Source organism: Bombina bombina, chromosome 5 (genome assembly GCF_027579735.1).
Source record: "Bombina bombina isolate aBomBom1 chromosome 5, aBomBom1.pri, whole genome shotgun sequence".
NCBI lineage: Eukaryota > Metazoa > Chordata > Amphibia > Anura > Bombinatoridae > Bombina > Bombina bombina.
Genome location: NC_069503.1, coordinates 986,540,105 through 986,612,193, shown reverse-complemented (window position 1 = coordinate 986,612,193; position 72,089 = coordinate 986,540,105). Strand labels below are relative to the sequence as shown.

General features: G+C 36.6%; 1 protein-coding gene across 1 annotated transcript; it reads left to right on the top strand.

The window, feature by feature from the left end:
• Window positions 1–33,599: 33,599 nt before the first annotated feature.
• On the top strand, window positions 33,600–52,958 carry GEM (GTP binding protein overexpressed in skeletal muscle). Its single transcript, XM_053713180.1, has 5 exons — window positions 33,600–33,729; window positions 37,180–37,512; window positions 41,922–41,998; window positions 48,942–49,146; window positions 52,268–52,958. The coding sequence occupies exons 2-5, from the start codon at window positions 37,191–37,193 to the stop codon at window positions 52,543–52,545; spliced, it is 882 nt and encodes a 293-aa protein (XP_053569155.1). The 5' UTR covers window positions 33,600–33,729; window positions 37,180–37,190; the 3' UTR covers window positions 52,546–52,958.
• Window positions 52,959–72,089: the final 19,131 nt, after the last annotated feature.

Sequence of the window (72,089 nt, the reverse complement as noted above, 5' to 3'; positions counted from 1 at the left end):
GGCAAGCTACATCTATACTCACAACCTTTTGATTCATATATTTTGATATACTTATGCTGTAACATGCAACTTATTCATATTCCGCAGCCTTTAGAAAGCTGTAACCCTGCTGCATAACTGACAGCCTTGATAATTAATTTGCTTATATCTAAGTTATTACGTAAGTTTGTACAACTCTGGATGTAACATTTGCAATGATTAAGATGTTTAGTTTTCTTTAACTGCTGATATGATGGCCATCCAAGCTGTCATTCACCCTTTATTACTTAGGAGACATCTTCAGTTTTCCCTCTGTGCTTAAAAGCATCACTGCTAAAACTGCACCTATATATATATATATATATATATATATATATATATATATATATATATATATAAATATATATATATATATATATATAGTGCAAATGTGGTTATGTTATTTACACACTGCGTGATGGCCCTATATAGGTTTATTCAGTCAAACCTAATGGTTACGACTTGCATTTAAGCTACTCAAATAAGTTAAGCAGAATTACTGAAATTTCCCCAAACTCTCTCATGCTTCTATGTTTAATTCACTTACAGCACACAGTTTATTATCCCCTATTTACTTTGACTGCTAGAGCAGTTTGTTGTTGATCTTGATAAACGTTTCCTGCATAGCTACTAGTTTTCTAACAGACAGTATTTTGCATTTGCAGTTAATTTTGTTTAAATGAACAGTGTACACTAGATTTTACTTTGCATAAATGTTTTGTAGATGATCCATTTATATAGCCCATCTAGGAGTGTTTTTGTAACAATGTATAGTTTTGCTTATTTTTTAATAACATTGTGCTGATTTTCAGACTCCTAACCAAGCCCCGCAGTGTCAGATGTATACTGATGTCTACAGACTCCTGCTGGCTCCTGTTTGTTATCTGTCTTTTCATATGCAGGGAATTGGGGGAGGGGGGAGACGTGTCTGCTCTTCTTGTTTTTCCAGCCCCTTTCACTGGGTGTCCCAGACTCACCTTATCAACAGTGCTAAACTGGGAGCTTTTAAAAGGTTTTTATACTGGATCTTTAGTAAGTGTCTGTGCATATTATTTTTTTATAGTAGAGTCTATTACATGCAGTTATATGAAAAATGGTGTGCACTGTCCCTTTAAAGTTTACAGCTTATATTCTTGTATACTAATTAGTATACTTTTGTTGTTTTGTTTAGATCATTTTTACAGTAGGAGTTGTACTCTCACCAGCTTTTCAGGGTATATTGACAACAGAGCGCTCTCACATAAGTTGTTACTTAAAAGGTTTCCAGGCTTTCTATATATGTCCACTGCCTGATCTATGTCTATGCAATTTTTGTTTCTCTATCAACAACTCAGCTGTAAATTTCGTATATATCATTGACCCAGCACTAAACTGCGGGAGAACAGTATTTTCCCGCATAGTTACGGTTTTACAGTTATCACTATGGATAATATTGTACAGTATAATTCTATGTTGCATGTCTATGCACTGATAAGCTTCCTAAATAAAATATGTTAAAAAAAACTATTTTGAAAAGTTTATTATGTTTTTTTTTAACAACTGTATAAACGTTTTAAAAAGCAGAGAAGCACAAAGACTAACTTACCCTTTCTTTTTTTCAAAAATGTATTTTGTATTTAACTTGTTTAGCCTTAATATACTTATACTGCACTCCCACTTTTTCTAAACCAAAGATACTCAAACCTTTAATATATGGAGGACCTGTTACTAATGGTGGGATTGGCAAGTAGCCAAAGTATATTGTGTACACATGCATGTGCATGTGCAACACACTATGATCTATACAAATCCAAATCTTAGTGTGTTGCACTTTCACAAGAAGAAATCTGACTCCGAAAATAGACAAATTCCACTGGCCTAGAATTTCAGAATATATCAATATATCAAGATAAACAAATATATTAAAAGCTAGCATGGTCTTGAAAAAGTTAATTGATGATAAAAGTTAACTATACATGGTGCAAAGATTATACATTGATTAGAGAAAGTGGTCCATGGTAAATGTATCTCTCATTGAGTGCACTATACATATAGCTGTGTAAAATGCCCCAAGAGATGTATCTAAGAAAACAGGTGATATTGTTGTGTTCGATTCAAAGAGAATTCTGTTTTTAATTGTGAGAACTATTAGTGCATCAATATATAGTAGATTAAGGAGTTGCACTAAATGTCCTTAGAAGAACTCAGATATAAAATAGATTTCTGTGATTTGGAACGTTTATAAAATTCAAATCAACATTTTGCTTTATGAATATGTTGGTCAAATTAGTGTTATTACAATCTACTAAAAACAGTATTTTCTCTTGGGACTTTTCACATTAAGATGAATCAAACTGCAATATGCGATACCAGAAGTAAGCAAACTACGGCCCAGGGGTCCAAGTCAGGTATACCTATGTATGGCTCATGAGCTAAAAATGTGTTTTATGTTTTAAATGCTTGAAAACAAATCAAAAGAGTAATATTTATTGCCATGAAATTTACATAAAATGTAATTTTCAGTGTTCATGAATAAAGTTTAATTGGAACACAGCCCCTCTCATTCATTTGTGTAGTGTTTTGTGCTAAAGTCAGTAGTTGTGACAGAGAACATATGTGACACTTTCATGTCTTCGAATTGCTGCTCAACACACTACAATTTCCCTTGACACAATATTTCCAACTCATAGGAAATCAGCAGTCAGAAAAATTAGAAATTACAAACCAGAATCTCTTTACAGCAGAATTTTTTTATAATATTAACAAATGAAAATAAGACGGCAACTAAAGTAAGTTTTTCATGTGGCTCTTTTGATTATCATATATTCTGACTTTTGTTAATAAAAATGTGTGGAAATTTGTGCTCTTGGTATAGAAAGTAAATACATAGGGCCAGATTACAAGTAGAGCACTAACGCTTCTGCTTGAGCGTTAATTGCGCTAAAAATAAGCTTTTTGCACACATCGGGTTGCGCTCGTATTATTAGTTGAAAGTAAACTGTTTTCACAAGTGTGCAAAAAGCCAAACTTAGAATATTGCTTGAACATTCACATATTCCCCCATAAAAGTCAATGGAGAGAAAAAAGGTAGAAAAAAAAATTAACACCCCACTCTCGCTCAAAGCCAATTTCATATTCTCATGTGCGCTAACCTGACATGAAAATATGAGTATTTCACAATCCAATGTTCTTTACTTAGAAGAATATCTTCTATTTATTCATAATTAAATATTTATATATATATTTACAGTATACAGGTAGCCCTCAGTTTATGCCGGGGTTAGGTTCCAGAAGGAATGGTTGTAAATCGAAACCGTTGTAAATTGAAACCCAGTTTATAATGTAAGTCTAAGGGAAGTGAGGGATTTAGGTTCCAGGCCCCTCTCAAATTTGACATAAGTAACACCTAATACATTATTTTTAAAGCTTTGAAATGAAGACTTTAAATGCTAAACAGCATTATAAACCTAATTAAATAATCACACAACAGACTGTATCATCAAACTAAGTTTAATGAACAAAAACATTTTTTTACTTGCATTTTTCTGCAAACAGTTCTCTGCATTGTTAGCATGTTAGATAATATTGGGTCTGCACCTATTCTATGCATTTCAATCTGGAGTGATTAATAGGCAGTTAGGCACCCTCACCTCAAGCAGCTAGGCAGGAAGATAATAGGGAAGTGGCTGTTAGATCTTGTTGCTCGATAGCTAAGGTCTGTTCTGTGTACACAGATTCATTTAAGTCTGCTAAGCTTGCATTACTTTGCTGCAACACAAGCGGACAGCTCCACCTACTGGTTATTTTAAATAGTGCACTGCTTTTCAATAGCAGTCACATGACTAAAAAAAAAGGTTGTTATTCTGAAGCGGCGCAAATTGAACCGGAGTAAACCGAGGGCCACCTGTATATATATATATATATATATATATTTTTTTTTTTTTGGGTACTATATATATATAAATATGATTAGCTATACATTATATGCACATCGTCTATTAGGTGAAAAAATTGAATTTACATTTGTTTTAAGTAACAGTGTTTATTTGTATTCACAGCTGAAATTTATTAGACAAATTACACAAAGAAAAACTCAGTTTCATGAGTGAAATACAAGATATCGCAGATGAGAAAGTTATACTGCAAGGAAAACTTGTAAATAATACTAATCTGCATAAGATAAGAAAAGATAAGATACTATTCAGTTTTGTCCCTAAGTGTTTATAGAACGATTGGGCTTTTGCCAGAAACAAAGATGGCGGCGACGGTTTAACTATATAGAACATTGAGCCAATAGACGCTATATAAGGCAGATAGGAGGGGGGCGGCCCCTACCTCTGACGAAGCAACCAATCGTGTTGCGAAACGTGTAAGGCTCTGCCCCCTGCCACGCGTACTGCCCGATACTCGACTGACACCGGTAGTATACAGCACATTGTATCACATAGAGCTGTGTGATCATGTCTAACTGCTACCAGGTATGGAGTGGGCCTCTATTTCTACAAACCACAGCAGCTCAATAACGGAGGGAGTGTTAGGTATAAATATCATATACTGGTCCCATCTGTTCGTGCTGCATACTTTACTATAGCCATACCATTTGGCTTTTTTACTATTTAATTGTTATTTTACATGTTACTGTATAAATAAACTTGTTACTTTTAAATACACCTCATGTACTATGTTTTATGCTTGCCCCTTAATACCCCACACGCACCCTGGCTCTAATAGTGGATTAAGTTTCACACTAACGGTCTGGAGATACAGAGACTATACTGTTATAACCTAGGAGCTGAAGGATCATAGTGGGAAGGTAAAAAGGGAGAGCAAAAGGAGACATCAACCATACCAACTATAACAAGTGTCTTATCTATACCTCATATCGGATGAGGTTAAATCACGTGAGTGGTTCAATTTTATTTTGTCCTGTCCATATCATTGGTGCAAACAGGCTTCACTAGGAGTACCTTTCTTGTGCGCTTCTCTATCCTTTATTGTTTCAGAAACCCACTGGGAGGATCCACTTGTTCAAGAGGACTCTCTCTTTACCAGAAGAAGCAGCAGAGAATACACAGGCACTTGGGAACTGTTACAAGATCTGTCACAAACTGACTTTGTTGTATACAGCCCACAGACTTAAAAGACTTATTGTGCTGGACTAGGCTTGTATCTTAGTGATACTTTTTTTTCTGTTCTAATTAATACATTACATCTATATTGTATCATTACATAATATACTATACATGCATATGTAAGAATATCTAATACAATATATGTGCATTTGTGTCCAGGTACATTTCCTACCTTCCAGTTGTACATTCCTAAGCGCAGATATTTCCCTTTTTTCACACATTCTTTGTACTTTACATCTCTTCTCACAAGAGAGGGACTGGTATTGTTCATACTATGTCTGCAGCTGGGGATAACCCAAACCATAACTTTGGTATTTATTTTGACCCTAATCATAAGAAGAGAACTACAGACATACAAATTGTAGAAGGGAATGATGGGCAAGTAACAGTAACAAATCCTAGAGAACTATTTAGACAAATTGAAAAATTAAGTAAGATACAAATCAAAAACTGGTGCAACATAATTGGGCTAGAAACTTACTTAAAAGCAGGTATTGTCCCTAGAGGTCTCACATTGACAAAAAAACCCTATATTCAATAGTACTGATATAGAGTTGTTAATAGAATGGGAATCTATTCTAGAAGAAAGCTCTACTAAGCTAGTGAAAATAATCATCAAATTTAGGGAAGCAAATTTGGAAAAAGTAACAGCAGAACTTAAGAAACTAGAAATTCAAGTCACACCCTTTAAAGGTGACCCCTATTATGATAAACTAGATGGTGAAATTAGGGAACGAATGAATGAACTTGAAAGAGATCTGAAACTGAAAAAGAAAAAGAAATTTGAGAGAGACTTTCTTGCTAAACATTCAGAAAACAATGGCAATATAGAAATAGAAGCTGATATACCAAATACTCCCATCACCCCAGGAATAATTGTAAATAATAATATTCCGGCTAGTAACATATCCAATAGAGGTGGACAAAAAGAGAGGAGATTCTCCTCAGTTACAACACCAAACATTAGGTTTCAGTTTCCAGAAAGAAATAAGAAGAATAATAACAAGACAAAAAGCAATAACTCTATGCAAAATAGATAAACACCAGCCCCACAAAAAGGAGCTCATGGCTATAGTCATCCATATGATAGAGATACCTACACACAGGGAAAACCTACCTATGTTCAAGCCCCAAGAGGTAGACATATGAGTGGTCGTAGGGGGAATAACTATGGCAATAGGGGAAACTACGATTCCCGCCCAGACAGAGGCTATATGCATAAAGAATTTAGAGACAATAAAAATAATGATTCCCGCCCAGACAGAGGCTATATGCATAAAGAATTTAGAGACAATAAAAATAATGATAATGGTATGTGGAATCTAGGTGAGAACCCTTATGATAGAAACATACAGCAGACGAGGGATTTTCACGACAGCCACCTCAGGGACGAACCCAGAGTCCAACACGGAGAGAGGTTAGAGAGAGCAGGACCACTATACACAAATCTAGAATGGAGACAAACAGACATATCCAGCGATTCAAGAAGGGGAAAAAGACATTTAGAAAACAAAGAGGATGCAGAGCAGGAAGAGTCCTACAACTTAAAAAGAAGAAGAGAAATGAGACCAATGTAAAAAGGGATACAATTAAGATATTTAATTTGTCTACACATAACCTTAATCCAATAGAAATTGACCTCTTAAAAAGAGGGCTGTCTTTTGCTCCTACAAAGAAACCAAACCCTTTTGAATTGTTCGTAGATGTTAATAAGTTCATAAGAAAAATGACGTTAATTAGACATTTTGAAAAAGAAAAGAAAACCAGAGATACAAATACTTTAACCAAATCGGACAAAGATACTTTAGAAGCACTAATAGATCTCGAAAATGAAAATAGGGATTTGATAAACATAATGGGAATATATCTAAACCCTAGCCAGGAAATAGAAATAGATGATATAGAAGAGAAAAGAATAATAAATAGCGGTCTAAGGCCAAAATCAATTTTCTTCCCAGTCCAATCCCAAGGCAAACATATTATACAATTTAAGGACCTGATAATTCAGGAGTGCACCGCCCTCTGTAAAGACTATAAAGTTAAAAAACACAATTTAAGTTTAAAAGAAAAGGAAGTCTTAAAAGGACTAGTTGAAAATGATGAAATAATAATCAGAGAGGCGGACAAAGGTCGTGGAATAATCCTTCTAAATAGAAAGGACTATTTAGAAGAAGCATATAGACAACTTTCAGATGCAGAAACATATAGATGCCTGGGGGAAAATTACCCAACAAACACTTTACTTAATGAATACATGGAACATATAAACTGGGGATTCCAAGAAAAAGTTCTAGATATACGTGAGTGGAGATATCTAGCAAACCAGGAACCAAAAATAGCGATATATTATTATCTGCCGAAAATACATAAAAACTTAAATAAACCACCAGGCAGACCAATAATCTCGGGCATTGACTCCTTAACATCGAGACTGTCCGAGTATGTAGATGTATTTCTAAAACCTATGGTAATAGAGCTAAGATCATACCTTAGAGATACCCCACATCTGCTACAAATTATAGAGGATTTTGAATGGAAATCCACCTATAAGTCGGCCACTTTAGATGTAACAGCTCTATACACCTCAATTCCTCATCAGCAAGGTATACAAGCAATTAAACAATCCATAGAACAGACAGATAAGATGGCAGATAATCAAAAGAAGTGTATTCTAGATTCAATAAGGCTTGTGTTGGAAAAAAACTATTTTCAATTCGAGGAAAAGTTTTACATACAAAAAACTGGGACAGCGATGGGCACTAAATGTGCGCCAAATTTTGCTAATCTTTATATGGGTGCTTTTGAAAATGACATGATTTATGAGGATAAGGGATACAAGTATGGCCAGATAAAATTATGGCGTAGGTTCATAGATGATATCTTGGTAATCTGGGAAGGAGATGAAGAAGAATGGAAATTCTTTGTCGAAAATCTAAATAAGAATAATATGAACTTAAAGTTTACAGATACTATAAATAAAATATGGATTGATTTCCTAGATGTTACTCTATCCACTTTGGATGGTATAGTCAAGAGCAGTCTGTTCAGAAAACAGACAGACACAAATGGGTATCTTGACGTCAGAAGTGCTCACCATCCAAAGTGGATAGAAAATATACCATACGGACAATTTCAGAGGAGAAATTGTACAGAACTAGAGAATTTTGAGAAGGAAGCTGAGATTTTACAACAAAAATTCAAAGAAAAGAAGTATCCTGATACAGTTGTAAAAAGAGCATATGAAAGAGCGAAGTCACTTGACAGACACTCCTTGATACACAGTGGAGAGATGCAAAAAAAATAGGAGAACCACTATAAGCAAAGTAAAATTTGTAACAACATTTAATGAAGGACACTGGCAAATTAAAAATATCCTAAAAAAACATTGGGGGATACTACAGAAAGACCCACTATTGAAAGAGGCCATTGGTAACACTCCTGATGTGATCTACAAAAATAATCAAAACTTTAAGTCAGTCTTTGCCCCCAGTGTGATTAGTAGGAAAAATAAGAAGACAGTCCAAAGAAATAAAATAACTACATCAGTCGTAAAGGGCTTTCACAAATGCTTTAGAAAAAACTGCGTATTTTGTGAACACACACTATTCTAAAAAATACAATAAATTTGCAATAAAAGGAAAAATTCCAAATAGAAAAATTGCTCAATTGCAAGTCAGACTATGTAGTGTATATGTTGGAGTGTACGTGTAAAAATCCATTAAGGTATATAGGGCGCACAAAAAGAAACCTCAAAACTAGATGTCTGGAGCATATTAAAAATATCGAAGCAGGCAGTCTAAATACTCCTCTTATCCAACACTTCTGTCAGGTACATAATAAAAATAAAAATGAATTTTATATAAAAGCGATAGAACAAGTGAATATAGGGAACAGAGGGGGTAGTAGATTGCTAGAACTGAGAAAAAGGGAAACGTTCTGGATTTTTACATTAAATACACTGGAACCTAATGGACTAAATAGAGACATAGACTTAGCAGCCTTTCTCTAGCTCCTAAATTTTTTTATGTGGTCCCCTACATTAAACAACTAAATATATAGACAGAAGAATTTAAACACATAGATAAAGAGAGGTCTGTTATCAACTTTTATAGCTAACTGTTTTTTCTGCAATTGTTTTTATATATATGCCATTATGTTTAACCATATTGACGTTTGTTACATGAGCTGATTTTTATGTTTATGTATATGAAACTATCTTCCGTTTTAAATTCCCCCCTCCCCCCCCCCTTTTCTCACACATATATATATATATTTTAACCATTTTTATCTTAATTTATAAGTATGGTTTTAGCAATAATTTTACCCTTGACAATAAGGGAGATAATTGTTCTAAACTTATAAATCAAAATTAGTGGGCAAATACCTAATGAGGTGACATGTCAGACATACTTAAAGAATATGAAGCATTGAATGACTATAGAAAATGCAGCAATACTCTAGGAGAAAATATGAAAACATATAAGAAAATTGCTGATTAGCTATACATTATATGCACATCATCTATTAGGGAACAAAATTGAATTTACATGCGTTTTAAGTAACAGTGTTTATTTGTATTCACAGCTGAGAAAGTTATACTACAAGGAAAACTTGTAAACAATACTAATCCGCATAAGATAAGAAAAGATAAGATACTATTCAGTTTTGTCCCTAAGTGTTTATAGAACGAATGGTCTTTTGCCAGAAACAAAGATGGCGGCGACGGTGTAACTATATAGAACATTGAGCCAATAGACGCTATATAAGGCAGATAGGAGGGGGCGGCCCCTACTTCTGACGAAGCAACCAATCGTGTTGCAAAACGCGTAAGGCTCCGCCCCCGCCACACGTACTGCCCTATACTCGACTGACACCAGTAGTATACAGCACATTGTATCACACAGAGCTGTGTGATCGTGTCTAACTGCTACCAGGTGTGGAGTGGGCCTCTATTTCTACAAACCACAGCAGCTCAATAATGGAGGGAGTGTTAGGTATGAATATCATATACTGGTCCCATCCGTTCGTGCTGCATACTTTACTATAGCCATACCATTTGGCTTTTTTACTATTTAATTGTTATTTTACATGTTACTGTATAAATAAACTTGTTACTTTTAAATACACCTCATGTACTATGTTTTATGCTTGCCCCTGTATACCCCACGCGCACCCTGGCTCTGATAGTGGATTAAGTTTCACACTAACGGTCTGGAGATACAGAGACTATACTGTTATAACCTAGGAGCTGAAGGATCAGAGTGGGAAGGTGAAAAGGGAGAGCAAAAGGAGACATCAACCATACCAACTATAACATTTCCTTTATTGTTTCATATATATATATATATATATATATATATATATATACTGTATGTATATATATATATATATATATATATATATATATATAATTATATATAGGTAGATACAGATATATATTTATAGGAATATCTATTTATAAATACTTAGAACATATTCTGCTGTGTGCAGAACATTGGAATGTGAAATATTTACAGTAAATACACAATATAACACTTTATTAAATATGAATATTGCGTAAATATGCTTTTACATGTTTTCATCTACTTAAAGGGATATGAAACCCAAATGTTTTCTTTCATGATTCAGATAGAGCAGGCAATTTTAAGCAACTTTCTTATTTACTCCTATTATCAATGTTTCTTTGTTATCTTGGTATGTTTATTTGAAAAAGCAGGAATTTAATCTTAGGAGCAGGCCCATTTTTGGTTCAGCACCTGGGTAGCACTTGTTGATTGGTGGCTACATTTATACCCGCGATAAAAAGGTTTGCACTCCACTCACAATCTGGCCCTTATATCTTTAATTTGGCCTCTTGGTCTACAAAGACTATTTACAATCTGCCTCTTTACAGATAAAGTTTGCATATGGCACTTAAAGGGACATTATACACTAGATTTTTCTTTGCATACATGTTTTGTAGATGTAACATACCTGTACCTTTAAATCCTAAATGCCAACCATTCTCCTCTCTCCCTTTAAATTCCCACTTCCTGCTAATCCAAATTGCTTGATTATTGACTTTACCTTGTGCCTAGCAGTGCTCTCTATCTCTGAGAGTTGTTTCTGCTTATTGATCTTGTTTCCATTGAATCCCTGGAAGTTACTTCATCTGCACATGGACGATGTCTGTGTACAACCAACTTTCTATTTCTTATTGTTACCAGCAGTCCGGAATTAATCTCCTCCTTTCACAGACGCTGTCAGTGCACCTGCAGCTTATCCTTTTCACTTACACGCTGTTCAGTCTCTATTACAGACGCTGTCTGTGCAACTCCAGCTCAAATCATTCCGTCTGCATGCTGTTCGGTCTCTCACAGACGCTGTCTGTGCTCCATCATATAATCACATTTGGCTGCACGCTCTCTGGTCTTACCGCAAGTACTTTGTATAACAAACTGCCTTGTCAAACCTTTCACATATTACCTTGAAACAACCAATAATGTACTGAACTATATATACCTCGCAAATCAATGTGTTTAAATCTACTCTAAACCGTTACTTTGCTACCAAAGTTATTTCAGCTAACTTTCACTTGATTATCAACTATAACATTATTGTAACCCTGCTTCTCAAACTGAAAGTAACTAACTCTGACTTGACATTTTCAGTGAGTAGTTTTCAAAGTGAAACCTGGGGCCGATATGCAGCGTCGCCCGCAAAAGCCGGCAACGCCAAATTTTGCACTGGTTTGGTATCCTATATACGGCGTAACATAGAAGTTACGCTCGTATATTTCTGCCTTCGCCCGTAGTTTTTTGCCCCATAGACTGACATACACAACACGCGCAGTTTGGTATCCAATATACAGCGTAAGGACTTACGTGGTGAAAATGGAGAAATCTTACTCCATTTTCACCTCGCCACAAAATGCAGGCGTAGCAAGCCTTACGCTGAGTATTGGAGCACCGTAACTCCCTAAACTGCCTGCAAAATAAAACCTAACACCTAACGCATGCGCAATGTCTATCTACCTGTCAACCGCAATCCCCCACCGCAATACCTAATAAAGTGTTTAACCCCTAAACCGCCGCTCCCAGACCCCGCCGCCACCTACATTATATGTATTACACCCTAATCTGACCCCCCTACACCGTCGCCACCTATATTAAATATATTACCCCCTAATCTGACCCCCCTACACCGCCGCCACCTATATTAAATGTATTACCCCCTAATCTGATCCCCCTACACTGCTGCCACCAATATTAAATATATTAACCCCTAATCTGATCCCCCTACACCGCCGCCACCTATATTAAATATATTACCCCCTAAACATAAGTCTAACCCTAACACCCCCTAACCTAATTATTATTTAAATAAATCTTAATAATATTAATATTATTAACTAAATTATTCCTATTTAAAACTAAATACTTACCTATAAAATAAACCCTAAGATAGCTACAATATAATTAATAATTACATTGTAGCTATTTTAGGGTTTATATTTATTTTACAGGTAACTTTGTATTTAATTTAACTAGGTACAATAGCTATTAAATAGTTAATAACTATTTAATAGCTACCTAGTTAAAATAATTACAAAATTACCTGTAAAATAAATCCTAACCTAAGTTACAAATACACCTAACACTACACTATCAATAAATTAATTAAATAAACTACAATTATCTAAACTAAAATACAATGAAATAAACTAAACTATATTACAAAAAAAAACACTAAATTACAAAAAATAAAAAATATTACAAGAATTTTAAGCTAATTACACCTAATCTAAGCCCCCTAATAAAATTAAAAAGCCCCCCAAAATAATAAAATTTCCCTACCCTAAACTAAATTACAAAAGTAATTAGCTCTATTACCAGCCCTTAAAAGGGCCTTTTGCGGGGCATTACCCCAAAGTAATCAGCTCTTTTACCTGTAAAAAAAGAACAATCCCCCCCCATTACAATCCACCACCCACATACCCCTACTCTAAAACCAACCCAATCCCCCCTTAAAAAAACCTAAGTCTAACCCCCAAGTGGTCCTTACCTGTCCTCAAGACCGGCGGAGAAGGTCCTGTTCCAGGCGGTGAAGACTTCTTCCAAGTGGCGACCTCTTCTTCTTCCAGGAACCAGCCTGAGCGGAGCAGAGGAGTTAAAGACCGATGACCGTGGAGCTGAAGACCGTCGACTCTTCAGTTCCAGAGTCGACGGTCTTCAGCTCCGCGGTCATCAGTCTTCAACTCCTCCGCTCCGCTCTGGCTGGTTCCTGGAAGAAGAAGAGGTCGCCGCTTGGAAGAAGACTTCACCGCCTGGAACAGGACCTTCTCCGCCGGTCTTCAGGACAGGTAAGGACCACTTGGGGGTTAGACTTAGGTTTTTTAAGGGGGGATCAGGTGGGTTTTAGAATAGGGGTGTGTGGGTAGTGGGTTGTAATTGGGGGGGATTGTTCTTTTTTTTACAGGTAAAAGAGCTGATTACTTTGGGGCAATGCAATTTTAAACAACTTTCTAATTTACTCCTATTATCAGCTTTTTTTATTGGTTCAGACTCTGGACAGCACTTTTTTATTGGTGGATGAATTTATCCACCAATCAGCAAGGACAACCCAGGTTGTTCACCAAAAATGGGCCGGCATCTAAACTTACATTCTTGCATTTCAAATAAAGATACCAAGAAAATAAAGAAAATTTGATAATAGGAGTAAATTAGAAAGTTGCTTAAAATTTCATGCTCTATCTGAATCACAAAAGAAAAAAATTGGGTTCAGTGTCCCTTTAACCAATTCAATAGTGAGCACAGTTCACTTGTATCCAGTAGCTACAAACTCACATTTATTCACTTACTGGATAGTTCTGGTCTAAAAAATATGTTGAATCGTGACAGAATAATCAAGCCTAAAAAAATCTGTGTTTTTTTGTTGTATTCCAATAAAACATACGTATGTGTATAAAATGGATTCAGCAGAATTAACTACACAGCTGAACACACTGAACCAAAAAATTGATTATTTAGCCAGAGGTCTCACTTTAGTACAGGCAGAAAACACAGTGATAAAAAATTTAATGAAAGACTTAAAGTCTCCTAAAACTCACGAATCTCCTGAACCCCACATAAATCCCTAAAGATTTTTACTGGGGAAAAGATCAGAAAATAGATGTTTTAAAAATTCTTGCAATTTATTATTCACAATGAAAACATGTACTTATTCAACTGATAGAATACAAGTTTGCACTACTATCTCTTACTTATCTGGGGAACCAAGAATTTGGACTGATCGATTTTTTGAGACAAATGACCCTATGTTGAATTTAATTGTGGATCTCTTTTCTGCTATGACAACACTATATGAAGATGTTAACAAACAGTTAAATGCTGATAATCACTTAAGAGCCTTAAAACAGGGGAAGAGGCCTGTTGAGGAATATATTACAGAGTTTCAAATGTGGTCAGCTGACTCTGAGTGGAATCAGATCAGTTTAAGAAATCAATTTAGGTTAGGCCTTGCTGAGACTTTAAAGGACGAATTATAGCGAATAGAGCTACCAAATACCTTAGAATAATTAATTAAATTAAGTATTAAACTTGATCGAAGTATTAGTGAAAGAAAAGCAGAAAAACTTTCATCTGAACCTTACACAAGAAAACTTACAACTTCTTTTTCAGAAAAACCTATTTCAAGCTACACTCCTATGGAGATTGGCACAATTAAAGGCCCACTGTCTCAGGAAGAAAAATCCAGACGTTGCATGGCAAATCTATGTTTATACTGTGCAAGTAAGGATCATCTGGTTTCCAATTGCCAAATCCTAGGCAGACAAAAATGGGGTAAGAATTTAAATATAAATTCACTTACATCTAATATTCATTTATCACATGTCTCATTGAATTTATCATTACAGTAGGATCAACAACAACTAAAGATTGAAGCAGTAATAGACTCAGGAGCCTATGGGTTATTCATGGATCATACATTTGTCTCAGTTAATAAAATACCCATTGTTATGAAACAGAAACCTTTCCATGTGAAAGTTATTGATGGTACCTTCATTCAGAATGGTCCGATAACACATCACACAATCCCTCTTCTTGTATCCACTCCTGAAGGACATGCAGAACATTTATCATTTGATATTATACCCACTTCTTTATATTAAGTAATACTTGGCTACCCATGGTTGACCAAACACAACCCAGTCATTGATTGGAAAGAGAATAGGGTTACCCTCAAATCCCATTATTGTCAAAGCACATGTTATCCTCAAATAAGTATTTCCAACTTAAACATAGCCATACCTCAAGAATATGAGGAATTATCGGAAGTGTTTGACTTAAAGGAAGCAGATATTCTGCCACCTCACAGGATATATGATTGTCCGATTGATATTAAACTGGGCTCTCAGATTACTTTTAGGAAGATTTATCCCCTTTCTGAGCCTGAATTGAAACACTTGAGACAATATTTAGACGATAACCTGAAAAAAGGTTTCATAACACCCTCTACCTCACCAGTAGCATCAGGTATAATAATAGATTATAGGTCACTTAACAACATAACAATTAAAAACCGTTATCCACTACCTCTGATCCCTGAACTACTAGAGTGATTAAAAGATGCCACTGTATACACAAAACTGGATCTCAAAGGCGCATACAATCTCATTAGAATTTGGACTTTTTGAATATAGGGTAATGCCCTTTGGTTTATGTAACGCCCCTGCCACATTCCAGTATTTCATCAATGACATCTTTAGAGATTTGATGGATACTTGCGTAATTATTTACCTAGATGACATTTTTATATATTCAAAAGATATACAAGATCAAATAAAACATGTTCATGGGTTCTAAGTAGGCTGAGAGACCACAAACGTTTCGCTAAACTTGAAAAATGTCAATTCCATGTAAACCGCATTAAATTCCTTGGATACATAATCTCCTCCAAAGGAGTAGAAATGGATCCAGATAAGATTTCAGCAATCCTTAACTGACCCAGACCCAAAACTGTAAAAGCTCTACAAGGTTTCTTGGGATCCTCAACTTTTCTTCGATTGTTAAACCTTTAACAATCTTGACAAAACAAAACCAAAGGTTTACTTGGAATTCAGATGCACAATTGGCTTTTGACGAACTTAAATCTAAAATTTCTACAGCTCCTACAGTATATTACATTTACCAAACCCCCAACACCAATACATACTTGAAGTTGACGCATCAAATACTGGTATAGGAGCTATACTTTCACAAAGATCTAACCAGTCTTCTTCAATACATCCCATAGCATTTTACTTAAGAACCCTTCAACCAGCAGAAACCAACTATTCAGTTGGAGACAAAGAGCTTTTGGCTATAAAATGTGCTTTAGAATCCTGGCGTCATTTGCTCGAAGGAGCTTTACAACCATTCCTGATATTCACTGACCATAAAAACCTAGAATATTTAAAGAAAGATACCACACTATCTTCCAGACAGGTACGCTGGAGTTTATTTTTTGACAGATTCGATTTCCTCGTAACTTACAGACCAGGATCAAAAAACATGAAGGTTGATGCCCTATCTTGTGTCTCTAAAGTTATACCTAACTCTAATCCTCCAACAACAGTTATACCAGCTACAACGTTTCTCGCTACTTTAACTACATTGGAGATGGATATACTAAAATCTCTTGACTGCGATACTGAAATTCCTATAAAAAGTCTTAACAAAAACTCTAATGGTTTATACTATCATGGAGACTATTTGTATATACCTTCAGAACTACGTCATTCCGTAAGGACACATTTTCATGATTCTCTTTTAGCAGGTCATCCAGGAATTTAAGAAAACAATTGAACTGATTCATAGAACTTTCTGGTGGCCTCATATTGATGATCACATTGAAGAATATGTAAAGACATGTCATATCTGTGCTAGGAATAAATCTGAGTGTAACAAACGTTTGGTTAACTTACACCACTTCCAATACCAGAGACCCATTGGACAGTAATCTCTATGGACTTCATTGTTGAACCTTCAACGACCAGAGAGCAGCGCTCCAAAAAACATCTCCCACGCAGTGGTACTCAGCCCAATCTGAAAAACACACCCGTCTTCACGCTACTGCAACTGCACGCCAAGGGGGAATGGTCCCAGGAAGATGACATCACCGGTGCTAGTTCAACACAGAAGTGCTCCACCAATGCCAAACAAAAATATCAAACACGACCAAGGAACAGCACCCGGAAATCCAAAAAGGACTCAGCAGACTCTTCATGTAACATCAAGTGATTTAATATGCACTCAAAATAACAGAGTACATCAAGGCAAAAACGTCAAGGTCAAACATGTTTCGTAGTTTATCACATATTATACTTCATCAGTGACGATGAAGTATAATATGTGATAAACTACGAAACATGTTTGACCTTGCCTTTTTTGCCTTGATGTACTCTGTTATTTTGGGTGCATATTAAATCACTTGATGTTACATGAAGAGTCTGCTGAGTCCTTTTCGGATTTCCGGGTGCTGTTCCTTGGTCGTGTTTGATATTCATTGTTGAACTGCCTCTCAACCACGTAATACCATCATGGTTGTAATAGACCACCTAACTAGACTGGCACACTTTATTCCCCTAAGACACCTACCAAGTGCTTTAGAAATAGCAAAAGCTTTCTTCTTACAAATTGTAAAACTTCATGGTTTACCTAAAACCATCATCACTGATAGGGGAAGCCAGTTTACTTCAAAGTTTTGGAAGGCTCTCTGCAAATTATTACAAATTGATTCTAGATTGTGCACATCATATCATCCACAGACTAATGGACTTACAGAAAAGACGAATCAGATTTTAGAGCAATATTTGAGATTTTACATTTCACACCTCCAAGACAATTGGTTTTCTCTAATATTCAAATATAGAGCAAAAAGTCTCAGCACCACTTGAAACAGTGTGTTATCTTGTATCCCTTTTAAACGTTCCCAATCAGAGACATTGTTATTGACTAGCCTTCATTTTTAAAGTGTTGATCCCAATAGGTGTTGTTTTCATGTCTTATCACCCTGGGTTAAGTATTTTCAATAAACTTTGCACCTTCAAACATATAGTATCAGTTCAGTGTGCTTAATTGTTAAGTGGAAGCAAAGTCCGTCATATATCATATCATATGAAGAATCACAGTAACAAATTTTGTCAATCAGCTTGAATAGGTACGATACCTCTTATCTGCCCGGTTTCCGTTTGCGGGAGCTGTCTGCAAGCCGATCCACACAACTGCACCTCTCTGTGCTCCTGGATCACAACGTCTTCCAATCTCCGCTCGCTCACTCTCCTTGTCCACGGGCTACAGCTGATGACGTCACTCCTTGCCTCCATGCGCTGTGTCTCACTCTTCCTCTTTCTTGCACCTGTTTCTCTGTTCCTCTGTTTGAAGGTAGGAAAACTAAGCTTCTTTTCTCCAGTCTGGCCCCACACTAGTGTCTGTGCTCACTGTTCCCAATAACACTGGTTGTGGTTTCAATAAAATTTAACTTTTATTCTGCTTGTAAGCAGTTTTGCAACATTAGCAATAAAACAAGTTCATTTAATAAACACACAGCATGGTTAGACACAGGCAGTGTCCCAGCTTACGCGTTTCGGCTATCGCCGTAATCATAGCTTGTGGGAACTGTGTCTGTGAATACCATTTAAAATACATACAAATTTTCTATTGGTTAATTAACCTTCTACACACCTCTCAAGCTGCCCTATCCTTCACCTGCTGTGTATTGACTTCTCCAGCAGCAAAAGACTATGCTTCTAAAATCAAGAGTTCTCTTGATGTTTTAAAATTACATCTCTCTGAGGCTAAAGCTAAACAAAAGACTTATTATGACAAACGACATAGACCAGCACCTACATATAAAGTCGTAGACTTGGTTTGGCTCTCAACCAAACATTTACACATGGGAGTACCCTCAAAGAAATTAGCCAATCAATTCATTGGTCCCTTTCCTATTGAAAAGATCATCAACCCATCAGCTGTTATTTTGACTTTGCCTGACTCATATAAAATCCATTCAGGTTTTCATGTCTCTCTCTTAAAACCTTACTCCCATCAGGACGACCCACGAAGAACTCATAAACCTGAACCTCCAATTCAATGTGGAGATCATTTGGAATATGAAGTTGAACAAATTCTTGACTCTAGACTTCAACATCACCGATTGGAGTATTTGGTTAAATGGCAACACTATCCTCCTGAAGAGAATTCCTGGGTACCAGTTTCTGATATTCACGCTCCATGATTATTGGCTAACTTCCACAAGAGGTTCCCTAACAAACCATGTGCCGAATCCTCTGTGTGGATTCCTTGAGGAGGGGGATATGTAACATACCTGTACCTTTAAATCCTTAATACCTCCCATTCTCCTCTCTCCCTTTAAATTCCTACTTCCTGCTAATCCAAATTGCTTGATTATTGAGTATACCTTGTGCCTAGCAGTGTGCTCTATCTCTGAAAGTTGTTTCTGCTTATTGAGCTTTGTTTCCATTGAATCCCTGGAAGTTACTTCATCTGCGCACGGACGCTGTCTGTGTACAACCAACTTTCTATTTCTTATTGTTACCAGCAGTCCGGAATTCATCTCCTCCTTTCACAGACGCTGTCTGTGCAACTACAGCTCTAGTCATTTCACCTGCATGCTGTTCAGTCTCTCACAGACTCTGTCTGTGCTTCATCATATAATCACATTTGGCTGCACTCTCTCTGGTCTTACCGCAAGTACTTTGTATAACAAACTGCCTTGTCAAACCTTTCACATATTACCTTGAAACAACCAATAATGTACTGAACTATATATACCTCGCAAATCAATGTGCTTAAACCTATCTACTCTAAACCGTTACTTTGCTACCAGAGTTATTTCAGCTAACTTTCACTTGATTATCAACTATAACATTATTGTAACCCTGCTTCTCAAACTGAAAGTAACTAACTCTGACTTGACATTGCCAGTGAGTAGTTTTCAAAGTGAAACCTTGTTTCTTTCTATTCAGTATCACTGCTACATTTCAGGCACTTGCTCATTAACCAATTCAATAGTGAGCACAGTTCACCTGTATCCAGTAGCTAGCTACAAACTCACATTTATTCACTCACTGAATAGTTCTAGTCTAAAAAATATGTTGAATCGTGACAGTAGATGATCCATTTATTTAGCCTATACAGGGTTTTTTTTAAAAGAAAAATGTATAGTTTTGCTTATTTTTAAATAACATTGCGCTGATTTTCAGACTCCTAACCAAGTCCCAAAGTTTTAAAGGATACTGATGTATTCCTACTCCAGTTAGCTCCTGTTTGTGTAAAGGGTCTTTTCATAAGGGTGGGAGTGTCTGGGTTTTTTTTGCTTTACACCCATTTTCAGTGGGTTTTCCTGCTAACCTTTTTAACAGAGCGAAACTGGGACCTTCTAAGTAAGTTTTGAAACGTTTTATACTGGATTTTTATATCAGTATCTGTGCATATTATTCTTTATAGTAGTGTCTATTACATGCAGCTATATAAAATTTGGTGTATACTGTCCCTTTAAGTCTTCCAAAGATAAAGATCTGAAGTTGAGATCCTTGAGGTCTTGAAAAGTTTATATATTTTACTCTAGGAATATGTGGTCAACTAAAATGTATTTTGCAAATTTGTAAAACTATGTGTTTCATAGTACAACTGACCAATATTCTGCTATTTCTCATCTATTGGTATATTTTAAAAAACAAAAACAAAAAACCTTAAAGGGACAAAACCACTCAATAGCATAGAATTTTTGGTTATTCTCTGACTGCCTCTAGTCATGAATGCCGCCATGTTGAAGTTTAGCTTTCATAGCATTCCATTGCTGATGTGTTTGCACTAGACATGTGCAATGCGTAAAAATTTGTTTAGTTTAGTTTCGTTTTCATTAGTTAAATAAATAATTTCATTTCGGGAAATTAGTTTAGGTAAGTTAAAAAAAAAAGTTATATTAAGTTAAATTGTTTTTCGGATCCGCTCGTTTTTTGGATCCGTTTGATATTTCGGATCTATTCTTTATTCATATATTTATTATTCTATTCTGAAGTTTACAATAGAATAATGAATATGAATAAAGAATGGATCCGAAATAAAGAATGGTTCCGAAAAATGATTTTACTTAACATAAGGAAAATGCCGATTCCCGAAACAAAATTATCTAAAAACAATTATCTAAAAAAACCGCTGTCACCCACATTGACGACACTAAATAAAGCTATTAACCCCTAAACCACTGTCCCCCAGCATCGCCAACACTAACTAAACCTATTTACCCCTAAACTGCCACCCCCACATCGCCAACACTAACTAAACCTATTAACCTCTAAACCGCCGTTCCCCGACATCGCCAACACTAAATAAAGCTATTAACCCCTAAACCACCATTCCCCCATATCGCCAACAATAACTAAACCTATTAACCCCTAAACCGCCCCCACATCGCTAACACTAACTAAACCTATTAATCTCTAAACCGCTGTTCCCCGACATCGCCGACACTAAATAAAGCTATTAACTCCTAAACCGCCGCTCCTCACATTGCCAACACTAACTAAACCTATTAACCCCTAAACCGCCGAACCCCACATCGCGAACACTAACTGAACCTATCAACATTGCAACTACCTAAATAAACTATATTAACCCCTAAAACTAACACCTCCTAATTTTAACATAATTAAAATACTCCTAAAGTAAAGTTACAATTATAAAAGGACCAGTAAACCTAGTAGATTTGCATAATCAACAAATGCAAGATAACAAGACAATGCAATAGCACTTAGTCTGAACTTCAAATGAGTAGTAGATTTTTTTTGTGACAATTCTAAAAGTTACAGTATATCACAAAAGTGAGTACACCCCTCACATTTTTGTAAATATTTTATTATATCTTTTCATGTGACAACACTGAAGAAATGACACTTTGCTACAATGTAAAGTAGTGAGTGTACAGCCGGTATAACAGTGTAAATTTGCTGTCCCCTCAAATTAACTCAACACACAGCCATTAATGTCTAAATCATTGGCAACAAAAGTGAGTACACCATTAAGTGGAAATGTCTAAATTGGGCCCAAAGTGTCAATATTTTGTGTGGCCACCATTATTTTCCAGCACTGCCTTAACCCTCTTGGGGATGTAGTTCACCAGAGCTTCACAGATTGCCACTGGAGTCCTCTTCCACTCCTCCATGACATCACAGAACTGGTGGATGTTAGAGACTTTGCACTCCCCCACCTTCCGTTTGAGGATGCCCCACAGATGCTCAATAGGGTTTAGGTCTGGAGACATGCTTGGCCAGTCCATCAGCTTTACCCTCAGATTCTTTAGCAAGGCAGTGGTCATCTTGGAGGTGTGTTTGGGGTCGTTATCATGTTGGAATAGTGCCCTGCGGCCCATTCTCCAAAAGGAGGGATCATGCTCTGCTTCAGTATGTCACAGTACATGTTAGCATTCATGGTTCCCCCAATGAACTGTAGCTCCCCAGTGCCGACAGCACTCCTGCAGGCCCAGACAATGACACTCCCACCACCATGCTTGACTGTAAGCAAGGCACACTTGTCTTTGTACTCCTCACCTGCTTGCCACCACACACTCTTGACACCATCTGAACCAAATAAGTTTATCTTGGTCTCATCGGACCACAGGATATGGTTCCAGTTATCCATGTCCTTAGTCTGCTTGTCTTCAGCAAACTGTTTGTGGGCTTTCTTGTGCATCATCTTTAGAAGAGGCTTCCTTCTAGGACGACAGCCATGCACACCAATTTGATGCAGTGTGCGGCGTGTGGTCTGAGCACTGACAGGCTGACCCCCCACCCCTTCAACCTCTGCAGTAATGCTGGCAGCACTCATACGTCTATTTCCCAAAGACAACCTCTGAATATGACGCTGACCACGTGCACTCAACTTCTTTGGTCGACCATGGCGAGGCCTGTTCTGAGTGGAACCTGTCCTGTGAAACCACTGTATAGTCTTGCCCACCGTGATGCAGCTCAGTTTCAGGGTCTTGGCAATCTTCTTATAACCTAGACCATCTTTATGTAGAGCAACAATTCTTTTTTTCAGATCCTCAGAGAATTCTTTGCCATGAGGTGCTATATTTAACTTCCAGTGACCAGTATAAGAGAGTGTGAGAGCGATAACATCAAATTTAACACACCTGCTCCCCATTCACACCTGAGACCTTATAATACTAACAAGTCACATGACACCCGGGAGGGAAAATGGCTAATTGGGCCCAATTTGGACATTTCCACTTAGGGGTGTACTCACTTTTGTTGCCAATGGTTTAGACATTATTGGCTGTGTGATGAGTTATTTATAGGGGACAGCAAATTGACACTGTTATACAGGCTGTACACTCACTACTTTACATTGTGGCAAAGTGTAATTTCTTCAGTGTTGTCACATGAAAAAAATATTTACAAAAATGTGAGGATGGGTGTACTCACTTTTGTGAGATACTGTATGTCTATTTCCACTTCCCCTGTACCATGTGACAGCCATCAGCCAATCACAAATGCATACACATACCATGTGACAGCCATCTGCCAATCACAAATGCTAATACGTTTATTCTGTGAATTCTTGCACATGCTCAGTAGGAGCTGGTGACTCAAATGGTTTAAATATAAAAATACTGTGCACATTCTTTTAATGGAAGCAAATTGGTTGTTTAAAATTGCATGCTCTATCTGATTCATGAAAGTTTAATTTTGACTTGAGTGTGCCTTTAACTAACTACCTATTTAAAAATATATACAAACTTACCTTACCTTAACCACCGTCCCCCCACATCGCCAACAATAATTAAACCTATAAACCTCTAAACCGCCGCCCCCACATTGCCAACACTAACTAAACATATTAACCTCTAAACCGCTGTTATACAACATCACTGACACTAAATAAAGTTATTAACCCCTAAACTGCCCCCCTTCATATTGCCAACACTAACTAAACCTATTAACCTCTAAACCGCCACCCCCCACATCTCAACTACCTAAATTAAACTATATTAACTGCTAAACCTAACACCCCCTAATTTTAACATAATTAAAATACACCTAAAGTAAAGTTACAATTATTAACTAACTACCTATTTAAAAATAAATACAAACTTACCTGTGAAATAAAAATAAAACCCAAACTTAAACTAAAAAAACCTAACAGTACTAAAAATAAAAAAAACTAACATTACAAAAAAATTAAACTACCAATGCAAAAAATAACAAACAAAATTTTTCAAAATAATAAAAATTATTCCTATTCTAATACCTCATTTAAAAAAAACAAAAAACACCCCAAATTAAAAAAAATTAATCTATAATAAACTAACAATGGCCCTTAAAAGGGTGTTTTGTAGGGCATTGCCCTAAAGTTAACAACTCTTTTGCAAAAAAAATAAAACAAACTAATCTACCCATTGCCCTGAAAAGGGCATTTGTATGGGCATTTCCCTTAAAAGGGCATTCAGCTCTTTTTCAGCCCATTAAAAATAAAAAAGCCCTAGGGGGGGTAGTTATCAAGCCGTCTACTTTTCTGGCTTCGCCGGCCCAATACGCCCGCCTAAGCTCGCCTCACATCGCCGCCGCGGACCTGAAAAAATACGCCTAAGTTATCAAATAAAGCTGTCAAAAAGCCGCGGGGCGATGAGCAGCGGACTGTGAGAGTTATCACTCATCCAATCTCGCTGCCCTTCGGCTTTTTCCCAGCTTTATTGCTATCCTGTCACTAAGCACTCACACTAAACTACACTGTTCTACCCCCTATACCGGCGCCCCCGGAGCCCCCCGCAACTAAATAAAGTTACTAACCCCTAAACCGCCGCTCCTAGACCCTGCCGCAACTCTTATAAATGTATTAACCCCTAAACCGCCGCTCCTAGACCCTGCCGCAACTCTTATAAATGTATTAACCCCTAAACCGCCGCTCCCGGACACCGCTGCCACCTACAGTATACCTAGTAACCCCTATCCTGCCCCCCCTACACCGTCGCCCTCTATTATAAAATTATTAACCCCTATCCTGCTGATCCCGCACCTCTCCGCAACTAAATAAATAGTTTAACCCCTAAACCGCCGCTCCCTGAACCTGCCGCAACCTATATTAAACCTATTAACCCCTATCCTGCCCCCCCTACACCGTCGCCACCTATAATAAATTTATTAACCCCTAATCTGCCCCCCACTACACCGCCGCCACTGTAATAAAATTATTAACCCCTAAACCTAAGTCTAATCCTAACCCTAACGCCCCCCCTAACTTAAATATTAATTAAATAAATCTAAATAAATTAACTCTTATTAACTAAATGAATCCTATTTAAAACTAAATACTTACCTTTAAAATAAACCCTAATATAGCTACAATATAAATAATAATTATATTCTAGCTATTTTAGGATTTATTTTTATTTTACAGGTACCTATCAATTTATTTTAACCAGGTACAATAGCTATTAAATAGTTATTAACTATTTAATAGCTTACCTAGCTAAAATAAAGAGAAATGTACCTGTTAAATAAATCCTAACCTAAGTTAGAATTACACCTAACACTACACTATACTTTAATAAATTATTCCTATTTAAAAATAAATACTTACCTGTAAAATAAACCCTAAGATAGCTACAATATAATTAATAATTATATTGTAGCTATCTTAGGATTTATATTTATTTTACAGGTAACTTTGTATTTATTTTAGCTAGTTAGAATAGTTATTAAATAGTTATTAAAAAGCTAAGTTACAAAAAATAAAAAAATAAGTTACAAACATGTTAAAAATATTACAACAATTTTAAGCTACTTACACCTAATCTAAGCCCCCTAATAAAATAACAAACCCCCCCAAAATAAAAAAAATGCCCTACCCTATTCTAAATTAAATAAATTTCAAAGCTCTTTTACCTTACCAGCCCTTAAAAGGGCCATTTGTGGGGGCATGCCCCAAAGAAAACAGCTCTTTTGCCTGTAAAAGAAAAATACAACCCCCCCCCCAACATTAAGACGTTAAGAAGTTAATCCTCCAAGCGGCGCTGAAGAAATCTTCCATCCGATGAAGTCATCATCCAGGCGGCGCTGAAGAAAAGTCTTCGATCCTGCCGATGTCATCTTCAAAGAGGCGCTGAAGAGGTCTTCTATCCGGGCGAAGTCATCTTCCAAGCTGGGTCTTGAATCTTCCTTCCGCCGACGCGGAACCACCTTCTTCACCGACGGACTACGACGAATGACGGCTCCTTTAAGGGACGTCATCCAAGATGGCGTCCCCTCAATTCCGATTGGCTGATAGGATTCCGATCAGCCAATAGAATGCGAGCTCAATCTGATTGGCTGATTGGATCAGCCAATCGGATTGAACTTGAATCTGATTGGTTGATTCCATCAGCCAATCAGAATTTTCCTACCTTAATTCCGATTGGCTGATAGAATCCTATCAGCCAATCGGAATTGAGGGGACGCCATCTTGGATGACGTCTCTTAAAGGAGCCGTCATTCGTCGTAGTCCGTCGGTGAAGAAGGTGGTTCCGCATCGGCGGGAGGAAGATTCAAGACCCGGCTTGGAAGATGACTTCGCCCGGATAGAAGACCTCTTCAGCGCCTCTTTGAAGATGACATCGGCAGGATCGAAGACTTTTCTTCAGCGCCGCCTGGATGATGACTTCATCGGATGGAAGATTTCTTCAGCGCCGCTTGGAGGATTAACTTCTTCCGCTCTGGATGTCCTCTTCAGTTCCATCGGTGGCTCGGCTGAGTGAAGACAACTAAAGGTAGGATGATCTTCAGGGGATTAGTGTTAGGTTTTTGTAAGGGGGGTTTGGGTTAGATTAGGGGTATGTGGGTGGTGGGTTTTAATGTTGGGGGGGTTGTATTTTTCTTTTACAGGCAAAAGAGCTGTTTTCTTTGGGGCATGCCCCCACAAATGGCCCTTTTAAGGGCTGGTAAGGTAAAAGAGCTTTGAAATTTATTTAATTTAGAATAGGGTAGGGTATTTTTTTATTTTGGGGGGGTTTGTTATTTTTTTAGGGGGCTTAGATTAGGTGTAAGTAGCTTAAAATTGTTGTAATATTTTTAACATGTTTGTAACTTATTTTTTGTAACTTAGCTTTTTTTATTTTTTGTACTTTAGTTAGTTTATGTAATTGTATTTAATTGTAGTTATTTGTAGGTAGTTTATTTAATTAATTTAATGATAGTGTAGTATTAGGTTTAATTGTAACTTAAGTTAGGATTTATTTTACAGGTAATTTTGTATTTCTTTTAGCTAGGTAGTTATTAAATAGTTAATAACTATTTAATAACTATTCTAACTAGCTAAAATAAATACAAAGTTACCTGTAAAATAAATATAAATCCTAAGATAGCTACAATATAATTATTAATTACATTGTAGCTATCTTCGGGTTTATTTTACAGGTAAGTATTTATTTTTAAATAGGAATAATTTATTAAAGTATAGTGTAGTGTTAGGTGTAATTGTAACTTGGGTTAGGATTTATTTAACAGGTACATTTCTCTTTATTTTAGCTAGGTAAGCTATTAAATAGTTAATAACTATTTAATAGCTATTGTACCTAGTTAAAATAAATTGAAAGGTACCTGTAAAATAAATATAAATCCTAAGATAGCTAGAATATAATTATTATTTATATTGTAGCTATATTAGGGTTTATTTTAAAGGTAAGTATTTAGTTTTAAATAGGATTCATTTAGTTAATAAGAGTTAATTTATTTAGATTTATTTAATTGATATTTAAGTTAGGGGGGCGTTAGGGTTAGGGTTAGACTTAGGTTTAGGGGTTAATAATTTTATTACAGTGGCGGTGGCGTAGTGGGGGGCAGGATAGGGGTTAATAAATTTATTATAGGTGGCGACGGTGTAGGGGGGGCAGATTAGGGGTTAATACATTTAATATAGGTTGCGGCGGGTTCAGGGAGCAGCGGTTTAGGGGTTAATACATTTATTATAGTTGCGGTGGGCTCCGGGAGCGGCGGTTTAGGGGTTAATATGTATAGAGTAGCTTGCGGTGGGCTCCGGGAGCGGCGGTTTAGGGGGTAATAACTTTATTTAGTTGCGGCGGTGTAGGGGGGACAGATTAGTGGTGTTTAGACTCGGGGTACATGTTAGGGTGTTAGGTGTAGACAGCTCCCATAGAAATCAATGGGATGTCTGTCAGCAGCGAACTTGTACTTTCGCTATGGTCAGACTCCCATTGATTCCTATGGGATCCGCCGCCTCCAGGGGTGGCGGATTGAAAACCTGGTACGCTGGGCCGTAAAAGTGCCGAGCGTACCTGCTAGTCATTTGATAACTAGCAAAAGTAGTGAGACTGTGCCGCACACATCTGGAGTGACGTAAGAATCGATCTGTGTCGGACTGAGTCCAGCGGATCGATGCTTACGTCACAAAATTCTACTTTTGCCGGTCTCGAGCCTTTGATAACTAAGGCGAATCAGCCTCGCCACAAATACGCTGCGGAATTCCAGCGTATTTGAGGTTGACGGCTTGATAACTAGGCCCCCTAATCTAAAAAAAACCTCCCTCAAAAATAGAAAAAATCCCATTACTAAAAATAACAAACGAAATTATCAAAAAATAATAAAAATTATTCCTATTCTAATACCCCGTTTAAAAAAAAAAAAAACAACCCCAAAATAAAAAAAAACCCTAATCTATAATAAACTACCAATAGCCCTTAAAAGGCTATTTTAACAGCTCTATTGCAAAAAGCAAAAACAACCCTCCCCCTAACATTACAAATCCCCACCCCCCAAACCCACAAAATAAATAAAAAACCTAACATAAAAAAAACCTAATCTACCCATTGCCCCGAAAAGGGCATTTGTATGGGCAATGTCCTTAAAAGGGCATTCAGCTCTTTTTCAGCCCCTTAAAAATAAAAAAAGCCCTAATCTAAAACCCCCCCAAAAAACACTAACCCCAAAATTGGTACTCACAGTTGCTGAAGTCCGGCGAAAGATCTTCATCCCAGCGGCGAAGTATCTTCATCCAGACAGCTCCATCTTCATCCATCGTGGGACCGGCATCGTCTATCATTTTCATCCCTGCGGAGGCAGAGCGGTCGGTGGATGCCCGGAGGCGGAGGTCCAGGCAGAGGTCCATCGTTCTGACGTGGAAGTCCTCTTCATGCAATCGTCCGCCGCACACTAAGGATTTAATGCAAGGTACTCCTTTTATATTTGGGTATCTAGATTGTAAGTTCCCACGGGAATAGGGCTCTTAATTCCCCCTGTTTTTTTTTTCTGTATAATTTTGTTGTATTGTTTCTACATTGTACTGTTATCCTTGTACCCATGGGCAGCGCTGCGGAATCTGTTGGCGCTTTATAAATAAAGAATAATAATAATAATAATTTGGGTACGGTTGCATTCCTATTTGCTGATTTGAATTTTTCAATTTGATTTGAACAGCCAATAGGATTTAAGCAGCTCTCATTTCTATTGGCTGAAAATGTCAAATCAGCCAATAGGAATGAGAGCTGCTTAAATCCAATATAAAAGGGGTACCTTGCATTGAATTCTCAGTGCGGGCGGACAATCGCATGAAGAGGACCTCCAGGTCGGCCGATGGACCTCTGCCTGGACCTCGGCTTATCTATCTATCTACTGGGTACTTATAGAGCGCAAACTAATCACCCTTGAGGGTCTCAAGGCGCTAAGGGAAAGTGGATAGGAGAGGGGGGAGGGGATGGGCGTTCAGTCGAAGAGCCAGGTTTTGAGGTCCTTTCTGAACTTTGTAAGGGAGGTGGAATGTCTGAGGTGTAGCGGGAGGGTGTTCCATGTCTTAGCTGTGGGAGAAGGATCTTCCGCCCGCTGTGGATTTGCTGATGCGGGGGATTACTGCAAGTGCTTGGTCGGCCGATCGGTTTTGTCTGGCGGGGGTGTAGAAATTTACGTGGTGGTTGATGTATTCAGGTCCGATGTTGTATAGGGCCTAGAACGCATGGGTAAGGAGCTTGAAGGTGATTCTCTTGTTGATGGGGAGCCAGTGAAGGTTCCTTAGGTGTTCGATGATGTGGCATTGGGAGGGATGTTGAGGATGAGTCTGGCTGAGGCGTTCTGTATACGTTGGAGTCTCTTTTGGAGTTTGATGGTGGAGCCGGCGTAGAGTGCATTGCCGTAGTCTAACCGTCTGCTGACGAGGGCATGGGTGACTGTTTTCTTGGTTTTGGTAGGGATCCACTTGAAGATTTTTCGTAGCAGATGGAGAATGTGGAAGCATGTTGAGATGATAACATTGATTTGTAAGTCCATGGAGAGTGAGGAGTCCAGGATGAAGCCTAGATTTCGTGTGTGGTCAGTTGGGGTTGGAGGGTGACCGAGTGCTGTGGGCCACCAGGAGTCATCCCATGCGGATTTATTGGGTCCGAGGAGGAGGACTTCGGTTTTGTCTGTGTTTAGTTTGAGCCGGTTGACATTCATCCAGGTGGCGACTGCTATCAGGCCTTCGTGGATGTTCTTTTTGGCAGTGGCGGGATTTCAGGTTAGTGAGATGATTAACTGGGTGTCGTCGGCATAGGAGAGAATGTTGTGGTCATGGCGTTGGATAATGGCGGCTCAAGAGGGGCCATGTAGATGTTGAAGAGGGTGGAGCTCACCGCATTTAACTGGTGTGGGTTTGGAGGAGAAGGGCGGGAGTCTGACTTTCTGGGTCCTGCCCGTGAGGAAGGAGGTGATCCATTCCAGGGCTTTGCTGCGGATGCCGGCATTGTGTAGGCGGGTGCGGAGGGTATTGTGGTTGACAGTGTTAAAAGCTGCTGAGAGGTCTAGGAGGATGAGGGCGGCGGTTTCTCCTCGGTCGAGCATGGCGCGGATGTTGTCTGTGGTGGCGAGGAAGGTGGTCTTGGTGCTGTGGTTGCTTCTGAAACCGAATTTGTCCAGGGTGTGGTTGGCCTCAATGTGGTCAATAAGTTGCAAGTTGTTTGACTTCTCTATGACTTTGGCCGGGAAGGGGAGTAGAGAGATGGGGCGGTAGTTATTTGGGTCCGTGGGGTCTGCCGAGTTTCTTCAGCAGGGGTATCAGTTCTGCTTCCAGACATCTGGGAAGGTGCTGGTTTTGATGGAGCAGTTAATGGTGCAGCGGAGTTCAGAGGCGATGGTGTTACTTGCTTTGTTAAATATGTGATGGAGGCATGGGTCCGAGGGTGCGCCGGAGTAGATGGATTTCATGATTCTGAGGGTGTCCTCTGTGGTGAGGGGGCTCCAGATAATCAGTGTGTGGTGTGTGGACTGTGGGGGGGGCGAATTTGGGAGGGGTATCGTTGGGTGTAGGGGAGTGGGTGGTTGAGGTTGAGTTATGAGGTGTGAAACTGTCATAGATGTCGAGGATCTTCCAGACTTCCGCCTGGATCTCCGTCTCCGCGCATCCACCGACCAATCCGTCTCCGCAGGGATGAAGAAGATAGAAGATGCCAGTCCCGCGATGGATGAAGTTGGAGCCACCTGGATGAAGATGCTTCACGGCTGGGATAAAGATCTTTCGCCGGTCTTCAGCAACTGTGAGTACTGATTTTGAGGTTAGTGTAAGGTTGGTTTTTTTTTTTAGATTAGGGTTTTTTTTTATTTTTAATGGGCTTAAAAAGAGCTGAATGCCCTTTTAAGGGTAATGCCCAAACAATTTTTTTTAGTTACGTTTTTTTATTTTGTGGGTTTGGGGGGTTTGTAATGTTAGGGGGTGTTTGTTTTAATTTTTTTGCAAAAGAGCTGTTAACTTTAGGGCAAGACCCTACAACAGGCCCTTTTAAGGGCCCTTGGTAGTTTATTATAGATTAGTTGTTTTTTTTTGTTTTGGGGTGTTTCTTTTTTTTAAATGGGGTATTAGAATAGGATTTTTTTTATTATTTTGGATAATTTCGTTTGTTATTTTTTCTAATGGCAGTTTTTTTATTTTTTGTAATTTTAGTGTTTATTATTTATTGTAATTGTAGTTTTAATATTTTTATAATGTTAGTTTTTTATTTTTAGTAATGTTAGGTTTTTTTAGTTTAAGCTTAGGTTTTATTTTTATTTCACAGGTAAGTTTGTATTTATTTTGAAATAGGTAGTTAGTAATTGTAACTTTAATTTAGGTGTATTTTAATTATGTTAAAGTTAGGGGGTGTTAGGTTTAGGGGTTAATATAGTTTAACTTAGGTAGTTGCGATGTGGGGGCGGCAGTGTAGAGGTTAATAGGTTTAGTTAGTGTTGGCGATGTTGGGAAACTGCGGTTTAGGGGTTAATAGGTTTAGTTAGTATCGGCGATGTGGGGGGCAGTTTAGGGGTTAATAGGCTTGGTTAGTGTCGGCGATGTCGGGGAACTGCAGTTTAGGGTTAATAGGTGTAGTGTTGGTGATGTTTGGGAACTGCGGTTTAGGGGTTAATAGGTTTAGTTAGTGTCAGCGATGTGGTGAGGAGCGGTTTAGGGGTTAATAGGTTTAGTTAGTGTCAGCAATGTCGGGAAACGGCAGTTTAGGGCTTAATAGCTTTATTTAGTGTTTAGGTTAGTGTCGGCAATGTCGGGGAACTGCGATTTAGAGGTTAATAGGTTTAGTTAGTGTCGGGGAACGGCAGTTTAGAGGTTAATAGCTTTATTTAGTGTTTTAGTTAGTGTTGGCGATGTCAGGGAACGGCAGTTTAGAATAGAACAATGAAAAATTCTGAATATGAATAAAGAATGGATTCGAAAATTCGGAAACTGATTTATTCATTTTCGCAATTTTAGTTATGGTGCCGATTCAGAAATTCGGATTCATTCAAATCTCCAAATCTGCCAAGATTTGGCAGAAAATGATATTCGGCCAAAACGAATTGCACAGTTAAACCTAGGTTCCAAAATGGTGACACCTATAATTAGAGGAAGGTGCGTGAAACTTATTTAGTTTTTCATGTCCCATTAAATTCTTCACACTTAAATCTGTTTTTGATTCTGAACTTTTCTTGTTTAGCATTTAATTGACCTAATGGTGTAACCTAATAAAAATATTATATTAAATCTTTCTATATAAAACAGCATCTTCAGTATTTATTTGCCATATTATTTATCATCATGCATCATTTACAGAATATAATATTATTGGAAAAAGGTCACTTTTGCAACACTCATGTGACCCAAAATCTATTTTCCAGCATGGATCAACATTTTGCTTATGTCCTATTTATAAGTGGGACTTTACCAATTCCCAATTCACAAGGATACTTTTGAGTTCAGTTTTTCCATTCTCCTATTTTCCAAATTGGAAAGAAAAACTTACCAAATTAGTTTAGTGTATTCAAGTACAATGATCTTGATTAAGTGATTTTTGTTAGCGTAACCGCACACAAGGCTTTTCTCTGCTGCAAGCCCACTGATCCTCACTGGGGGGGCTGGCCTGAACAGTGGAAAGGCAGATGACATCACGGAAAAGCCCTCTCTCTCAGCAGTTGTGCTTAATATAAACCAGAAGGGCTGAGAAAGAATTACAGAAAGGCAGCACACAATAAAGAGCGGACTTTATCCAACTATCTCCATCACTGAGAAATCCATACAGTCTGCAAAAACTCCATCTAGATTTTGGAAACATCTTTTTTTGAAGAAAAAATCTAAAAGTAAGTTTATGAAACTTTAAAAACTATTAAATACTTTATTGCTTTTTTGTAAAGGTTAAAAATAATTTCTGTTTAGTGCAATAAATAACAACGACTTATTTGTTCTGCAGTACAGTGTATATCCTACAGCACTGCGCTCTGAAGCATATCCTATTATTGGATTACAGAGGCACCTTTGCATTGAGTTACTAGGATGCAATTATATATCTCTGGAAAAAAAAGTTGGAAGTGAAGGATTATGTTTGTTTGTAACTAACTATGCAGACACAGCACACTTATAAAGTTTTTAGTTACTATTTTAAAAGGGACATGAAACCCAACATGTTTATTTGATGATTCAGATAGAACATGCCATTTTAAACAACTTTCTAATTTACTTCTTTTATCAGATTGAGTTTGTTCTCTTGGTATCATTTTGTTGAAAAGCAGGACTGTAGGCTCAGGAGTGTGCACATGTCTGAAGCACTATATGGCAGCAGTTTTGTAAGAATGTTATACATGTGCAATCTCAGTAGATGGCAGCACTGTTTCCTGCCATGTAGTGATTCTGCAAATACCTAAGTATCTCTTCAACAAAGAATACCATAGAAACAAAGTTTGATCATAGATGTAAATTGGCAACTTTTTTGTATGCTCTGTCTGAATCACAAAAGAAACATTTTGGGTTCCATATCCCTTTAAGCTTACTTTCTTTTCTAGTCCAAGTATTTTAAGATATTGTATATGATTTAGTGCAAATAACAATGCATGACCTCATTCTTACTATGCACAAATTGTAGACTTAAATCATTTATTACAACTTATAAAGACATTTTTATTTTCTTATCACTGGTTTGTAATCTGATTTGGATCAGTTCCTAGTAATCCTGATGCATTGGCCGTTGCTTATTTAACTAAATGACTCCGATAACCAAATTGGCAAGTTTAAAGTGTAAACCAAAAATCAACTGATATATTAATGCAGGTCAACATTGTCTTTTTACACTTTGTAGTATTAGCAGTGTATTGTGAAGCAAGTTAACCTCTCCAGTAATACAATGGACAGCGAACAATTGCAATGTGATTATTTGCTATTTCCCCTGGTAGTGAAATGGTTACTGTTCATTGGCCACCCTAAGTAAAGTCTATTTGCAATGTAAAAGGGCTCCACCTTTAGTCACAAATATACTTTGTCCCAAAGACTGAAACTGTTTCTACAGCCCTTGCATTTCCCATGTTACTCTGTGCTGCTAATTCACTGATTCTTATTGATCTCCCCATGAGAAGACCTAGGAATTGGGACGACTGTTAATGAATCTTGGGGGAGAGTGTAACTTTACTAAACATGGTAGCAGAATTACGTGATGCAGAAATGTAGCACGTACTGCGTCCAAAGCTTGATGAGAAACAAATCCCAGATGCTACTATGAGCCATGTTTAGACAATTAGGATTCACCTGCCTGGCTCACTTGATCTGTTTACTGAAGCAATGTTAATTTATAGGCTTTTAATTTCGCCTCTAGTGGTAAACCTGAGTACTGACAACTGCTACAGTTATTATTTATTTACATATACAGTAGGCTTTCCCAGGGTGTCTGAGACCACAGCATGGTAGTAAATAACATATTTTTCTTTTGAAACTAATGTTAAAATATTATATGCTAAAGCTGGCAACTCTAGGTTTTACAAATAACCAAATCATTGGTAAGATTAACATATTTAGATGCACTATATGGCAATTATAATCTTAGGGCAACATAATGCCCTAAATAAAATTTACCCATGATGTTGTGCAGTGAATACAGCAAAAAATGAACACCCTGCAACAAAAGCAAAGGTATTTAGTTATCAGCTTCAGAAAAGCACTGCACTGCTGGTAAGCCAAGTGCATCACTTATCCTGAGCCTATGCTTTTCAACAAAAGATACAATGAGAACAAAGTAAATCTGATCACAGAAGTCAATTGAAAAGTCTCTTAAAATTGTACATCTGAATCATGAAAGAAACATTTTTGCGTTTCATGTCACTACTTTTTTTCTTTCATGATTCAGATAGAGAATACAATTTAAAAAAAGTTGCCAATTTACTTCTATTATCAAAAAAAGGAAAACAAAGTGCTCGCTACACTTGTCCTCTAGGGGGCGGTCTTCACAAATGTGCAAAATATGCAATAAAAAATAATAATAAACAAAAATGAAATAAATTAAATAAAACAATATATCAACCCAGCCTTAGTGAACATATAATATAAACCATATAATAAAGTCCAAAACAGATACTCCAACAGGAGTAAATGCAGCTCTCTATCGTAGGAAGGTCAGGATCCTGGGGCTTCAAACGATCTAGAAGAGGAAAAAACACAGAGGCGCCCAAATGGCCTTTTACCACACAATGGAGGTATAAATGAAACAAAAAGTCTACTCACAAACATATAGCACCCAAGGGTGCAAGAAAGCAGACTGGAACCTCACAGTTGCCCAGCTAACTGTATAGAAGCAGCCAAATAGGTCAGAGCAAGGGTCCCAGCAGAGGATATCAATAAATTCCTATGTGGAAAGAGACAAAGCCAACATAGCCCAGCACAGCTTGATATGAAAGAGCATGTGTTGTGAAAGGTGCATACTTACATACTCCAAAGCACCTCCAGGTGCAATACAAACAGGCTGGAGCCTATCAGTTGTCCAGCTGACTGGTTCCAGGTACACCGCAGGTCACACAGCAACTCAGCAAATCCAAAAGGTGGAAAAATGCAATAAAAAAATGCAATCCAAGAAACAGCAAGTGTATAATTTAAAAAAACAGACTTTAATAAAAGCGACGCGTTTCTCAGCCATGCAAGGCTGTTTCCTTAGGCTCTTTACCTAACCAAGATGATATATATAAATCGAGCCTACTTCTATTATCAAATTAGCTTTGTACTCTTGTTGTTCTTTGTTGAAGAGATATCTATATAGGTAGCGTGCACATGTCTGGAACACTACATGACAGGAAATAGTGCTGCCATCTAGTGGTCTTGCTAATGTATAACATTGTTGCAAAACTGCTGCCATATACTTCTGCTGACACGTGCACACTCCTGAACTTACCTTTTTAACAAAGTAAATTGTAAAGTTGTTTAAAATTGTATGCTCTATCTGAATCATGAATGAAAAAGTTTGGGTGTTATGTCCCTTTAAACCTCCTCTTCTGATCTGGTTCACATAAGGCTTATCCAGACTTGACAGTAGAATTATAGATTAGTTGATTCTACCAGCAAATTTCATATTGTAATAATTTGAATTTCGGAGCTGATTGTTTTAGTTTTAAATAATTTTAACTTCCAAAACAGGTTGTTTTGAGCTGTTACTCCACAGTTAAACACATTGGGTAATTTCCCCATGGTCCTAATTTATACTACATAATATAAATACAAGAAATCCTGATACAATACCTGTGCAGTACTTATAGTATGTTTGTTTGCTTTCATTACAGAGGTGAGCACAATGACTCTAAATGTGACCATGAGGCGCAGCAGCAGTGCAGTGGCAGCACAGCAGCGGTGGAGCATCCCTGCCGATGCACGGCAAATGCATGTACAGAAGAATCCGCATGCCCATCTCACTCGCAAGTACACGATAAACCCCGAAGACTACTATAGACGTAGCTGGTCTTCAGAATCTTCAGACTCAGTGATTTCCTCTGATTCTGGAAATACCTATTATCGTGTTGTATTGATTGGGGAACGTGGAGTAGGAAAGTCTACACTAGCTAACATATTTGCTGGAGGGCCTGATACACTGGACAGTGATTGCGACGTGTTAGGAGGTAGGCTCACAATGTTATTAGCTATGATCACTGTGGTGTATGATAAAAAGTACAGATATCCAGTTAACTTCTACCAATAAGGTAGCACAACGATAATGTAAGTATTATATAAAAGAATAAATATCGATTGCATAAACATAAAATACATTTTACACCTATATATTATTTGTTACTATTAATATCATTACTCCCACATCTTTGTGCCTGCTTTATCATTCCTGGAGAATGTTACTAATGAGATGTAGCTATAAGAAAAGTACATTTGCATTGTGTTCAACATGAATACAGATATGGCCTCTTTTTAATATGCCACTATGCACAGAAGTACAGTCATACATTACTGAATTCATAATTAAAGGGACATAAAACTCAAAAGTTTTTTTTCACAGTTCAAATAGAGAATACATTTATAAACAACTTTCCAATTTACTTATATTATCTAATTTGTTCCATTCTCTTGGTATTCTTGGTTGAAGAAGCAGCAATGCACTACTGGGCGTTGGCTGAATGCATTGTGTGAACCAATAACATGAGGCATATATGTTCAGCCACCAATCAGCAGCTCCTGAGCCTACCTAGGTATCTTTTTCAACAAAGAATACCAAGAGAACAAAACAGGCTAGATAAGAAAAGTAAATTGAACGTTGTTTAAAAATCACATACTCTATCTGAATTGGCTTTCATGTCCCATTAAAAGAATACATGAGACCAACATCTTTGGAAAACATACTTAAAACCAGACAAACTCTATTAAGAGGATACTGTGTTTGAACAAATTGTGTGATAAAATATGGCATTAGATGTCAAATTTAAAACGATATTAAACAAAGCTTTGCATTGTTCAGTAAAATGTTTCATTCAAGAAAATAAACATTTTATGTTGCTTTATATATTGAGTCTATATGAGTATATATTCATTATTTATTTTGATTGCTTTTGCTCTGAAACTGTGCATATTCATTATATAAGTATGGTGAAATTTACTTGAGCCTTCAACATGCTACATAGACATTGTTAAGCTTAGAACACAAGATCAATTGGCCACAACAAACAAGGCTAGGAACATGGATTCCACTAGACTTTTCAGTAGGTGTATCCTTAAAAATTAAAGTGTTTAATGATTTTAAAACATTCGTTTTACAAGGCAGTGCTTAAAGGAACAGTCTACTCCAACATTCTTATTGTTTTTAAAAAGATAGATAATTCCTTTATTACCCATTGCCCAGTTTTGCATAACCAACACAGTTATATTAATACACTTGCTAACTCTGTGATTACCTTGTATATAAGCCTCTGCAGACAGTCCCCTTATATTTAAGGACTATTCATTTATTATCTATTGACGTGCATTTTAGCTAATTAATTATGTGTCCTGCACAACTCCACGGAAGTAAGCACAATGTTATGTATATGTCCCATATGAACTAGCAGTCTCCTTTTATGAAAATCAAATAAAAAAACATGTGATAAGAGGCTGTCTGTAGTGGCTTAGAAACAGACAGAAATTTAGAGGTTTAAATGTTATAAAGAATATTAATATATCAATGTTGGTTGTGCAAAGCTGGGGAATGGGTAGTAAAGGGCAGGCATTATCTATCTTTTTAAACAATAACAATTTTGGTGTAGTCTGTCCTTTTAATTGTTGATATATGCTTCTTTGTATGAGTAGACTGTCTCTTTAATCCCAAGAAAACATAAGTAATATCATATGTAGAACGACTCCATGCAGTGAGATTTTTTTTTTACTAAAAAAGGCCATGAGTATATCCCAGTATATCCCAGTGATTTATTTTTGTGTTGTGAGACATTTTTAATTGTGATTGAAAAAAAATATAATATTTTTTTCCTAGTAGAGACAATATTTTCCTGGAATTAAAATTAATGGTTATAAGTAGAAAACTGAAGCTAAGACCAAATGGATGTTGTGCAATGATAAGGTTAACTTTTTTTTCTGTGCAGTGAAGAACAATTTTCCATTACTAAGCAAAACTAAAATCTATCAAAATACCCAGTAGGAGGCTTTGCAGAAAAAAATGTTTTAAACCATGAGTGGAATAATGTTTAGGAGATGTGGAAAGTATGTTGTAAATACTGCAGACAGTTTTCTTTAGGAGAATGATTAAAATGACATTATAAGATTCAGAGAGATAGGAAAGATTTGGCCACTTTTTGCTTTTGCCCCTATATGTTCCTGATGACATAACTGCTCTCACTTGTGTTGACTATAAACGTACTATTGTCTAAAAAACATTAAACTTACTAATGTTATCTTGTACTGGCTGAACTGAATAGTCAGGATTTCTGCACATAGAATAAAGGAGAATGGAATGTGCTTTTTAAAGCTTCATCTCTTGAACAAATAAGCATCTGAGAGGGTCCATTATGAGTATTTGGCCACCATATCACAGCTATTACCAATCAATATCTCACAGTCAAGATGCTGAGGCCAAAATGTTGTCAACTATTACATCCAATTACAAAAATGCTATTGCCAACAATATTAAAGGGACCTAAAACACACATTTTTTTCTTTCATGGTTCAGAAAGAGCATATAATTTTAAACAACTCTCCAATGTACTTCTATTATCTAATTAGCTTCATTCTCTTGATATCCTGTCGTTGAAAAGCATATCTGAATAAGCTCAGTAGCTGCTGATTTATGGCTGCAGATAGATACCACATGTGATTGGCTCAGCCTAGTACATTGCTATTTCTTCAACAAAGGATATCTAAAGAAAGAAGCAAATTAAATAATAAAAGTAAATAGGAAAGCTTTTAAAATCTGTATTCTCTATCTGAATCATGTAAGAAAAAATTTAGGTTTCATGTTCCTTTAAACTAAGATAAAGTTAGAGTTTAAGTTAGAGCAGATGTGCACTTAGCAACAGGGTTAGTGTTGACTGGTGCTAGATTTAAAATTGAGACTGGAATTAGGTTTAGGGTCAGGTCAAACTCCAGATTTATTTGAAAAAGAAAAAAAGGCTATGAGCCCTTCCTCATTTTAAAACAAATAATAATTTGGAGTGTGCAAAAGTGATACAAAGTTATATGATGCATGTATGCAAATACTGGACAGATGCTACTTATACAAAAAGAGAGAGGTGTTCAACCAACGATGGGGCACACACTAGGCTGAAATGTACGTCTTAGGTTTTGCCGTTTCTCTCGTTCAGAGAAGGATTGCCTGTTTTTTTGTGACTGGACTCAGGGTCAAAGTTCTTCTCTGTGAAAGGCACATGTTGAGCAAAAAGAGGCTGCTCCTAGGGTGGTAACTAGCCATAATAGCCATAGAACAAGCTATTATGCTTTTGTTTGTTCCCAGTTTGAGCGCTTTTCTCTTTTTGTTTATACAAATTATGACCCTGAAGAAAGTCTCCCCAAGGGTGATGCGGGAAACCAATGTGCCTAGAGGGATATGGCTGCACCTCTCTGACAAAGCCCACACTAGGCCAAAACATACATCTGAGGTTTTGCTATTTCTCTCTTTCAGAGAGGGACTGCCTGGTATTTTGGGACTGGGCTGTACTTTTTAAATCAATATTAATATTTAATAATGTGTTCATGTGTGTATGTACTGTAAATATTTTACATTCCAATGTTCTTCACATAGGGAAACATTTTCAAATATATATATATATATATATATATTTAAATAACTATATATATATATATATATATATATATATATATATATATATATATATATATATATATACTGTATGTGTATATATGTATGTGTGTATATATATATATATATATATATATATATATATGGACATATCTATTTAAAAATATATAGAGCATTTTCGTTCATGTGAAGAACTTTTGATTTATGTGATCCATTAAAGTTTGTGGGAGAAGAAGTTATATCTGATATCTTAAGTCCAACAGTAAGCACGCTAACCTGTGTGCATTAAAAGTTTACTTCTGGTGGTGTTTGCACAGGAGCGTAAGTGCTACTTTTAATCTGGCACTTAACACATTTCATGCATCTCCTTCTAATTATGGGGGGCACCATTTTGGAACCTAGGTTTCATTGCAAGTATCTGAGAGTTATTGCACGTGTGTAAAATCGTCAGCACTGGAATGCAGTGAATGTTAGATTTCAAAATGGCAGCACCCATTCTTAGAGAGAGGCAGGAAATAACCTCAGCACTAGGCTTATAAATATGTTTAGTGTTTAATGTCTCTTTAATAGTTGTTAACTGTCAGTTAGTTGTCAAAATAGTAGTATGATCTGCAAAAAAAAAAGGTGTTTAATTAATTCTGTTTGGAATGCTTTATAGATAAATTATTCAGTAAGCTATTATCAACACCTTTGTTTTATGAATACTTATGTGTATGTTTACTAAATTAATTTATGAAATCTTATGCATTTCTGTAATTGTTCTTTTTTTTCCCTTTGAAGAAAACACTTATGAAAGAACGTTAATGGTAGATGGAGAAAGTGCAACTTTAATTCTTATCGACATGTGGGAAAACAAGGTATTGCTTCTTCCATTAATTATGCTTGAGACATATATTTATGTGAAATATCTGGTTTTGTATTGCTTTACCTATTTTGATGAATGCTGACCAATAAGATTTGTGTGTAAATAAATTGATTATTAATTTAAAAACCATTATGCATGCACTTTCAATTTTGCTGTGTTTACACGGGTACAAAGACAACATTTCTAAATACTAGACGTGCACAGCGGTAAAATTAGTTTCTGTTCGTTTCGGACCGATTTGGATTTTTCGAATTTCGTTTCGGATCAATTCATATTCGGATACATTCAAATGTATTCGTTTCGGCTTCATTCGGATTTGAATAAATGTATTTGTTTCGGATTTGATTCGTAAATTCGGAAGTTTGGTATGTGTTATGTTGATTCAGATGGTTCCAAGTTACACAAACGGAATTATTTCACTGTTCTATCTCACTAAATCTCACTACATTTAATTTTTATACTGAATTGTGATTATAAATTAAATTTTTATACTGAATTCTGATTAGTCCATGGCCATTCGAATGTAACGAATAAATCCAAACTAATTCGGATTTATTCATTACAAATGCATTCAGATTAGTTTAGTTTCATTGCTAGGGTCATTCGGAAATTCGAATTGATTCAAATCTCTGAATTTGGCGAATTCGTCTGAATTTCGATTCGGAACGAAACTCACATGTCTACTAAATACCAATATATATGTTTAGCTAAATTTTCATGAGGAGAAATAACTTGAAAGATAGTAATATATTTCAGCAATCCGCAAAAGTTTGCATTTTATTGTTTTAGTTTATTGAATGAATTAAAATTAAGGGGCACTGTAAAATAATTTTTTTCCTTGTGTTCCTAATGACTTACTATACCTGCTCCAGAGTATTAATATATTGCACATTGATAATAGAAGCAGAGGGCAGCTAACTGTTGCACGCAAGTGGACTATTTGCGCACGTCGGAAGTAGCTCACATGTTACGAGTTGAAAGGAAACGTGTTCGCTTGAGCGCAATTGAATTTAACATGCATCGGGTTACCACGACTTCAGGGCACTGGTTAACTGCTATGCGAGACAAAAAAGTTGCACACAACACATCAAAAAACATTTAATAGTACAGTTACACTCATAATAACACTGTCTGAGAAAAATTATTTAAAAAGATATTGCATTAAAAAAATATATAAGGGATGAAAGATATGAGGTCTCAGGTGTAAGAAAGAAAAATACCGGCAAATGGCTTTAACATATCTTAATGTGTGTGTGTGTGTATATATATATATATATATATATATATATATATATATATATATATATATATATATATATATATATATATTATGTGTTTATGTATTTATAAGTGCATTGGAGCCGCTTGTCAACCTTTGTCAACAAGTCAACTAGCTGAAAAAAATGAAAAATCATATTAATGCAATATTCATATTTAATAGTGTTTAACTACCTATTTACTATAAAAATGTCACTTTTCAATGTACTTCACTTTTTATTGTAAATGCATATTTCTAAATATATCTATATATACATATACCTTTATATTTATTCCTATAGATATATAGGTATAGATATGTATTTTACATGAACAAACAAACAAAAGTACATTGTTTTTTATGTGAAGGACATAGGAATGTAAAATATGCATTTTGCACATTGTGTTTCGCAATTTAGATTTTAACGTGGTTAAGTTAGCGCACATGAAAACTTTCTAAGAAATATTACATATAAAACATTTAAAATGTTTTATAAAAATTATTAAAAATATTAAACAATGTAAAAAATAGAAATATATTCTATGGGTTATTTAGAAAATGTTACAGTATGTCTTCTAATTTTTGATCATTTTTAAAAATATTTTATATGTAATATTTCAATAATGTGCGTTAAAATTACTAAATTTTCATGTGCACTAACCCAACCGCGTTAAAATATAAATTGCTAAACACGATGCAAAAACCGCATATTTTGCGTTCCTATGTTCTTTACATAGAAAATGATGTACATTTTATTATTAAATATAAATAAATATATATATATATATATATATATATATATATATATATATATATATATGATACTGTTAAAGGGACACTGAACCCAACATTTTTCTTTCATGATTCAGATAGAGCATGCAATTTTAAGCAACTTTCTAATTTACTCCTATTATCAAATTTTCTTCTTTCTCTTGCTATCTTTACATGAAAAAGAAGGCATCTAAGCTTTTTTCTTGGTTCAGAACTCTGGACAGCAGTTTTTGATTGGTGGATGAATGTATCCACCAATCAGCAAGGACAACCTAGGTTGTTCACCATAAATGGGCCGGCATCTATACTTACATTCTTGCATTTCAAATAAAGATACCAAGAGAATAAAGAACATTTGATAATAGGAGTAAATTAGAAAGATGCTTAAAATTTCATGCACTATCTGAATCACAAAAGAAAAATTTTGGGTTCAGTGTCCCTTTAATGTAAAATACATATCTATAATTTTATATCTAAGAATAGGCATATATATATATATATACATATAGGTATAAACAGATATATATTGAAATAGGTATTTAAGAATATATAGAACATATTTTGCTATGTTAAGAACATTGGAATGTGAAATATTACTATTTCATGTAATTTTTAGTGCTCTTGAACATCCGCGATTGGGTTAGTATGGGTGTTTTTTTTTTTTTAAAGTTTTCTCGCTCTGTTGACTTCTACAGGAGAATTTAACATGTTTGCAATATTTTTTTTGCCCATCTCGGGTTTACACTCATGATCAATCTTTTATACTTTTAACTTGCAATATGAGCGCAACCCAACACATGCAAAAAAGCCTCAGTCTATTTGGCCCTTAATACTTTGCAGCTGGTACAACTAATGATTAGGAACACATTAGGGGAATTAAAAAAAATACAGTACAGTGACCCTTTAAGTAAATGTTTCTATGAGTTATATAGTAAATTCAACAAATAGATATTTCTGCATCAGTTCCCTAATACAAGAAATGTAGAACTAACTGGGTTAAGCATGTATAGAACTTCCTTAATGTATTCAACAAAAATACAGGCATTTAGAGTGAGCAAAAATAAACATTACACTTCTTTTGTAATAGACTGTCCCTTCTCCTCCCTCAGCTCTTAGTTTTTTATTGTTTTCAAATGGTTTCTTACGTAACATGTATTGAAAGAAGCTTTAGCCGCGTCAAATGGGGATAGTTTACTAAACCACATTTATCTTGTGATAAATTGCAAAATGAAAGCCACTTGAACTTGAGATGAAGGAACAGAGCATAAGTACCAGAGAGTATTTAAAGGGACACTCAAGTCAAAATTCAACTTTAATGATTTAGATAGAACATGCAATTTTAGACAACTTTCCAATTTACTTCCATTAACAAAATGTGCCGTCTTTTTATATTTACATTTTTTTTAGTCATCAGCTCCTACTGAGCATGTGCAAGAATTCACAGAATATACGTATATGCATTTGTGATTGGCTGATGACTGTCACATGATGCAGTGGGAGTGGGATAAGACATAACTCAAATTTGTCAGAAAAAATCTACTACTCATTTGCAGTTCATATTAAGTGCTATTGCATTGTCTTGTTATCATGCATGAGTTAATAATGTAAATGTACAGTGATTTTGTTTTTAAGCTAAGTATATATTTAAAGCCCCTTTATTCATTTAAACATAATTTATCACTCATTTTACCCTAGTAGATCATTTTAGTCAGTGATTTTCCTTGACCCTTTGAAGGGACCTTATTGTGCAAAAATAAAAATGTATATATATAAATATATATTCAACAAAGAATAACTTGAGAACAAAGCAAATTTGATACCAGAAGTAAATTGGATTTTTTTTTTAAATTGTTTTCTCTCTCTAAATCATGAAAGAAAATGTTTGGGTTTCACTTCCATTTAACTATGAGTTTAACATCTTTGCGGTGGTTAAACACATAGGACTGCAGGGTTGCTAGTATGAAAAATTAAATTTACTAACAAATTAATCATGTCATTTTTAATAACATAATAAAACATAACCTAATATACAACTCTGCAGTGATATCTTTTTCACAAAACAGCCTTTTATAGTTAATTTGATACAAATACATACAAACCATGTGCTAACACCAGAAGTGAAAAAATAAACTTCTAATTGATTATTCGCCTTTTGAAAAATGGATATTACTGTGTTAAATAAGCCAACTTGTATGTGGCATCTGTGACCAATATTTAACCCCTTAATGACCACAGCACTTTTCCATTTTCTGTCCGTTTGGGACCAAGGCTATTTTTACATTTCTTCTGTGTTTGTGTTTATCTGTAATTTTCCTCTTACTCATTTACTGTACCCACACATATTATATACCGTTTTTCTCGCCATTAAATGGACTTTCAAAAGATACCATTATTTTCATCATATCTTATAATTTACTATAAAAAAAAATATAAAATATGAGGAAAAAATTGAAAAAAACACACTTTTTCTAACTTTGACCCCCAAAATCTGTTACATATCTACAACCACCAAAAAACACTGTGCTAAATAGTTTCTAAATTTTGTCCTGAGTTTAGAAATACCCAATGTTTACATGTTCTTTGCTTTTTTTGTAAGTTATAGGGCCATAAATACAAGTAGCACTTTGCTATTTCCAAACCATTATTTTTCAAAATTAGCGCTAGTTACATTGGAACACTAATATCTTTCAGGAATCTCTGAATATCCATTGACATGTATATATTTTTTTTTAGTAGACATCCCAAAGTATTCATCTAGGCCCATTTTGGTATATTTCATGCCACCATTTCACCGCCAAATGCGATTAAATACAAAAAATCGTTCACTTTTTTACAAATTTTTTCACAAACTTTTGGTTTCTCACTGAAATTATTTACAAACAGCTTGTGCAATTATGGCTGAAATGGTTGTAAATGCTTCTCTGGGATCCCCTTTGTTCAGAAATAGCAGACATATGGCTTTGGTGTTGCTTTTTAGTAATTAGAAGGCTGCTAAATGCCACTGCGCACTACACGTGTATTATGCCCAGCAGTGAAGGGGTTAATTATGGAGCATGTAGGGAGCTTTTAGGGATACTTTTAGCTTTAGTGTAGTGTAGTAGACAACCCCAAGTATTGATCTAGGCCAATTTTGGTATATTTCATGCCACCATTTCACCGCCAAATGCGATCAAATAAAAAAAAACGTTACATTTTTCACAATTTTAGGTTTCTCACTGAAATCATTTACAAACAGCTTGTGCAATTATGGCACAAATGGTTGTAAATGCTTCTCTGGGATCCCCTTTGTTCAGAAATAGCAGACATATATGGCTTTGGTGTTGCTTTTTGGTAATTAGAAGGCCGCCAAATGCTGCTGCACGTGTATTATGGCTAGCAGTGAAGGGGTTAATTATGTAGCTTGCAGGGTTAATTTTAGCTTTAGTGTAGAGCTCAGCCTCCCACCTGAAACATGAGACCCCCTGATCCCTCCCAAACAGCTCTCTTCCCTCCCCCACCCAACAATTGTCCCCGCCATCTTAAGTACTGGCAGAAACTCTGCCAGTACTAAAATAAAAGCTATACTTGGGCTTTTTGTGTGTGTTTTTTTTGGCATATTTACATATGCTGCTGTGTAGGATCCCCCCTTAGTCCCCAACCTCACTGATCCCCCACCAAACAGCTCTCTAACCCTCCCCCTCTGCCTTAATGGGCGCCATCTTGGGTACTGGCAGCTGTCTGCCAGTACCCAGTTTAGTAACAAATGTGCCTTTTTTTAAAAAAAAATGCCCTTTTCTGTAGTGTAGCTTCCCCCCACCCCCAAGACCAACCCCCCACCCCTTCCAGATCCCTTAGCTGTTATTTATAACTTTAAATACTTTTTTTTTTAGCTTTTACCAGCTTTATTTTTCTGTAGTGTAGCGGTTCCCTCCCGCTCCCGCCCCGTGCACACGCCCGCCCGCCACCCCCCCCGTGCACGCGCGCGCTCCCGTGCGCGCTCCCGATGGTTCCGCCCCCGATCCCGCCCCCCTTCCCTCCACTCGGCACATCGATGGCCGCCCACCCGCCTTCCAGACTTGCTCCCACCCACCAACGATACCGGCCACCGATGTCCGGTGCAGAGAGGGCCACAGAGTGGCTCTTTCTGCATCGGATGGCCAAGGGGGGTTATTGCAGGATGCCTCGATATCGAGGCATCACTGCAATAACCGGAAAGCAGCTGGAAGCGAGCAGGATCGCTTCCAGCTGCTTTCCAGACCAAGGACGTACGCCACACGTCCTCGGTCATTAACTGTATTTTTTTTGAGGACGTGTGGCGTACGTCCTTGGTCATTAAGGGGTTAAAGGGATACTAACCCCAATTTTTTTCTTTAATGATTCAGATAGAGCATGCCATTTTAAGAAACTTTCTAATTTACTCCTATTATCAAATTTTCTTTGTTCTCGTGTTATCTTGATTTGAAAAAGCAGTAATGAAAGGTTAGGAGCCGGCCCATTTTTAGTTCAGCACATGGGTAGCGCTTGCTGATTGCTTTGCTATATTTAGCCACAAATCAGCTAGTGCTACCCAGGTGCTGAACAAAAAATGGGCTGGCTCTAAAGCTTACAGTAATGCTTTTTCAAATCAAGATAGCATGAGAACAAAGAAAAACTGATAATAGGAGTAAATTAGAAAGGTGCTTCAAATCTCATGCTCTATCTGAATCATGAAAGAAAAAAATTGGGTTTAGTATCCCTTTAAATTCCTCATGCCAATTAATGTTCAGGTGTACCAGAGTGCTGTTTGTTTTTTGATAAATAAATAATGATTACAATAATTAATAAAATGATCAGTGGAACTTAGTATCTTTTCTAGAGAAAACAACACATTTATAGAAAAAATGGTTGCAACATTTTGCTATAATCCTTTGCTGTGTTCTGTTTCTAGGTCCAAGACAACTGGATATATGATCACTGCATGCAAGTGGGAGATGCTTATTTAATAGTTTATTCCATCACCGACAGAGCAAGTTTTGAAAAAGCTTCTGAGCTCCGTATACAATTGCGTCGTGCCCGGCAGACAGAAGACATTCCAATCATACTTGTAGGAAACAAAAGTGATCTGGTCCGGTGCCGAGAAGTCTCTGTATCAGGTATGGAGACTGTAAATATAAAGAAATAACTCTTTTTTGAATTAATGTATATGTAAGTTTACTACCACAAATGAAATATTTGCATTGGTAAAGCTAGAGCTGAATTTAAGTAATTTAAATATTCGGTACGTTTAAGGGGACATTAAACTTAATTACCTAAGAAGTGTTTAATTGTTTAATTACGAGCACTACAAAAACTCTATGCCCTTTTATTCTTTACTTTACACTCTTTGCCAGTTTTTTAAATTTACCTCAGAAATTTGTGGTTTTCCATTCCTTCTAAAAAATATGGATTGGATTCTGCAGGATGTAGGACTCTGTTTCTGCAACATGCTGCTTTGTGTTGTTTGATCAGTGTAGGAGTTTATAACAGTCCCTAATTTGAATTCACTCTCATCATTTCATGCCTTGACTATTGCAACGCCATCCTCTCTGGTCTCCCTAGCTGCCATTTAAAGGGACATTATATACTTGTTTTTTCTTTGCATAAATGTTTTGGAGATGATCTATTTATATAGCCCATAAAGTTTTTTTGTTTTTTTTTAAATGGATAGTTTTGCTTATTTTTAAATAACATTGCTCTGATTTTCAGACTCCTAACCAAGCCCCAAAGTTTTAGGAGAATACCGACGTATGACTACTCCAGCTTGCTTCTGTTTGTGTAAAGGGTCTTTTCATATGCAAAGGAAGGGGGAGGGGGGTATCTGATATTTCCCACTTGCAGTGGGTATTCCAGTAACCTTTTAAAAAGAGCTAAACTGGAAGCTTCTAAGTAAGTTTTTAACGGGTTTATACTGGATTTTTATAACAGTAACTGTGCATATTATTCTTTATAGTAGTGTCTATTGCATGCAGTTATGTGAAAATTGGTGTATACTGTCCCTTTAACTCTTTTGCCATCCATCATGACTGCCTCTGTCAAACTGATCTTCCTTACACCTCGCTCCTCATCTGCTGCACCTCTCTGCTAATCCCTTAATTGGCTTCCTCTAGCCTCCAGAATAAAACACAAAATCCTGACCCTAACATTCAAGACCCTCAGAAACACTGCTTCCCCCTATACCTCCTCTCCAGAAACTCGCACTCTCGTTCCCTTCGCTCTGCTCATCATGACCTCCTGCTCTCCTCTTCTCTTGCCACCTATTAACATTTCAGTCTACAGGAATTCTTTAGAATGGGCCGAAACTTGAGGAATTCTCAGCCTCACTTCACAAGACTCTCCCCTAGTTTTAAATGCTCCTTGAAGGGACACTGAACCCAATTGTTTTCTTTCATAATTCAGTTAGAGCATGCAATTTTAAGCTTGCTTATTGGAGACTTATATCTACCCACAGCAAAGCAAGCATAACCCAGGTTCTCAATCAAAAATGGTCTGGCTCCTATGCATCACATTACTGCTTTTTAAATAAAAATAGCAAGAGAACTAAGAACAATTGATAATAGGAATAAATTAAAAAGTTGCTTAAAATGTCATGCTCTATCTGAATCATGAAAGAAAAAATTTGGGTTCAGTGTCCCTTTAAAGAATCTGCTATTTAGGGATTCCTACAATGTACGCTAACCATTTATTATCTCAGTTCCGCTCCTCAGTCTATCATCCCCTTAAAATCACTTAGCATGTAAGCCTTACAAGGCCAACTTTTACATAAAGGTGATCAACAAAAGTTGGCAAATCTTGGCAGGATCTTCTACCCATTTGCTTCTTTTAATTGTTATCTTTGTATATTTTGTTGAATCTGTTGGCGCTCTATTAAGAAGTGATAAAAATAGTAATAATTGTCCACAACAAAGGAGATAAGCAAGATACTTTTCAAAGGGTATGGCCCTGCATTGCAGAACAATGTACATATTGCTGTAAAAATGTACATGGCTGTACAAATTTACTATATCAAATTTATAGCATATTAATTAAAGCTGATATTTACATAATTCCATATAGTATAGTGGGATAATACAATATAAAGTATAAACATTTTAACATAATAATTTTAATTCATCTTTTCAATTGCCTCTGGCCTCCTCCCCTTCTTAATATTTGACAAGAACAAACACACAAGCAGTGCGCTCTATCATGTCCTCACCGCATATGGACAGCACTTCCGGTATTCGGCACACAGGAGAGTGGGGATGACATCACAGTCACATGAACCAGTAGGGAACAAAAGCGTATCCGTCCTATACGCTAGACAAGTAGAGAATCCAATGCAAAAAATAGTAGTTCCAATGCCGGTTAAAAGTAGAAAGTTCCTTTATTGTAATGCACATTAAAAACACCAACGAGCACAGTACAGTTTAACTGAAGCACAGCACAAACTGACCAGGACTCAGATAAAATACATATCAAAAGGGAGGAAAGCTGCGCTCCTTATGCAGCAGACATGTTTCGTGCTTGCCAAGCACTTGTTCACTGCTTAAAGGAGCAGCAGCTGCCTTCCACTTAAATAGGCTACAGCTGTGATGAAATTTAAAGATATATATAATGTCTAGATAAATTTAGAAATAATATATAATTATATATACTTTTCAAGAGGGAGATAATTATATATTATTTCTAAATTTATCTAGACATTATATATATCTTTAAATTTCATCACAGCTGTAGCCTATTTAAGTGGAAGGCAGCTGCTGCTCCTTTAAGCAGTGAACAAGTGCTTGGCAAGCACGAAACATGTCTGCTGCATAAGGAGCGCAGCTTTCCTCCCTTTTGATATGTATTTTATCTGAGTCCTGGTCAGTTTGTGCTGTGCTTCAGTTAAACTGTACTGTGCTCGTTGGTGTTTTTAATGTGCATTACAATAAAGGAACTTTCTACTTTTAACCGGCATTGGAACTACTATTTTTTGCATTTAATATTTGACAAGTATGGTAGTGCAGCTAATGGAAGACACACCACACACCCTCTATATTTACATATTTTCTTATAGCATCCAAGATCACTGCTATGTCACGGATACTAAAAGAAAGAAGAAGCACAACAAAAAACAATGCAATGTTCCTCTATAAATTGATGAATAATATATATATATAAAACCATACAAATATATAATATATAAAACCATACAAAGGTATCTTTATAAATGCTAAAGTTTTTCTAACCTTTGTGTGTCCTTTGCCATTTCAGAGGGCAGAGCATGTGCTGTAGTATTTGACTGCAAATTCATCGAGACATCTGCAGCCGTCCAACACAATGTGAAGGAACTGTTTGAAGGGATTGTGCGTCAAGTTCGCTTACGCAGAGACAGCAAAGAGAAGAATGAAAAAAGGCAAGCCTTCCAGAAAAGGCGAGAAAGTATCCCTAAAAAAGCCAGGAGATTCTGGGGGAAAATAGTAGCCAAGAAAAATAAAAATATGGCATTCAAATTAAAGTCTAAGTCTTGCCATGACCTCTCTGTACTATAAACCTCCTGGACTTTTCAAAGCTCAATTATAGACATCATGTGATTATACTGTGAGCAGTAAGCAATCTATATTAGATTGGGCAATGCCACACTTTACTTGTGTCTTCTATGGCTGTGATGAAACATTTGGACCCATCATTGCGACTAATTAGGACATAATCTATTCATCTGTTGGTTAATATTTCTGTGAACAATATGGGCCTGCTGGTCTTGTGCACCAGCTCATCTGATTTGTACTATGTATGTTTATATTGGTTTTATTTCTTTCCAGAAATGGATTCTGTGATGAACTCTGATAAGTGGTACTGATGAACAATGCTTTTAACCAATTGGTTTTACCTAAATGCATTCACATCTGCCATATTGTATATTGTAAAGTTGTACAATTGATAAACGCGTAACGTTCTTAAAGTGTTTTTTTAGTTAACCGCTTTATATGTATACTGTTTATAAATCAATGCAATGGCAAAATGAGCATGTGTGTGCATGTGTGCGGTTCGCATGCGTGTGTGCGCATGCATGCTTGATTTATTCTCTGGTACCCCAAGAAAAAAAAATTGATGATGCTGTTTGTACATGGGCTATAATACCCAAAAATATATCTCATGCAAAGAAATGAATATGAATCTACATTAGTAGATTAGATGATTAGATTAGTAGATTAGAGTCTGCACTGATTGATGTAGGCTAAGGCTATTGCTTTTACTGCAAATAAAAAGTTAATACTTTAAGACCAGTCATATAAATGCCCTTGTGTGAAATATGGAGGATCAGTGGAAAACTTTCTACTGTTCATAAAGTCAATTCCATCTTTTTTATGACAATTGCCCATTTTTTGGATCTGCTCATATAGAGCTAGATTGCAAGAAACACACTAATGTTAGCGCACAATATTTCAATATGTTTCAATATAACTTGTACAAGTTGAAAGCAAACGCGTACCGCTGAGTGCAATATAAATTTGCACTTTTTGGGTTAGCACAACAGAAGACCTTGTGTAAAGGGTCAGGGCTAAAAATAAATGTGCACCAACCAACATAAATACATTAAACATTGCATTATACACTATATATAGATATGTAAATATTTTTTATAAGGGTTAAAAGGTATATGGTATATGACTAGATGTTTGTGCATATATACAGTGTGTATATATATATATATATATATATGCGCATATGTATGTCTAAATGTGTATATGTGTGTATGTATATATATATATATATATATATATATATATATATATATATATATATATATATATATATATATATATATATATATATATATATGGGGCACCAAATGGTGTATATGAAAAATAAGTCAATGACAGCAAGTGGTAAGTTTGAAAACTTACTTTATTAAAAATAATAAAAAAACAGCAACGCGTTTCTCAACAAACCAATGGCTGTTTCATCAGGTTTGATCAAAGAAACAGTCATTGATTTTCTGAGAAACGCGTTGCTGTTTTTATATAAAGTAAGTTTTCAAACTTACCACTTGCTGACATTCACTTTTTTCCATCTACACCATTATTGTATGGTATAAGAACATTTTGGGACATAGTATCCTGTACCATCCCACTGTTGTTGGAGTTTTGCTGGAGGCCAGTCTGCTGGATGACTGTTTGATTCCAGTCTGCGCTACTTGCATCATGCGGGGTGCCTACCTAAATGTGAGTGGAATATTTCATGCACATCTTCACATAAGTACATACAATACTAGGCCATGTGTCGCTTCTGTTTCCTTTCATCATATATATATATATATATATATATATATATATATATATATATATATATATATATATATATGTTTAGTTATGTATTTATATATGTATAAATATATACACATATATTCATATATATTCTCGTGTGTGGATATATATATATATATATATATATATATATAAAATTTTAATATTTAATATGTACTATATTGTGTATTTACTGTAAATACTTTACATTCCAATGTTCTTTACATAGGAGAAAATGTTCTTTGAATTTTTAAATTTATATATCTGTATATATCCATACCTGTGTATATTCATATAGATATATAGGTATAGATATATATGTTTTTAAAAAATATTTATATATATATATATATATATATATATATATATATATATATAAATGTATATTTAAAATAAAAATATTTTTCTTCTATGTTAAGAACATTAAAATGTAAAATATGAATAACTACCTTAGGGTTGAGCTCACTTGGTCTAACACTGTGTCGGATTAGCACATGAGCGATAAGTGTTGTTTATATCAGTGCGCTCCATGAAAGTCTATGTGGTAGTTAACGTGGTCCCAATATCCGAAGTCCTTAAGTTAACATGTTTCGGGTTTCGTGTACAAACTATTTACTTTCAACTTGTAATATGCTCGCTACCCAGCACGCGTTAAAAGTTTACACTGTGTTTATACGCTAGTGAAAGTGTTACTTGTAATCTGGCCCATAATATTTTATCTTGTTAGAATATTGTGCACTACCTCTCGAGTTTGTAAATCATTGGAATTAGATACAATTTCTTAGTTATTTCTACGTTCCTAAGAGTTTTGATTTTGTTCTCTCTAAAGGGATTAGTAATTAGACAACCAATCCAGTGTTAAAATGTAATATTTAAGAATTGATTATGAAGATGTTGGCAGATGATGATGTAAAAGAGGCTTAATGTACTGTAAATGTAAATTGGTATGACAATAATGTGTATGATTCAAAGATTCAGCTTAGGAAACTAACAACTTTTTTATTTTTCCATGTCACGTCAGTGGGACAGGAGTATCCATAAGTGCCTTATATATTGAAAGAGAGACAGACAGGAATTGTATACTAAATGAGACGACACATAAGACATTTTTTGACTGCCATGCATAGATCTATGTAGAAAAAGTAAATCCTGGTTTTAATGTAAAATCATGGAATTTTGTCATCTGTGGGACTGTAATTTTGATATTAAACAAGAAAGTGATTTTATTTCTCTGGGTAAATTGGAATTTATAGATGGATTTCTCCTCCAAACTACGTAACTTTAATAATACAGGGTAAAAGTTACTTTTCTTTTACATTTAATATTTGATAACTTACTTTTAACTTTTTAATTTAAAAAAATGATTTGTGAGAACAATCTCTATAACAAGCGTCATCAACGTGTTATAAATATTTAGTTATCTACTCTTTCAATATTTGTCCAAAACTCTTCTCAAGCATAAATACTAGACATATCAATACCCATCAAATAATGTTAAAATATTTTTTATTAAAATATACAAGATTGTGGTGCAAGATTTAATTATATTCTGTTCTCTCTGTTTACCTCACTAAACACAAATATGCTTATCTGCAAACTCTGCAGGCTTTTACTTAAGCAGCTTGATTCATTATCTTACTTTTATCAAAAGGTACCTTATATTTATAGTCATTTTAATCTATAGGAATTATGTGCTTGTAGCTAAATATTGTTATGGAAAAATATTGATTTTTAGATGTCATATGGCTTTTTTTGAAGCATCTATGTCAGAGACTAATATGTCAGTGTGTGCATTTGTATCAACCTCTCATAATAAAAGGAGAAATGGGATAGGCTTAATGAAATGTAAAACTGTACATCTCTGTTTAAACAATGCCTTATATCTGTGCTAAATTATGGAAAATCTATGCAATTAGTTTGTTCAAGAACAGTAGGCACTGAACATATGACAACTCTTGCACCACAAAACGCGTAGGAAACTAATATTCTGTTTGTCACTAGAAAAAATGAGTTACTTACATTACAGACATATGCAAAATGTATTATGACCCCTGTTCAAAAGGTTGAGTTGAGCCATAGATTGTCTTTTTTAAAGGCATATAGTCCATACAGAAAGAGATTGGAGTGTGCGTAATGTTTTTAAAATACATTTTTACAGTGTTTACTATGAAATGGAAACCTCCTGCACAAGTTGGGCAACACTGGAGAATAAAGTGGCTGATTATTGACCATTCATCACTAATTTGCTTAAAGGTCAGAACTGTGGATATGTAGGAGACGCCAGTCTCAGAATAGAAAAAAGAAAGAAGGTATTTTTAAAGTAAAGTTTTTGCATTTAAGAATAAAAAATTTGGCCATTTTTTATTTTGAGTATTATGTCCCTTTTATTAAAGTTACTTTACATTTTTTATTCAGTCAATTAATTGATATAATATTATAGTCAAATTGTGAGATGCCACATGAGTCATATGGAGAAACATTGCTTTGAGAATATGATCAAGAAAACAAAGTATTTTTATTGCATTTGTACCTGCAATTATGTTAATTGTTTGATTACTGATTATCATTTTGGAGAATATATAGTATTAATATTTATTATCCTATTTCCTGTTGATTTGTATTTGATTTGTATGTTAATTGATGCTTTTTCAGAAAAAAATTTTATATTGTTATTTGCAACATTAAAAATAAAAACTTCAATATGATTTGTTCTTTTGCCATCTTATTAAAATACATTTTTACATTTAAAAGATATGTTAAAGAATGTTTTAGATAGCTATAATATATATATATATATATATATATATATATATTTATTTGAAATAATTTTTATTGATTTTAAGCAGTAATACAGAGTTCTATTGATTTACATGTACAAGATAAATTCCTTTGGACACAAAGCCGTAACTTCTGTCATGTAAACAGTGTGATACAAAAAAAATTGTACAGCATTGGCCTAGGCCAGGCACCTCTACATTCTGCCATTTTTGGGCGTTTACATATATATATTAAGAAATTTAACTCCCCAACCTTTAAAACTCATCCCCCCACCCCCCTTCTTCCAGGCTGTTACAACATGTCTCCCCCCCTTAAGAGGGTTATTATGTTTCTCTAACTTTCCTCATAACTGCCCCTTACTAAACGGGAAATGTCACCTTAACCTATACTAACAACTTTCTCTACATCTCGCAATCTCTACCACTTGTCCTCCTATAGTCCACCCTGTACTCATAGGTTCTGTACTTCACCCTTCCCTAACATCCAATAGAACCATATCTTGTTAAACTGCTCCAGCTGACCTTGTGACCATGCCGCCACCTCTGACAAGTGGAAGGTGTCTGCAATTTTATCTGTCACTTCCTGCCATGTGGGTGTCCCTGCCTTCCAGTGTCTTGCGATACATATTCTCAGGCACGTACAAAGGATTCTAATGAAGCTATTGATTGAATTGTTGAAGGGTTTCACCCTATCGTGTAGCAATGCCTGTGATATTGTAAGTGTAACTCTTTCATTCAGAAGCTGGCTCACCAGCGTTGACAATTTAACCCAAAGTGTCTGGACCCTTGGGCAGTCCCACCACATGTGTCTAAATGTCCCTTTCTCCCGACATCCTCTATAGCAGTTACCATCAAGTGTTGGCGCATAATGCGCCGTTCTGGTAGGCGTAAGATACCATCTAAATGACACCTTGATAGTATTCTCTCTCAGGTCAGCGCTAATTAAACCCTTTCCTGCATCCCTCAATAAGACCTCCCATTCATCCTTCTCTCTCACTTCACCAATATCCCTTTCCCATCTCTCCATTAAGGGTGATTTAGACCGGCCCCTCGCTCCTTGCAGTAGTAAATAAATTCGGGAGATCAGCTTTTTCCCCCTGAATGGGGCCCCTAACATTCTCTCAAAATCAGTAGGTGGTGAATACCGTTGAGTTGACATGTAAGTGTGTATGGATGAACTAACCTGTAAATATAAGTACCAATGAAGGGGTTCTGGCTCTAATTTGTCTCTGATCTGATTATATGTAAGTAGTTTTGAATTCTGTAGGAAATCTGCCACTCTGTACAAACCTTTGTTTTCCCATTTTCTCACAGACCTCCTCAAGTCTCTAGGTATCAGAAATTTAATGGGTTTCAACAATGACCCTGGTCTACATAGCTGTAATCCTCTCATGGTTTTTATCCATAAGCTTAATGCCTCCCTTGTGACCGGTGATTTATATTCTTTAGCTTTCAAAAGCCTCTCTTCGTCCCATATGATATCTGCTGCTCTGTCATTTCCTGCTATATCTGCCTCTATCTTAGGCCAAATTAGTTCATTGTCACTCTTCCCCATTACAACCGACTGAGCTAGCCTAGAGGCCCTATAGTATTCAGCCAGGTTTGGAACCCCCACTCCCCCCAAGTGTCTGTGTTGTTTTAACACCTGTGCCGCTATCCTAGTCTTACCGTCCCCCCTTAGGAATTTTACTAAATCATCCTGTAAGGCCTCCAGGTCTTTATTTGGGACACCAATGGGTAAAGCTCGAAAAAGATACATTAATCTTGGAAGGAGGTTCATCTTGATTGCCATCAATCTGCCGTACCATGAAAAGTTCCCTTTTTTCCATTTTACCAGGTCCCCTCTAATGGCTCTGTAAATTGGGAGGTAATTTAACTTATATAAGTCTGATAAGCTATCGCTCAATTTGACCCCTAGATAGGTGATATGTTTTTTCTCCCCTGCAATATCAAAGTTTAATTCAATTGTCTTTTTCGTGTGTGCTGGTAGACAAATTTGCAGTGCTTCGCACTTGGTTGTGTTAATCTTGTAGCCCGAAATTGAAGAAAACTCTTCCAAGGTTTTGTATAAGTGTGGGAGTGAATGTAAGGGTCTGGTCAAAGTTAGTAATACGTCGTCCGCAAACAACATTAATTTATATTCTGATTCTGCCACCCTTACTCCCGCGATGTCTGTCTCGTTCCTGATATAAGAGGCCAATGGCTCAATGCATAGGGCGAATATCAGTGGCGACAGTGGGCAACCCTGCCGTGTCCCATTTAGGATTGTTATCTGTCTGGATGTGTGACCCGCCGCCCCTACAACCGCTGTTGGGTCAGAATAAATGCCCCTAAGTGCTTGTACAAAAGTCCCCTTGAACCCCATATCCGCTAGTACTTTAAACATGAAACTTCAGTCTACCCTGTCAAACGCTTTTTCTGCGTCTAGTGACAGGAATAGAGCTGGAGTCCCCATTGCGCTCACGTAATCTATCAAAGTGATAGCTCTTCTAACGTTATCTGGGGCTTCTCTATTCTGTATAAAACCCACCTGATCTTGGTGGATCAATGTGGGTAAAATCACCTTTAATCTATTTGCCATTATTTTGGTAAAAATTTTGATATCGTGGTTTAATAGGGAAATCGGCCTGTAGTTCTGACAAAACTTGTTATTTTTCCCCCCTTTTGGAATCACTATAATTTTTGCCTTGAGTGTCTCCCTAGGTATCTCCCATCCATCCATTATACCGTTACAAAAGGTGACCAAATGGGGTACTAGCTCTTTTTTAAAAAGTTTATAATACTCCCCTGTCAGTCCGTCAGGGCCTGCAGCCTTACCAGATTTTAAATCCATAATTACCTTTAATACCTCTGAACTATCTATTTTCTTGTTGAGACTCTCTAAGTCATCCTCTGTGATTTTTGGTAGTTGCGCTTTTTCTAAAAAATTTCTCGTCTTAGTGGCTATATCCCCTAATCCTAGTTTGTTCCCATCGTACAGTTTCTCATAATACTTAGCAAAGCTATCTGTTATTTTTTGTGGATGTGTAGTGAGTTCTCCCTCATCTGTATAGAGCTTAGGAATGGAGAAGAATTTATTCCTTTCTCTCAATTTATATGCCAGAAATCTGTCGGGTTTATTGGCGTAGACAAAATAGTGAGCCCTCAGCCGCAAGGCCGCCCTAACAGAGGCGTCATTTAAAATCTTTGCCAACTCCCTCCTCTTTGTCGTTAATAGTGTGTAATTGTGAGTGGTTGTGTTGCGCTGGTGATTCATCTCTAATTTTTCAACTTCTCTCTGTAGGTTATCAACCAATTTTGCTGTCGCTTTAGTTTTAATTGACTTTTCTTTTATAAACAGACCTCTAATATATGGCTTATGTGCCTCCCAAATCACCAGTGGGTTATTAACCGAACCGGTATTCATGTCCCAATATTCCTTGAGTGCCCCCTGTGCCTTCCTAAAGATCTCTGGATCCCTTAATAGTACCGGATTATATGTCCATGAGCGCTGTCTAGTGAAGTCAATAAGATTCGTCAGTTCTGCATAGACCAAGGAATGGTCCGACCAAACACAAGCTTGAGTGCCCACCCTCACTAATGAGGGCGATATAATTTGGCTAACATATATGTAGTCTAGAGTGGTGTAAAGTTTATGTGCTGGGGAATAATAAGTGTAGTCATGATCTTGTCTGCCTACCGCCTCCCAAGTGTCCACCAGACTATGTTCATCAAGTGCGTTTTTAATGGATTTAATTATGCTATTGTGTCTGTGTTGTTTGCTTGTGAGTGTGGTTTTCCCTGTTCCTTCCTTAGCAGACAATGTAACGTTAAAATCCCCGGCCAGGATCACTCTAGTCTGTGACCATTGTGTAAGCAGAGAAGATACTTTGGTGAAAAAAGCATTTTGGGTCTCGTTAGGGGCATAAACATTGCATAGCATCACATTTGAGCCCTGAATTGTCCCCTGCACTATAACATACCGTCCGTCTTTATCTGTAATTACCCTATCAGTTACTAGGTCAAGAGATCTATGTATCAATATCGTGACCCCTCTTTTTTTCGAGTCAGAAGTTGAGTGAAAATGATGGGGAAAATGGTGCGACCAAAACTTAGGGATAGATGACTTCACAAAATGGGTCTCTTGTAAGAATATGATTTTGGCCTTTACTCTAAGATATTGGGCTAAAGCAGTTCTCCTCTTAGTGTCCGTGTTCAACCCCCTAACATTGTGAGTAAGTATAATTGTGTTGTTTGGTGTCATTTTACAATACCTTCTCCTCCCTGTCCTTTCTCATCCCCTATAATCCCTAGTCCCTCAATTCGAACATCACATTTACCTCTAGGAGACCCAGCCTGGAAGAATAAAAACATAAACAAACAAAAACATTTTAAAAAAACAGTGAATATGCCAGTCTCACTTAAATAAAACATTAAGCTAGACTTAAAAAAAAAACAGCCAAATATTTCTCTACTATATTGAACCTTAATGGCGCATATTTCAACATAGTCAGTTCCGCAACCTTATTAGAAGTGACCTTTTAATAATATGAGGATTATAGTCTTTTTCAATATCCCAGCATAGTTCAATAAGAGATAACATTCTCCTTCGAAAATAAAGTCCTCAGTCCAACATGAACAATTAACACAACCTGCAAGAAAAACATAACGTTAACAACTGTGAATACTCATCTGTCCGGCGCTCTTGCCCCAGCATGTCCTTCCCATCTCAATCGTGCAAGTCCCGCACGGCTATGCCGAAAAGCAGAGCATCCTAGAGCTCCTTACAGCCTGCACGCTGTAATATTGAGACAAAAAAAAAGGGAAAAAGAAAGGTTTCTATCTCATCATGTCTTCCTTTTCTTTTCGGGAACTCGTGTCCATTTCCTTTGAGCTGGTATTCTGTTACCCTCTTCACCCCCTACGGAGGGTCTTTGCTGTTGAAAGGATGGCGGGTCCAATTTCATCTTTCTGCAAGTTTCTGGAATCTCTGCTTGGTCCCTTATTGAAATGATTTTGTTTTCCCAAGAAATGTGCAAAGCAAATGGGAATCCCCATCTATATGGGACTTGATTTTTCCTCAAAAGGGCTGTGAATGGACGAAGTGCTCCTCTTCTCTGTAATGTCCTAAGACATAAGTCCTGAAAGAACTGGACTATATTGCCCTGATGCTTATATGTCGGGTTTCTGCGTGCCGCCGCCATTATTTCCTCTTTTTCTTGGAACCTGAGCATCCGAACTATAATATCCCTAGGCGGGTCATCACCTTTAGGTTTCGGCCTGAGTGCCCTGTGAGCCCTTTCGATTTGGAATTTTTCTTCATCTCCAACCCCTGTAATACCTTGGAATAGATTGAGTAGATACATATTTAGTTCTTTTGGGGTCACCGATTCAGGGACACCTTTCAGGCGAATATTGCAGCGGCGGCTGCGGTTTTCGAGATCTTCGAGTTTGTCGTGTATTTCATCCAATTCTTTCTGCTGAGCTGTTGTTTGAGTTGTAATATCATTCAGGCCTTCCACTAGTGTTTCTCCGCTTTCTTCAAGAGAGTCCACTCTAGAGCCTAATTCACCCACTTCCTGCTTAAGCTCCGTCAGACTACTAGTGACCGTGTTCTGGAGTGTTTCAATTTTCTCAAGAAGTCTCTCAAAATTTGTTGAAATGTCTTGTTTTGACACCAGTTGTTCCAGGTCGGCTCTGGTTAGGGGTTTGTGGTGACCCGCTCCCCCGTGGGGGTTTGTGTCACTCTCTCCATCTCTGTCTGATTGAGGTGAGTGTTGTTCTGGCGATTTCTCCCCTCTGTTAGCTTTGAAAAAGATGGGCGCCGTAGATTGCTTGGTAACAGGTGTTGCTTTAATATTCCTTTTGGAGGTCATTCTCACGGCTCCCCAGAAGTCTGGCAAAATACCTCTTTTGTAGATTCGAGCTATTGCACCCACAACAATCTTTAAATCGCTTTAGTGCCCCTTGTTATCACACTCAGTGTCGTTCAAAGTAAAGCAAACATATATATCAGCTCCTCCTGTCTACTGCAGGCAGTCAGATTAGTGTACAGTCCCTCTTCTGGTCCTCTTCAGATATTTAGTGTCACATACATTGTTTTGTGTTTCTTCCTAGTACTCACTGATGAGAAGTGTCAAATTTGTTCACTTTTCTCCCTGCAGCCCCTTTACATTATTCCTCAGTGTTCTCCCTGCTGGTTCTTAGCAGCTGCCGCCCTTCCATATTAGATGCAGGTCTCCCTGAAAACCTCCGTCTGCAGCGAGGTCACCCATAACCTTTGCGGTGTTTACCGCTAATCAAAGTAGCCCTTACTGTGTGGCCCCACGTGTGGGCACCCGCTCCCTCTCAGGCAAACATCGCCACTAACTTGCGGCAGTCACCACTACTCACTTTTTCCCCTTTTGGCTTAGTCCGGCACCGCTTTACAAGCAGATAGTTGAATCAGGTCGCCACGTGGCCTTTTATCATGGCCGCTGTCTCCTTGTATCCGTTTCACTTCTTGATCTGTTTCTCTGCCGGGTCTTATGTGCGGTACTCCGCCGCAAGTCTCACTCTGCTCTGACCTTCTGGGCTCACCCCCGATCCTCTTATAGCCTGCTCACATTAGGCTATCTGCTTAAAAACGCCTGTCAGCTTACTTGGCTGTCTGGAGCTTCACCTTTATGCGGCCATTCCGCTCTCACTCCAGGCTCCGCCCCCATATATATATATATTTAAAGGGACATTAACTACTAGATAAATCATTGATAGAATGATGTATTTAGAGGAAACTAGCCTGAGAATACATGTATTTTTTTTTAAATGGCATTCGTTTTTTAAATATTGAAAAAAATAAGGGTAACATTCTAATGCCCATAATGCTGTGGGCATAGCCATATTGTAACTTAGGTTTCTTTTTCTGCTAAGGCCAATTAGGGACAGTTATAAATGGCTTACTAGAGTGTGCAATCAATGAGTGTGTAGATTACAGCTGTGTCTGCACTTCCACTTTAAACAGGAATTTGGGAAGCTAACAATATTCAGAATTAAATTATAGGAAAAAGAGAACATAATAAATAATGAAAATATATTGCAAAGTTGTTTTACTACGTACAATTAAACATTTTATATTAATATGTCAAATTGCTTAATGTCCCATTAAGTTTTGTACAAACTGATAAAATGACATAAGGAAATAAACCAAACAGAATTACATTTCACAGAAACTACTCAAAATAGTAACAGATTTTTCATGGGGCTTTTCAATGTCCTTCTATGATCAAATTGAACTTGTTCTCTTGGCATCCTTAGTTGGAAAGTATACCCAGCCAGGCTCAGGAGCAGCAATGCACTACTGGGAACTAGCTGCTGATTGGTGGTTACACACATGTGCCTCTTTTCATTGGCTCACCAGTTGGCTTCAGCTAGGTTACAGGAGTCTATCGTTACCCTAAAGCTGACATTAACTATGCATATAATCCTTTGCAGGAGTTCAACACATAGGGACCCAAAGAAAATCCATTAAAAAAGTGTATCTAATGAGTTTTCCACAAACTTCACCATTAGTGTCTATGTGGAATTTTATAGATAAATAATTTCATAAGCTTTTGTTAAGTTTTGTGATCAACCCCATATTTATATACAAACAATAATTAATTTTATAGATTTATGTCCATTTAACTGAGATAATTTTCCTATGGTGTTAATTAAAAAGCCAGATAATATACTACTTTCATACAAAAAAAAAGTATTTTTTATAATTTTGCATTTTGAGGTGAGGCAATTTTCATTTTTTTTTCTTTTTTTCCCCCTGAAAGCTGTATAGCAGTTTATTCCTCTTGTTCCTCAATGTAACAGTTCCTCAAAAGAGACAAAGTAACAATATGTAACAATATGTATAAACTTCAAGGTGGTAACTGGTACTCACATTATACAAAGCCCCTATAGCTCTGAGTTTAACGCCTTATTACAATTGAGAGCACAACAATAAAAAGGAGAATTAAGAAAGTCACCTTTAGGGTATTACAAAGGATAGCACATAGAAGGAATACTCTGTACATATAAAGCACTATATATAAAGCACTATATACAACACCAAGAACCGTACAATCAAGTCTCGGGTGTTCCTGTTATGCTTATTGATTTACCTGTCTCCACCGCCTCATGTGACGTTCCTCTGTAACTGTTCTCTGTAACTATTTTCCAAAGGTCTAGAGGTACGACCTATATATTGTAGTTTGCATGAGTATTATAGTAAATAAATAACATTTAGTATTACAAGTCAAAACCTTTCTTATCAAGGTACAACTCAATTTTCTTCAAAAGAATAAAGGGTGATGGAGTTTTCCATAATCTACATTAAACAACAAAAGAACCATAGTATACATAATAAAAAAAGGAAAATAAAGAAATTGCATTGGATGACTAAGAACATACTTTAAACGATCATAAACGATCATAAGTGTAGAAATGTATTGTCTTCATGAAAAAGTTTGTTTTGTGAGATCTTCTGTAGGATACTGTAGCGAATCATGATCCCAATATGGGTTGAATGCTCAACTTTTCATTTTTTGTTTGTTTTATGCGTCTTTAAGAAATTCAAGATATAATACAAAAATCAAACTTGACTATTCAAAGCATCTGTCACTATTATATTGCAATACATCAGTTAACCCGGTTCCTCCCCACCTAATGGAGGAGGATAGAATAGAGAAATAGAGGGGAGAGGGAAAAAAAAGTTTTCATTTTTTACCCAGAATGCACATGCTCACAGATAATTTATGTATATTTCTTTAGCATGAGTAGTATGGGGGGCTTGGTAGCGTCTACAGGTTTGAGTCCAGGAGGGACATCTGTTGTTGGAGAGGATTAATGTTATTGTCATAGCAGAGACAGCTTAAGACATTTTGCTACCAGGGTCCGAGAATTAAATAATGCCTTCTTAACTCTCTGTCCTCTACAATCTAAATCCAGCCATAGTTAGCAGTCTCTAAAATGAAAGTTTAGCAGATTAAAGTTTCAAATAACAGCACACTGATACCAAGCTGATGGACCTCATATGAGACTTATTACTCTTAAAAAACACTATTATCCTCCCCTGTCAATGCCACCTGTGTCACAGGGCCTACCTGAACCATTTATAGAGCCGGCCTTAGTTAATAGGACAGTTACATTATACTGGCTACTTTTTAGTAGCATTCATGGCTTTCTGTGTGAATTGATAGATCTTCCATGTAAATAAAATAAAATGTAAATAAAATGTAGGTACCAGTGTTTATTATAAACAATCCTGGAAATAAAATGTTTGCCATTTACTTTGTTATATTATATCTTACAGAGAAACAATTTGAATTGTACTAAAAATAATGATGACATGGATTGCTCAATATCCATACTGGCATTATTCATTCTTGATATTAAATAACAATTATAACACCCAGAAAAGAAAACCATTACACATAAAATCAACTGGACTGGAATATATTATGCTGATTGATAATATAACAGAGAAGCAAAGAACCAAAGTAATAAAATACAACAAACAAAACAATTTTGTTAATAAATTATGATCTTAGATAAAAAATATTGGCTATGCTTGGAATATATGATGGATTGTTCAAATCTGTGGTGGAGCTTCAAGGGGCTGTCTGTAATTATAGGGACATTGTACACTAGATTTTTCTTTGCATAAATGTTTTGTAGATTATTCATTTATATAGCCCATCTGGTAGTGTTTTTGTAACAATGTATAGTTTTGCTTTTTTTAAAAAAAACATTATGCTCCTAACCAAGCCTGTAGACCCATGTCTACAGACTCCTGCTTGCTCTTGTTTGTGTAATGAGTCTTATCATATTAAGCAGAGGGGGGGGGGGGGGGATCTCTGTTCTTCCTGCTTTCAGTAAGTGTCCCAGCCTAACCTCATCACCAGTGCTAAACTGGGAGCTTCTAAGTTAGTTTTTAAAAGGTTTTATACTGGATTTTTAGATTAGTATCTGGGCATATTCTTCTTTATAGTAGTGTCTATTGCATGCAGTTATATAAACATTTGTGTATACTGTCCCCCCTTTAATTGGTTGATCCCTCTAGTACAATATTTATTTTAAAATTAAAAGTTGAAAAAGTTAATTCAAGTTATTTCTCATGCTAAGTTAAACATTTGGGAAAATAGAAGCTTATCACAATGAATGGAGATATATGGTTGTAGGAGCAAGAAGCCAGTAGATGATGCACAAAGATCTATGTGCTACTGATTTTGATAAGATGCCCTGTACTATAATGCAACATGGGCACCGGAATTGATGCATTAAAGTCTAGTCAAAATTAAACGTTTATGATTCGAATAGGGCATCCAATTTACTTTACTTTCATATAGGTGGCAAGAGTCCATGAGCTAGTGACATATGGAATATACATTCCTACCAGGAGGGGGCAACGTTTCCCAGACCTCAAATGCCAATAAATACACCTCCCACCTCACTCATACCTCAGTTTTAAAAACTTTGCCTCCTTAGGAGGTGGTGAAGCATGATGTGCTTGATTCCTTACGTGAAAGGCGCTTCTAAGCATATTGAAGCCCAGTTCCTCTCTAAGTGCAGTGTTTGAGGGATGTGACGGGAGTATTGCCTGATGATACCATGTTTTCACCTATGGGAAATCTATTCATAAGGCTCTCGCAGGGATTCATCTGCTGCCTCCCTTTATAGATCGACAATATACTCTTGTACCATTACCTCTGCTGATATGTCTCAGTACTGGTTTGGCTGTCTGCTATATGTGGATGGGTGTCTTACACGGTAAGTATATACTTTATTATATAAAACACTCTAAGCTATGGATTTGGCACTTTTTAAGTAAAGTTGTTATATATTGTTTGTATACATGTCTTGTGTCAGTAATTCAGTGCTCTTTTTTAGCTACTTTATTTGTGGCTAAATATTTGTCAAGATTGGTAGAGTCTGTGAAACATACAGTTGTTTTTTTTGAGCTAGTAATTTATTTATAAATAAGGATACTATTATGCTAGTCTCATGGAATGTTGATAATCACATTTTATGCAGCTATAATAGAAGTATTGATTAGGCTTTATATAGGTACATTTAGTTTTTTTTGTATATACAATCAAAATTCTTACCTGCTTTTTAGAGTAATAGGTGTATTAGAAATCCACTACAGCTTTGCATGTCGTGCATGTGATGATGCTATTTATGTCATAGTGTGACGTGTCATCATTTTGTGACATTTTTTTGGCGCCAAAATTTTCCTGTCAAACATTTTCCCGCCAAAAAAATCCAGCCAAAATTGTCATGATAAGCTCCGCCCCAACTCATTTAGTGTTCTAAGAGAGCTTTCATGCAGCATTTTATGAATCAGTTTCCCATTCTCTCAAGCCTGTTATATATTTCATAAATAGGAGCATGGATATAAATTTGCAGAATTAATTTATTTTTTTCAAATTTAGTTTTTTGGCAATTATGTCTCAAACTGAACCCCAAAATAAAAAACCTAACTCTAACAAAAACCTAAGCTACCCATTGCCCTGAAAATTGCATTTGTATGGGCATTGCCCTTAAAAGGGCATTTAGCTCTTTTGCATTGCCCTTAAAAGGGCAGTTAGCTCTTTTAAAAAAGTGGCTGCGATGTTGGGGTGTGGGGGAATAGGGTTAATAACTTTATTATAGTGGTTGCGATGTCAGGGAGCGGCGGAATAGGGGTTAATAACTTTTATTAGTGGTGGCGATGTCGGGAGTGGCGGAATAGGGATAAATAGCTTTGTTATAGTGGAGGCGATGTTGGGGTGCGGGGGAATAGTTATTAATAACTTTATTATAGTGGTGGCGATGTCGGGGAGTGGCGGAATAGGGGTTAATAACTTTTATTAGTGGCAGCGATGTCAGGAGTGGCAGATTAGGGGTTAATTACTTTATTTAGGTGTCGGTAATGTCGGGGCAGCATATTAAGGGTATTTAGACTTGGGGTTTATGTTAGGGTGTTAGGTTTATACGTAACTTTTTTCCCCATAGACATCAATGGGGTGGCATTACAGCGATCACCATTCCACGCTTCAGGTGTTTGTTTGTTTTCTAACACCTTCTCCCCATTGTTGTCTATGGGAAAAGAGAGCACAAGCACATCAAAGCAGCCCTTGGATTTTGTGCGGTATGGAGCTCATCGCCACCATATTGCACGCACAAGGCGGCTTTTTAGAAACTTGTAATGGCAGCGCTATAGAGGATGAAATAACGCAAATGTAGTTGCATTCGTTTCGCACCCTATATAGCGCAAAACTTGTAATCTAGGTGTATGTTTGTTGTAATAAAGCTGATCTAAATTATTCAGCTCAATTATGTGGCTCTTGTTTTGACAAATTGTTAAATATATCTGAGTACAAATACACCCACTGTTATTCCATTTCAGTCTAATGTAGATAGCATTACTGCAGAAATGTAAGATTTTATTGCTGCAGCTATAGATAAGGCAATGACTGCTATTTTGCCTTCAAATAAATGTAAAAAGGTTTTTGCAACATTTTCCTAAACTTATTGACTTAAGTTCTGACCTTCAGCATACTGATGTATCGTGATGGGGTCTCCTCTGATTCAAAGGATGCGACGTCAGAGACTGATATAGACAAATCTTCTTTTTTATTTAAGTTAGAATATATTCGTTCTCTCTTAAAGGAAGTTTTGTTAACTTTGGGCATTGAGGAGTCTAAATCTCCTGATGATAAAGCTAGTAATTATCTAAATTCTGTATTTATTTATTTTTGAACAATTTTTTTTTATTGAGGTTTCCAAAACATACATGAAGTAATAAGACTCTAACATTCCAAAGACTTGTTACTTTCAGACCAATATAAGCGGTTGTACCGACCTTAACATATAGATTAACAACAATTATAGTGGGATAACCTAATATAAGGGATCCAATATCTGTCATTGAGTTACAGGAAAACCAAATAATGGATTATACCTTAAGGGTCAGTGTTAATAATAATACAAAGAAGTATAGTCTAAGATGAGTCTGAGACTGAGTCTATGTGAGTAGGACCTCATTTTCTGTGATATATATTACATTTTAGTAACTACAGCTCAGGTATCTCATAGGCCAGATGAGAGAGAACCCTTATGAAAAATACTAGTGACCTGGATGATTACTTTGGGGCTACTTGATAAAATTACGATTGGTCCTTGCTAACTACGAGATTGCAGTAGAGTCCCTTCCAGTATCTATGGAGTCTAACTAGTAACTAAATAGGCTAACAGCACTTTTTATTTGTTTGAGTGATCAAGTAACTCCCGCAACTATGGCTAATAAGCTAGGACATTTATCTGAATCCTACTATAACTGACAAAGGGATTTTTGGATTATAGTATATAGCATATTATTATAGGGTGAAGTAAAGCTATATAAATGACATGTATTTAAACCTCTGCAAACTCAGCTTGTTACGTGTTCTGATATCTATATCATAGAGGTGTGTGAGTCTGGGCTATCCATGGCAGGATTTGATAATACTTTATCGCTTCAAGTAGTGAAGAGACCGAGAGTCAATCTAAATATTATCAGGGAGTACGTTTCTGCCAGGTATTGCTAGGCTCTGGAGTAAAGAATAACATGCTACAAAAGAAGATACAAGGGTGTATAACAGTCAAGAGAGGTTCTTCAGATTATTGAACAAATCTATAAAAAAAAAAAGCAAAACAATAGATAATACTGGGTTAAGTGCAAGCAAACATTTTGGTACCAAGAGTAATTGTGCCTGTAAATAGGGTGGATATATGAACCTAGATCCAAATATATATGAATAGGCCACTTATTGACTATATATAGGGTATAGTTGAGTTCAAAATACAATAAGAGCAGACATAACAGGTGAATAGAATACAGTGCTCCAAATTACGTCAAACATGAGTGGAGTGTTTATTTGAGAGAGTCCAACTACTCAGATATGGGATGTAGTATCAGTAAGTATGGTCTTAAATGTGTGAAATAAAACAAGATACATTGGCTCTCAGTAAACAGAGCAACACTAAAATGCATATAGTGAACATAACCTCGGGTACATTGGGGCTAGTTCTGATTGCCGTATATTGAAGGCTAGGCAGCCAGGGCAGAGACCAACCAGCTATCCAATACCTTCCCTGATAATATAGGATTTAGCTAACAGCTAATAGTCCTGAGGGAGGGAAGATATTCCCAAATGCCATCCAGGAGAGTAGAATGCAACAGAGGGTCTATGAGGTGGAGATCTTAACTTACACCTGTGGCTCCGGAGAATCCTCAGGTCATCAGCTCTTCAAGAAATAGATATGTAGATGCCATTTGTAATGCTGATTGCAAACTTGTCTTCGTCGAGTCCCACCCCGACCGGCCGCTTTGGAGCGGGAGCCAAACGAGCAGCAAGGATGTTGATTATGGCGCCAGAGGATCTTTCTAAACTAGGGAGGAATGTAGAATCATGTAGTATAAGTAGGCCTCCATGGGTCTCATCTGCCATTCCGTCTTGGAGATGGAGATGCTGTGGGTCTTCTTCTCCTTCCGGTATGTAAGCTGCGATGAGGGGTAGATAACTGAGATCATCCTCTAGGGTATCGGGTAGACCCTCCGGATCTAGCGATAGGAGTCAGTGAAGAATGTTGAAATGAGCATATATGCAGAGTTCTAGCGCTGCTAGTGCATGCTTGATGTGGGATTCCATCTTCTCTGCTGGTTGGAGAATCAGAACTGCCCTTAAAGGATGAACGTTAAGTGAGAATCCAGGATCTAGGTTCTAGTGGATCATAAGCTTGATAGTTCCAATGGTAGTGGTAAAGGTAGATGGTATTTCACCTTCGGAGGGATCGCTATATTCGTGGCATCACTACTTCAATGGCGGCATTCTCGTCTCATTGTAAGCTGCCCATATGTGTTGCTACTAAAAGCTGGGTCATGAAGTTTTTGACCGGTATGTTCACCGCATTCTGCAGAGTAATCACGTCTTTCAATATGATGTGGGACGATAAAAGGTGATCCACATGTTGCCCAGTGCCCTGTAGATCAACTAGGTTCTA

What these genes read in the sequence shown, in the direction of transcription:
- GEM (XM_053713180.1), top strand. Translation starts at nt 37,191, where the DNA reads ATGACTCTAAATGTGACCATGAGGCGCAGCAGCAGTGCAGTGGCAGCA. An exon ending in TGATTGCGACGTGTTAGGAG is followed by an intron (nt 37,513 to 41,921) that starts GTAGGCTCACAA and finishes TTCCCTTTGAAG; the next exon opens with AAAACACTTATGAAAGAACG. An exon ending in TCGACATGTGGGAAAACAAG is followed by an intron (nt 41,999 to 48,941) that starts GTATTGCTTCTT and finishes TTCTGTTTCTAG; the next exon opens with GTCCAAGACAACTGGATATA.